Source organism: Nannobrachium achirus (assembly GCF_963921795.1).
Source record: "Nannobrachium achirus genome assembly, chromosome: 1".
Lineage (NCBI taxonomy): Eukaryota > Metazoa > Chordata > Actinopteri > Myctophiformes > Myctophidae > Nannobrachium > Nannobrachium achirus.
The window spans coordinates 56,223,585-56,293,091 of NC_137810.1; the positions used below are offsets into that span (position 1 = coordinate 56,223,585).

The 69,507-nt window shown below is 42.2% G+C and overlaps 2 protein-coding genes across 2 annotated transcripts; one reads left to right on the top strand and one right to left on the bottom strand.

Moving 5' to 3' along the window:
- Positions 1–26,025: 26,025 nt before the first annotated feature.
- On the top strand, positions 26,026–41,844 carry LOC308284327 (ceramide synthase 2-like; the record flags this gene model as incomplete). Its single annotated transcript, XM_080724912.1, has 10 exons — positions 26,026–26,201; positions 30,248–30,365; positions 32,975–33,093; positions 33,207–33,264; positions 33,494–33,544; positions 35,677–35,769; positions 36,834–36,962; positions 39,010–39,116; positions 40,573–40,729; positions 41,641–41,844. 10 exons carry the CDS (start codon positions 26,026–26,028, stop codon positions 41,842–41,844), a joined length of 1,212 nt encoding a protein of 403 aa, XP_080581038.1.
- A 3,950-nt stretch (positions 41,845–45,794) lies between these two features.
- LOC308288830 (kelch-like protein 23) lies at positions 45,795–49,301 on the bottom strand (the record flags this gene model as incomplete). Its single annotated transcript, XM_080730307.1, has 4 exons — positions 45,795–46,104; positions 46,647–47,058; positions 47,792–48,539; positions 49,053–49,301. 4 exons carry the CDS (start codon positions 49,299–49,301, stop codon positions 45,795–45,797), a joined length of 1,719 nt encoding a protein of 572 aa, XP_080586433.1.
- Between the last annotated feature and the right edge of the window lie 20,206 nt (positions 49,302–69,507).

The window sequence follows — 69,507 nt, forward strand, 5'->3', positions numbered from 1 at the left end:
TGAGAAACGGTGATCTAGGATAACATCTTTCCCTCTCTCTCTCTCACACCCATTTTCTCACTTCAGATTCTCTCTCTCATCCTGTCTGTTTTGTCAGCAGGCCTTCATCTTCACACTCGTCTACATGATTTGCTGTGAAATTCCCTCCGTGGCCTGCCTGGGTCACTGGAAGTGATGTAACCAGAAACCCTCTGCAGATTGGATGGCATGGGTGTGACATTTACGGCAATGCCTCTTACCTACAGTATAATGCAGGGGTTCTCAACCTTTTCAGGCGAAGACCCCCAAAAAAATCATATTTTAACTGAGAGTTAAAGAGTTGAGGCATTACATTTTGTATAACACGGTTCTATTGTGAAAATAGGAGATCTACATGCTCACAACGCCTCGCCTTGGCTATTTTCACAATTTCTAATATTTGACAATTTGGCCAATCTATCTATACTATAATTACAGAGGTCAGTCAGTCACACAATGCATCTATTCACTCGCTTCAGCGACTGATCCCAAATTTAACATGGCATTGGCCATTAGCATTATACACACGGTGACGGAGCCCGAATTTCATTTTTCCCAAATTCAAGCTATTTATTAGCGTTTCTTCACCACTTCTGTTCAACTCTACAGCCTGTTGTCAGGGTTACGGTCCGTTCCTCCAGGCCATGGGATCTGTAGCCCCGGGCCCACACACACCTCTCTCACAGTTAGGAATGTTGCAGTGACGAGTCTCTCTCTCTCTCTCTCTCTCTCTCTCTCTCATGGGTCACGCATGCACCGGGTGATGTGTGTCTCATCTTCCAACGGGTATGGAAAAATTATGTGGACCAAGCACATACATCCCCATACTTCTATTCACCTAATTTTGCTGTTAAATTATTTGTATCCATCATAAATATACACTCCTCCATGGGCTGCTCCTTACATTATGATGCTCCCACATATTCTCACGCACGCACCAGTTACAGTTACTTTCCCCATAACCCACACTCTGCACATATTTTGCAGCACATATCTTCGAACGGGTAAGGTCTAGTGTACTAGTGTATACTAATTTGTGATTTTAGAGGTATTAAGAATTCCTTAAATTGTCACTTAAATTGTCAATGTGCTGATACCCTCTATCTATACACTTCAACTTTATGTTGGTTTGTTAACTGTTGAATGAGAAACAGGTTGAGAACCACTGGACCTTAGATGTTCTTCTGACGTTGTTAAAAAACCTTACTAAGACATGTAATTGTCTATTCACAGCTTCAGCCGTTCCATATTGTACATGAACATAGATTTTATTTATTTATTAGTGGATTATAATATTTAAACCCAAGAAAGCACAATGGCTTGTTTACATTTGGTCACTAACCTACTGTAGCCTTCGGAACAATCAGTAGATCCCGGCCAGAATACCTAAGAAGGGTATGCCCTGGCACATAGGGTTTAGCATATCAACTAGAGTGCCAGACCCTGAAGAGCTTTAAAAGTTGGCAGTACAATCTTAAAATCAATCCTAAAGGAGACTGGCAGCCAAAATAGGGGTCATGTGCTCGAATCGCCTGGTACCTGCAGGTCCAAGTCAAGTCCCAATCATCATTTTCTGTCAAAATCTAAAGTCTCCAGTTCTACCGATCCCCATAATCCATGGCAGTTTGGCAATGCCCAACCAGTTACAAATATTCACTCCAAACAAATGCTTCACCAAGGCAGAACAGTGCACAAAACAGCAAGTTGCATTGTCCTTTGAATTGTAAAAGCTATTGTTCATTGCATCAAAAGTTGTGTCTTTCAAATAAGTAAGTCAAGTCTCACAGCAGTCAGGACTCTAAGCGATCCTATAGCCGAATGGTTGGGTGCATAACACATGGGCTCAGTTTGGATTTCCAGCCAGCCAGACCATTTGCCACATGTCAGACCCGACTCTTTCTCTTGTGTTTCCTTTCGTGCTATGTATTTTTTTTAAAAGAGCAGTTCAAGTCAATCAAGTCCTGATTTTCACAACTTAAGTCCGACTCAAATTTTAATCTCAAGTCCCAAATCTACAGCTGTGGGAGTGCAAACAAAAAAGGTATGGTGTTTTCCTAAAAGGAAATATCACTTTAAGCACATGGTTCTGATGAACATAAACCATAGTCTGATGTACTCCATCTGGACATTGGATTTCTCCCATTACAAAAACTTTTCAATCTCTGTCTGCAAAGAATAAATGTTTATATAAATGAATTTTGCTTGGTGTCTGTGCAACAGGTGAAGAAACGAAAGCCATAGCAAAATCTGTTCAACAAAGCCAAAGGATTGTTTTTCTTTTTCTTTTAGTTTGGCACGAATCGTGTTATTTATCATTCCAATGCACCAAGACAAGTCTACAAATAACTCAATAAATGTTCTGAATGACCTCAACTTGCCTGACCCCACTAGTCTGTCGTCCTTATGCTTTTGTGTTCACTATTCCGTGTGCGTGTGTGTGTGTGTGTGTGTGTGTGTGTGTGTGTGTGTGTGTGTGTGTGAGAGAGAGAGAGAGCGTGTGGGTGCCAGTGTGAGGGGTGGAAAAGCCACAAAAGGACGTTTATGGGTGTGAAACGCTAGTAAAGCAGGTGTACTCTGGACAGGACGGGGAGAACGTGGTGGTCAGCTTGCAGGCCACGATGCCTCGTCTGCTCTGCTGCACAGCCATCATTAGAGGTGAGGACAACAGATGATGTTTTGAAACATCCCCTTAACCCTACCTGCCTATCAGCATTCCTTCCACCTTTCATCCATGCCTCCGTTTATCCATACGCTGTCTGTCTCACACACTTCCTGTCCACCCGCAGCTGTTTTCACATGGACTCCAAAACACACCAGATAGAGAGAGAGAGGAAAGGAATATCTGTTGGCGTGCAGGCAGGCGGCGTGCACTGTGAAATCGTGAGTGTTCGTTTCAAATTAAAATGTGAAATGAAACGAACACTGATGATTTTGCTGTGTATGCCTGGCTGGTGAAAAGTCCGAAAAAGCAACTGGGTTAAGCACCGTTGGTCCGGCCAGTTTAACATTCACCAGGTTAGCATTCACCAGCGTCGGCAGGTTAGCATTTCACCACCTTAGCATTCACCATCGTTAGTTTTACTGAGGTTAGGGTTAAGGTTAGGTTTAGGTGATGTATCTCCGCGGAAGCTGCTAAGGCAGCTTCCGCTGCCTTAGCCCAGTTGCTTTTTTTATACACTCGGACTGAAAGACCTGCAAAAACACTCTCCCGGCTGTGAGCCTGCTGAAACACCCAGAGGACCCCGAAAGCTCTGCATAGCAACACAATGGTATAACATAAAGCTACGTGAAAACAAACAAAAATAAAGATTCACTCCGCTACGGCCAAATGAATGTGCATCCTGTCAGATCAACACAAACAGATCCTGTTCATCTGGCGTAATCCCGCCCAGTCCCTGTGTGTGACTGCCTGTGACACATTTGTTTAGGGTCAGACCACTATTGCTGTAAGACACACACATGCTCCGAGGCCTATTAAAGCTGCGTATCAATGGACCACCCAGAAGTTTTACACAAAACCAAAAGGGTGGAGTATCTCGTCTGGTGCATACATGCTGACACCAGGGGAAGATCTGAAGAGAACATTAGTCAATTTTCACACTCTGTGCTGCTAAGGTATACACTCGCCCCCTCACGTAGGCACGCACGCACATACCATTAAGCATTCACACGCACGCTCAATATGACGCACCGAAAACACACAAACATGCACAAACATCCACACACAAACATGCACAAACATCCACATGCAACGCACGCACAAACACGCTGCACTTCACACTTTGTGTGCCTGTTGTCATTGCAGTGTCTCGGCCTCAATTTAGTTTGAGGGCATCAGGTGGCCAGCTGTGTTTGCAACATCATGATATGACCTCCCCACCTCTCTCTCTCTCTCTCTCTCTCTCTCTCTCTCTCTCTCTCTCTCTCTCTCTCTCTCTCTCTCTCTCTCTCTCTCTCTCTCTCTCTCTCTCTCTCCTCTCTCTCTCTCTCTCTCTCTCTCTCTCTCTCTCTCTCTCTCTCTCTCTCTCTCTCTCTCTCTCTCACACACACAGCCACGCAGTGGCTAAGGGGTAGAGAAACCGTCATTAGAACATGGAGGGTTCCCGAAGGGTCCCCAGTTCGATCCCGGGCTCGCCCAGAGTTGGTGTCGAAGAGTCCTTGAGCAAGACTGAACCCCTAGTTGCTCCCAGTGAGCAGGTTGGTGCCTTGCATGATTTCCTCTGCCATCGGTGTATGAATGGGTGTGTGAATGGGTGAATGTAATGCACAACAATCTCTGTAAAGCGCCTTGGATAAAGGCGCTATATAAATGCACCATTTACCACACACACACACAGACACACAAACACACGGTCTGTCAGTTCCCCTGCCATATTAAGTTTCTTTCTCTACTCTTGATTGCTCCCTGTCCCCTTATCTGTTCTTGTCTATACCCTGAGAAACAAGGGTTTGTTTGTTAGATTTAGCATAACAAACGCTGTAGTTTATTATGCTGTTGATCTAGTGCTTTGGTCCAAATGCATGATCGCGATGTGCTCATTGAAAGGCTTTTCAGGAAGAGTGACAACGTACTTCACGCGAGTCTGTCAGTCAATCAGTCACACACTCCACCACTCATACAGTCCTCGACATGTGTTTTGCGTGGTATTAACACAAGACGTGTGCTGTGGTCCTGTTTACCCGGAAAGTGAAGTTGGTTGTCGTCCCACTAAAACCCTCATATTGTGGGGGTGTCCAGGCAGCTCCCACCAGATAGGGCAGGGGTTTTCAAAGTGCGTGACGGGGCACCCTGGGGTGCCGCGACGGCAGTCCAGGGGTGCCGCGAGATCATTTGATAGTATTTGGAATTTATTTGGACACTTGAAAAAATATTTAGCATCATTTTAAACTTGAAGTACAAAGTTATTTTCAGTCAGTTCCTACCAAAATGGCTATTATCTCAACGTTTTCCTCGCAACATAATCACTAAAATATTGTCACTGTCAGGCAGAAACCTTGTATCTCCAAGTTTCAAAAGTGTACGTCTTTTGGTAAAGCAAAGCCCCGCTTCATCATACAAGACTGTCGCACAAAACTAGTGAAAACAGCCGCCTGACAACGACAATATGCTATAAATATAAGGTGCTTGGAGTGAAAATTACAATGTAGGGGTGCCTCGGATTAAAAAAAAGAATATATGGGGTGCCCTGAGACAAAAAGGTTTGGTAACCCCTGAGATAGGGAGAACAGTATGGGGGCAGATGGTGACAGAGGAGCGGGGGTCAGGTGGAGGGCAGTACTGTAGCAGTCCAGCTGTTTGCCCTGAACTCCTTGTTGCCTGGGGAAAAACGGGATCCTGAAGAGTCAATATTTGTCACTCAGCAAGCCTGGTTGAGTCAGCGAAAGACTCCATGAACTCTTCAGGGAGTCTTTGAGATGGCAATTGAACGTTTTTTTTGTGAGTTTTCTGCAGATCTGTGTTTTTGTCGTCGTCGTTGTTGCTACAGTCAAAATGGACTCTCGTGGCGGACCGCTGTCGCGCTCGATCTATTCTATATTATGACACAAACCCTGCAACCATTTCACCCAGGAGACTCCAAGGACATCTTAGAATGTCTCTTGGGAGTAAAAAAAGTACAGAAATGGGATTCTAGAAGTGTGTGGTCTCGCTGAGGAAGTGTGTAAACCATTCTTGAACATGGATTCCAGCATCTGGTACTGGTTGAGGGCTGGCGGTTTGATTGTGCTCTGCTCGAGAGCCCCATCCATGTCAGTGCACTATGAGACTTGATTAGCACACTGGGCTATATGACGCATGTCCAGGGACGTGCTGGGCCCCTGTTTCAGCCCGGGGAAGAAAGTTGTAGAGGCCCTCATTGAGCGCTATAGAGAGAGATCACTCTCTATAGCGCTGCTGCTACTCAAAGATTTGTGACAAAAGTGACAAGCCAGTGGGCCAATTACATGAGTTATATTTCGTCGTTGTCGGGTGGAAACCTTGTATGTCCAATACCGTTTGTTTTGTATTTATCATTTTAAAAATGATTTAAACTAGTGAAAACAGCCGATCTACAAGCACTCAACGCCTCGCACCGCGAGGCGTTGTGTGCTTGTAGATCTGCTGTTTTCACTACTTTTGTGCAAAAAGTTACATTTTTACTTTTGTGCAAACAGTTAAATTTTCTCCTAATGGCCGGCCTGGACCGGCCAGGAATGAAGCGGCCGTTCGGGAGTTGTCCCGCTTTTCCCAATGGCCAGCACGTCCCTCCCTGCGCATGTCACATGATGAAGTGGAGGAAGACTCCATATGTGGACCTCACTCTATAGTCTGTAAAATGCATGCCCACACTATGAATGTGAGTGGTGAACAGTGGAGCAGTGCTTTGTAGTCTGCACGGTCGGAAACCCTTTGGCTTGTCAGACGATTCTGTCAGCATAGTGAGAAGAAACTGGAGCGTGGAGAAACTTCGACTTTCCTCTCTGCATATCGTCGTTGTCGGGTGGAAACCATGTATGTCCAAAACCGTTCGTTTTGGATTTATCATTTTAAAAATGATCTAAACTAGTGAAAACAGCCGATCTACAAGTACACAACACTAGTTTTGTGCGATGGACTTGTGTGATGAAGTAGGGCTTTGCGTTACCAAAGAACTTACACATTTGAAACTTGGAGATACGAGGTTTTTCTGCCCGACAGTGACGATATGCTTGCACATGTTCACATGCACATGTGTGTGTCTACAGTATGCGTGTGTCTTGCCCTAATCAAAGGACTAGCGTGAGGAATGCGTCTGCCACTGTCAGGCCCTTGCTCCAGACCGCCTGTCTTCATTACGGACCGACCCAAATACAATCATGTGATTTACGGCCTCGGGCCGCCCTGGATCTGCAGATATATAGGGCAAATTCCTCAAAAGGATCAGTCAAGTTCCTCACACATGGCAGGGGCCTGGACCCTTGGACAGAACAGGCTTGGAGCAAGAGGAACTGGAAAACAGAATAAGAGCTGGGTTAAAGCTCAGCCAAGCTCACTAAGCCGGGGGTTTTTACATCACCAGAGCCTCAAGTGTCGGTAGATGATGAGAACTGAGGGACCCAAAGTCAGAGATGACCCACTGAACTAGGAAGCAGCAGTTATAGAAGTTTAGCTGAAAGGAATTATAGGTAAAAAAAACACTGTAGTTAGAGCTTTGGAGTAAGACTATGTGGGAACTGCTGATACTCACCATGTACCTGTCTTAAAGGGTAGCCTACAGTATCAAACATATAATTTTCCAAATGTCTGTCTGTCTGTCTGTCTGTCTGTCTGTCTGTCTGTCTGTCTGTCTGTTACAGCGTTTCTCCTCAGTGGCTGGAGCAATTGATCTGAAATCGCATCACCATTAGCATATGAACACACCTGACATAACTGTGAAGCCTGTTTGTCACTTTCACAAATCGTATGCTGTATATTAGCATTTTTATGGTGTATCTACTATCTATTCTGCATCTAGCATGAGGCTTATCTATTCTGCATCTAGCATGAGGCAACATGTTTAACCAGCTGTGTGTGTGTGAGTGCGTGTGTGTGCGTATGTGTGCGTGTGTGTGTGCGTGTGTGTGCGTGTGTGTGCGCGTGTGTGTGTGTGTGGGGGGGTGGGTGGGCGGGGGGGGGGGGGGGGGTGTTGGCTGGCCCTCTTTCAGATGTTGTCATGTAGATCGGTACACAGTATCTCTGTAGCCTTTAAACGAAACGGGTATTTCTTACATTGATGCTCCTACTATTATCATGCAAGCACCAGAAAGTTACTTTCCATCCCTCATATACTGTGTGCACAGTGCACACCCCATAACCCACACACTGCACATCATTTCGGAGCTCATATCTTTGAACGGGTAAGGACTAGTAACATTAAATAAAAGGATACATACAAAGACCAAGTGAGGACCCTATACATGTGATTATCAAGATATGCCATGGTCTTTTTCCTTCCTTGTTTCCAAGGCACATACCGGTACATACCGCAGGGTTGCATACAGACAGTGAGTGATTGACAAACAGCCTCAGCATTGAATTCAATGAATTTGTTCATGTTTTCTGATTGGTTAGGTGAGCATGTTTACATGAAAAGAACATGTTAAATGTCTACGCAACCACTGAAAACAGCTAATATTATTTTAATTCTGGCGAAAACCGTGACAATTTTGTAGTGAATGTTGAAAACCGGGACATATTAGTGTTTTATTGATATTTGTCAGGACACCGGGACACGCAGCATGAAAACGGGACCGTCCCGGGCCAAACCGAGACGTCTGGTCACCCCCTACGCCTGAATTTCCCCCTGCAGGATCAATAAAGGTCTTATCTTATCTTATCAGGGTAATTTACATTCACAACAGCAGGGTTATGTGACTTTTTATGACCACAATTAGTGACACATAGAGGAGGAGACCAGATAGAAATGGAGTGTTGGTTGACAGAATTGAGATAGCTTACACAGGCAGAGCATGAGGAAAACTAAACAAAGGAAGAGGTTCGTCCGTGTCCAGGGGTTTCTCTTTAGAGGTGTGAGGTTTACGATGTTTAAAACCTCTCATTGCTTGTTGACACAAGACATCAGCCGTTTAGAGATCACAGACCTGTAGGGAAACGGCAGTGGTGTAAAGTAACTAGGTACATTTACTCTAGTGCTGTACTTAAGTACAATTTTTAGGTATTTGTACTTCACTTGAGTATTTCCAATTTACAATGCTTTCTACTCCACTACATCTCAGAGGCAAATATTGTACTTTTACTCCGCTACAATTATTTGCCCCATATACATTTCAGCCATTTTCAAGCCGATCTACAAGCTTGCAATGTGTCGCGATGCGACGCATTGTGAGCTTTTAGATCTGAATTAAGTCTGCACTAATAATCTATATAGATATATTAGTAATCTATACTCTATAATAAAGCCTTGACTGGGAGACAATTAAGGTCTAATATTTCTACAATTGCAACAAATTGCTACGAAACCTGTATATCCGTCATTTTGGGGCATAAACAAGAAGTCTAAGGATAAACTTGAGTCTGATTTGTAACGTGCATATTCACATCATGTACACTTTCTTTTACTTAATGCCATTTTTCAAATACTTTATTTTTTAACATTTTGGACAAAATAGCCAATTTTACATCGATGTACCCTGATGTCCCTAGTGCCCACCTGACCAGTTTCCGTTAGTACTCCATATGCCAAAACTATGCCGAAGAATAACACACTAAGTAAAACTAAGGTATTACTACCAGTGTGGCTAACATCTTCTTCCCAGGAGATTGTAGGAAAAAAAACAATAGATCGTCAACAACAGCTACAGTAATTCCCACACATTCCTGTCTGTCATTACTGATTCTAGATAGGAGCATTACATTGGAGAGACCATTCCGTCCATTGTGGTGGTCAGCAAGTGGCTATACAGCCTATTGTCAAAACAACAGGGCCATTATCTACTTAAACAAAGAGCTTAGTCTGTAACATGCAAGATAATGTAAAGGATGTGGTATGCGATTACCTCAACTTAAAATGGGCCAAATCTGGGTGTATGCTTGTATGGGGTAACCGTTCAAGTAGATTTGTGAATGACCATTGACATCTGCAAAGAAAAAGGCCATGGAAATGATGAAGAGTAGAGGGATATTATGACAAGAAGGATGCTATGAGGATAATGACGGGTGGCAGTAGCTTTGGCTCAGGAGGTAAAGCGGTCCCGGGCTCCCCTAGAGTTACTATCGAAGTATTCTCTCAAGAAAAGACTCTCTGATGAGAGGAAAAGGAACTTTTTTTTGACGATGGCTAGCCAGATAAGATTGCTATCGAAGTGTCCTTGAGCAAGACACTGAACCCCTAATTGCTCCCGATGAGCAGGTTGGTGCCTTGCATGGCTTCCTCTGCCATCGGTGTATGAATGTGTGTGTGAATGGGTGAATGTATACTGCACAATCATTGTAAAGTGCCTTGAATAAAGCCGCTAAATAAATGCGCCATGTATGACCACTATCTTTTTATATACCAGTAACACTCCCTAATCGGGAGATAAGCGACCGTAGGTCACTTATCTCCACAAATAGGGCAAAAATGTGTTTTGCCAAAATCTTCCTGATCCATGTTGATGACATGAGTGTAGACATACTGTGTAGTGATTTGCGTGATTTTAGGGCAAAATCTGTAGGAGCAGTGTCCAAAAATGTGGTTTTTAAAAATCGGCCTGGAGGTGGCGCTATATGGGAGAGATTCATGTTGAGGGGATGAGTGTAGACATACTGTGTACCGATTTGCGTGATTTTAGGGCAAAAATTGTAGGAGCAGTGTCCAAAAATGTGTTTTGCAAGAATCGGCCTCATGGTGGCGCTAGAAGAGGGCCATGTGAGAAATGAGGGGTGGGGTCTCCGCGCCGGCAAGGCGGACGAATAGGTACCGGCCCCGGCTGTCCCGGTCGCTCCTAGCCGGAGTTACGGCATTTTATGTGAGCTGCAGTGTAGGGGGTCCTCCACTGGGGGCGCCACCACTTTTGCATCCGTTCTGGAGCACCAGGAGTGGGTGGTCCCCGGGAATTCCCCGTGAGCAGCCCCGTGGGGGTGGTCATTTGGTCAGTTTAGCACATTTGGTCATTTTTTACATCTGGGGGTCCCCCAGGGACCTGGGGGTCCCTGGAGCTCCGGGGGTCCTTGGAGGTTGTAGTTTGGCAGGTAAGGAACGTGTGTGCAAAATATGGCATGGATCGGGGCAACGGTTGCGGAGATATGAGCAGGGCAAGAGTGTGACGTGTGAGGTGTGACAGACAGACTGACTGACGGACTGACTTACACTTTGTGCAGGGTTTGATAGTAAATGCGACCTACGGTCGCAATTATGGTTTTAAGAACTAGTTTTAAATGTAGACAGTGCTTTTTATTACAGTGACCATGTACTGTCTGTGACTGTATGTTGTCTTGTCTAACCACTGCACAAACAAAGTTCTGAAAGGAAAATACAGTTCTTTGAAGTTGAAGATCTTGCATCTCTGTCTCTCTACCTGTCTCACTCTCCCCTCCCTCTGTCTCGGTCTCAGCCAACCAGTCAAGGAAAATGGCCAGATTGGTCGTCCACCAGAGCCAGGTTCTGTTGGAGATTTCTTCCTATTTTGTCTTGTGCTTCTTCATTGGGGAATCACTATCATAGAGTATGGTCTCTACCATCTTTAATAGTCATAATTTCATGAGATAACGTTTGTTTTGATGTGGTGCTATATACAGTACAGTACAGTACATAAAACTGACATGACTTAACCTGACTTGAAATTATGACAAGTGGAGGACAAAGAAGATGACAAAGATTACAAAAGGAACGTAGGTATATAAAAGGAATCTGTACCCCCCATGACCTGTCTGACCCAGCCAGCCTCACCCCTCTCCTGTCACCCCACCCCTTTGTGTTATCCTCATGGCTACAGAGGAAATCATCCAAATATGATGCAGTCAGAGAGGCCTTAATGGCCGCCCGATAATGATAATGTTTACTGAGATGATGATGAAAGATGTGGTGCTGAGTCTGTGAGTAATTGTATGATGTCACCGGAAGATAATGAAAAGCTAAGGTGAGAACGTGGAGCAGCTGTGCATGTACCAACCTGTAAAATGAAGGGACAGCGCAAAGGGCAGCTGGGGCGATAAATGAGGAAACGACTCACGGCTCACAGAGAGAGCAAGAGAAGGAGAGCGGGGGAGAGAGGGCAGAAAGGGGGAGAGGGGGAGAGAGGGGAGAGAGGGGGAGAGAGTAGGAGAGTGGTTAACTTTTGATATGACAATGGTAACAACACCATTCCATTTGAGCTGTTCCATCTAACTATTAATTTACCGAATGCATGCTGACATCACTGATACTAAAGAGTGTCACCACCATGGTAACAATGCCCAACTGACATCAACAAAGCCCAACTGACATCACTACAATGCCCAAATTTGGAGATGACAGACTCACAGACTGGCCTGGACACGGAACACCATAGATGGGCAAAAAAGATTCTGCAGAATCCAGGCACCAGTGTGGGTTCTCCAACATTACTACTGAGACTAACAGAAGATGAATTGGGAAAGCTGAAGATGCGGTGACAAAGACTTGGACATGACCCAGGTTTTTTCGGCGTGGCAGGAGTTTAGAACTGCCAACACTTGTACAGAGCAAAGCTTATCCGGATAAGCACACAGTGTGCAGGTCCAGGGAATCCAATTCCATTCATTCTCTTTGGAAGGTGATAATTCCTGGTAACGCCACAATTTGGAGTCTTATAAGGTCTCTCGGTACAAAAGTCTCAAGATCATGTTCAAGAAACATCATGCTATTGTTCACAGATATTCCCAATGGGAGCTTTAATAATGATTTAGCTGAGTGATTAATGACAGTCTTTTACAAAAGAAAACAGAGAACAGTATTTGTAGAGATGTGTTGTGTACCGACAATACTGTACTTGTCGCCTTGGGCACAAATGAATAACATACTGTCGCACAAGTTTCAATTTAAACATTCCTTGCTGTCTGAACTGTACTGTACATCTTCCCTCAAGCAGAAGGGTCACTATCATTGGTTCTGTGCTGGGACCTGCAGCCAGCCCTCCTCCATTCATCATCCCTACTGTATAATAAAGCCTATGGAAATATGAGAACAACGAAGATGGATGACACCGCTCCTCGTCCGGAGATACAAAAGTCATGTTCTAGATGTGTCAGTCACTGTTTTTCCCTCTGATGGTTTCCTCAGATGTTGTTGATTGATCGATTGCCAAACACGGAGCCAAACAAGACATGAATGGCTGATAAATCACGCAGCTTAATTATTTCAGGTGGATAACCCTTCCCCCTGGCTAAGGAATGTCACAGAACAGACCTGTACCTGTGAATAACTATGACCTGTTACACCACCAACCCACAGATCTATTCACAGCTGTCAAGGACGTGCTGGCCATTGGGAAAAGCGGGACAACTCCCGAACGGCCGGTTCATTCCCGGACGGTCCAGGCCGGCCATTAGAAAAAAAATAAAAAATAAAATGTCGGCCTTTGTTCCATTTTGGGGTCTGGGTGGCCAACAAAGTAAATCGTCACTGTCGGGCAGAAACCTCGTAAGTTTCAAATTTGTAAATTTCTTTGCAAAGCAAAGCCCTGCTTCATCATACAAGACACTCTCACAAAAGTAGTGAAAACAGCAGATCTACAAGCACACAACCTCTAGTTTAATACAGTTTGATGATATTTTCCCCAGGGACTGCCATAAGTCCGACATCTCATTACTCTATGTGGCTACGCGTGCAGTTAGGGTTTTCCCCGCCCTGTAATACTTGTTACAGTGTATCTAACTAGAATATCGCCCGCCTTTGGCGGGCGAATCCTAGTGTTCGCACATAAATCCTTAGTCTAGTTGTGGGAAGAAAAGGATATCATCATCATCATGGCCCCAAATAACTTTTAAATATCTTGCAATTGGCGACGAGTCTCGACTCTTAATAAATCGGCAAGAGTGCCTCTCATTTTGTGTAGATCGGCACGAGGCGTTGTGTGCTTGTAGATCTGCTGTTTTCACTAGTTTAAATCATTTTTTTTGGACATACAAGGTTTCCACCCGACAACGAAGAAATATAACTTATGTAATTGGCCCACTGGCTTGTCACTTTGTCACAAATCTTTGAGTAGCAGCAGCGCTATAGAGAGAGATCTCTCTCTATAGCGCGCAATGAGGGCCTCTACAACTCTTTTTACCGGGCTGAATCAGGGGCCCAGCACGTCCCTGACAGCTGTACATAGTTGTAGGTCATTAGTAGGGTGTACCGTTTACCGTTAGCTGGGAAATCATAGCCTATAGCAATGATTTTTTTCTTTTACTGGCAAGCTTCACCTGGTTTCTCTTTCAAGGCATTTTAAAGCTGTTAGGTTGAAGGCCAAGGTAAGTACAGGTAAATATTAAGGTGAGAGTAGGGCATCCTGATCCTCATCACAGCCACAGGCAGGCTTCTGATCAGGACAAAACTAGGTCATTTAGGGTCCAGGACTGGCTTGAGTAATATCTGCATTTGTTATGAATTTTATATTCTGTTTAGAATAACCTGTGCTTAATCAATACAACACATCTATGACCGCAAAATTATTAATTTTGTTGTGAACAAATTAATAAATATTAACTCCACCCTCACCTGTGTGCGCACGCACGCACGCACGCACGCACAATGGACTATTCATTAGTCCCTTGGCCAGGCTATTGACTTCTGAACTGAACTTGACTTCTTTGTGCCATGTTGCACTGCTAAAGTACTAAAATAGCCACAAACTTAAATTACATGAATACATCAATATAACATTCATGCTTCAGTAATACTTTGATATCAATTAATTGGGATATTAGTTAGGCCTATCATTACATATTATGCATTACATTTGACATGCTTCTGAAATGTATTTGACCTATTTATTGTATATTTTCAAGCGTTTTCGATTCCACCTCATCTCACTCTCACTTATTTTTATACCATTCGACCTCTATGACACGTGGACACATTGTGTCAGCCAGGCAGCTTGCTTTTTGTTACTAGTGAAAACAGTAGATCTACAAGCACACAACGCCTCGCATCGCGAGGCGTTGTGTGCTTGTAGATTGGCTGTTTTCACTAGTTTTGTGCGACAGTCTTGTATGATGAAGCAGGGCTTTGCTTTACCAAAAGGCGTACACATTTGAAACTTGGAGATACAAGGTTTCTGCCCGACAGTGGCAATATTTTAGTGATTATGTTGCGAGGAAAAGGTTGAGATAATAGCCATTTTGGTTAGAACTGACTGAAAATAACTTTGTACTTCAAGTTTAAAATGATACTAACCCTAACCCTAATAAATTCCAAATATTATCAAATTATCTCGCCGCACCCCTGGACTGCCGTCGCGGCACCCCAGGGTGCCCCGTCACCCACTTTGAAAACCCCTGACCTATATACCTTATTTGTAAAGCCTTATTATTTATACATGGTCGTGCATCGTGTTTAGCACCGGAAATAGTAGATCTACATGAGGTTATGGATCTATTTTCGGTCCGAGACGCCGGTGTGCAACTATGTATAAATCGGGCGTCATCGCTTTATAAGAACAATATCCGCCGAACACTGTTTCCCATTGTGCCAGACGATGACGGCAGTGCTCTGCGTTGGTGCTTCCCTGGGAGGTTATGGCTAATGACCCCAGGGTCTCTTAAATACTTCCAGAGTGAGGCTAAACATAAGAGCTTGACCCCCAAAGCCTGACATAACTGGTGACGTACCCTCCATTTGACTTAACGTGTGCCTGTTAATTAAGCCAGTAAACAGGTGGGTGACAGAGGCTTTGTAGCTGGCCCGGCCCAGCCCTTTCAACAACACAGACGATGACTTTATACTTGACAATCAAACTTCCACGCTTGAAGTTTACTGATGTTTACTGACTGGCAAAAGTCCCCTTTGCGGGGATGGAAAAGTGCCTCTCGTCACACACACAAATACAGACACTGGTAGGCATGTGGGTGTGACTGAGCATAATTTTCCCAGCTGTTTCTCTGGAACGAATAAGATGTTAAGATGAAGCATTGCATTGTTTTGTCAGCAGCATGAGTAATATAGCCATAGTAAAAAAAAAAAAACCTAACCCTAACATTTGTGATTTACGTTCCTCGGTTTTCTTTTGTTTGATAAAATTATTGTCTCAATTAACCCACATTATGGTACATCATGGTATTACCCACCCTGAGTCATCATTATACCCTGTAATACTTGTGGGTGTTATCATTATAAACATATTAACTTTGGTTCTGGTTGGAGGACGGTTCTTCTTGGGAGTGGGGAAAGAAGGAGTCACACATTTATGTTATGCCCAGGTTTCTCCAAGGCCGGGCGTAGCTAACGTCTTCCAAAGCCACAGGAATGGAACAAGTACTGTACATATCCTGCATCACATCACATAATAGATGGAAGACGACCAATGGAGCTGCACTCACTAATCCACTAATGCTCAGTGCAGAGAAGCAATGTATTATTCATTTAATCCTTTTCTTTTTTCTTTAATATATATATTTTTTGGGCATTTTCTGCTTTTTATTTGATAGTATACAGTAGTCTGACAGGAAATGGTGTGAGAGAGGTGGGGAGTGACACGCAGCAAAGGTTGTCGGGATTGAGGTTCGAACCCGTGACACGCTGTCAGGCCTATAGGTGCTCGGACCGTTAGGTACAATTCTGGGAAATTGCAAGTGTGGTTGCACTGACGCAAGCCGCATGGAATCCACTGGGAAATGAATTCCCTCTCACATGAAGAAGAATGAATACATGAAGAATTTGTTCTTCTTCATGTTTGATTGATTCATTGATTGATTGAGGACTTTATTAGAAGTTTGCATAGGAAAGGGTACAGTTTCATGACAGTACAGTTCACTGGTACATATCAACTAAAAGGATAAACACAGCAAGAAAGCCTCCGTGCTTGTTTCAATTGGGGTCAATTGATGACAGACAAATAAGCCAAATAAATGTGGGAAGCCATTTGCACACTTGTAATTCATTTATACTGGAAAGTTCTGTTGTTGATGCATTCTGTCTTGCCATATATATTACATGTTGTGATATCACTCCTGTCTGAACAGAAAAGGGCCGGAAAATTGACTTTTGGGTAGAAACGCTAAAAAACGTCCATTGAACTTAACGAACAATAAGGTAAAAATAGGTTTACTTTAGCTGGCATAAAGGTTCTCTGACCTAGCACAATATGTGTGTTACCTATAGCAACAACACTAAAGCCTTCAACTCTAAAATGTAAACTAGGGACATCCTAGAAGTCCATAGGAATTCTTCAAACCAGAACAGCAGGGAGTGCCGCCCTCTGCTGGAATGCACTGGAGTAGCACTTTTGAAACGCCTCAGAGGAATGAAGTCAAACATTGTCAATGAATGAATGAGCTTTCCAATTATCCCTGGAGCAACATTTTCACTACACGCCTTGAGCTGTTGTGTTAGCCTGATCTCAGTCTGGGCGTGGGGGTACGATGAGGAGACCTTCACTGTAGCCTTTGGGGCTTAGAGCTGGAGAGCTAACTGGCTTCACTCCGGGGGTCTGAGGCTGAGCTGACGCCAGAAACAACAGGATGAAAAACAACTGCGGGGTGGGGGGTGGAAGAAGGGGAAAAGAAAGAGGGACAGAGAAAGGAATGGGAGAGAGAGGGAGAGACAAAGAGAGAGTAAAAAGAGTTTGACTGGGGAGAGGAAGTTAAGGCGAGAGAGAGAGAGTGAGACGAATAGAACGTTGTCAGCAGGTGATGAGACTAACGGCCCCCTGCCCTCTCAGACACACTCTGACCAAACCAATCTCACAACAATACCGATGTACAAACCCCAATCACAGTATGTTTGGTCCTAAAAAGAGATTATGAATTGGGAGAATCTCTCCCTCCCGTGAGAGATAGAAAGCAGAAACAGATCCTAACCAAGTACAGGCTCGCTGACCACAAATTGGCAATCGAAAAACGTAACTTAAATCCCCCTGGTCCCAAGTGGGACATGAGGCTTTGACAATCTGCCTCTATCGGGACCTTGTCTTGTGCAGCATGCTGTGCCTCGCCCCATCATGTAAGGGTCGTCTCGTTTAGCTCAGCTGTCATAGTTCCAAGTTGTTTTATTGGGCTGACCATGCTTCCTTTTTCCTGCTGGAGTCCCTTCTACTGATTCTAGTGCGTCCTTTGGAATTTCGAGTGGCAAACAAAAAACGACAGCTAGGGTCTAGTAACAATGTGCCTTCCTGTGCATCTCTGATGTCATGTTGATGATGTCATAGATCCACAGGAAGGCACGTTGTTATGGTGGATCTGAGATTATGAATGTCTCGCCCACTAGGAGTCACGCTGTAAAAATCATGGCAACTAAAAGAAAACAGAATATGGTCACTGTTTGACAGGTGAGGCTGAGGCACTTCCTCCTACAATGTCAAACATTCAGTGAAGTAAGGAACGTTTACTATAACATGCCGCAACCTGAGGGCCACGCACACACGCACACACACACACGCACGCGCACACACACACACACACACACAGTTTATCCATCTTAATATTACTTACTGTTATTGTTTTACTATCCAAATATTATTATCTAAGTATTTTAAAGCAAATACCTAATAAAGGCCTTTGAATTGAACTGAATTGGATACACGAAAGAAAGAAAGAAAGAAAGAAAGAAAGAAAGAAAGAAAGAAACAGGCAAAGAGAGATAGTCCTATAGCTGTCTTTACCAGGCAGCAGAGAACAGAGGTCCTGTTTCGATTATTGTTTGGACCCAATGTTTTATACAATTGTGTCAATAAAGTAAACTAACTAGGCAAGGCAACCAAAGGGAGCCATTGAAACACCTGGCTGAGAGAGAGAGAGACGGATGAACGAGAGGGTCTTATAGAAAAGAGAGCAGTGGGACAATGGAAGGAAGATTCAGAGAGCCTCGGCATGTGAAAGTGTATCTGTGTGTGTGTGTGTGTGTGTGTGTGTGTGTGTGTGTGTGAGAGAGAGAGAGAGAGAGAGAGAGAGAGAGAGAGAGAGAGAGAGGGAAGGAGCTCTAGAGAGAAGAATGTAACATGTGCATGTATCCAATGTACAGGCACGTATGCATGTGTGTACCTTCATAGGTGTGTGGCTGTGTGCATGTTCAAGTGCATGCCTATGAGTGCATTGGCCAGGACTCTTCGGGCACGTGCGTGTGTGGGTGCATTCCCAGGACACTTTTGTGTGTAAATAGTGTGTGCGCTCTTGCACACACACACTATAATCCTGAGTCAGGATCCCATGATCAAGCTGTGCATGCATGTTTCCTTCGAGGAACCCCAAAAGCCCTGGCTGAAACATGACAGAATAGTTCAGCTCAGCTCTCACAGCGAAATCCTTAAAGGCCCGCTGACACGCCCCAAAATTATAATAGTATGATATTGTAGGTCACGTGGTCTCTCTGAAATCGTTCTGAAATAGTCTGAAACTCATGTCACAGTGTAATCTGCCCTCGCCCCCCAACAACAGCAGACCAGTACAGTAAGTAGTCTAAGTAGTCAAAAAATTTGATTGGCTTATAATTCCCACAATGACATCATAAAAATATTAACTCATATTTTAAGATGACCTTTTAAAGTGACAGTACCCCTTTAGGTGACAGTACAGTAAAATGGACAGCACCATTTGGGTCCATTTCTATACACCAAGAGTGAATTTAACACTGAGGATTTCCCTGTGTAGAGCCTCCGCCACCTCCACCACCACTGCTGCTGCTGCTGCTGTGAAATACTGGTTTCCTGTGCACATTCCCTACCTCCCCGGCTTTGTTATTGTTGGCCCAGACAGAAGGGTACCCAGTTGGGAGACTGGGGCTTTGCAGGGGCCTCGGAGATCCCCAACTCCCCAACGTCTGCACTGCCAAGCTAGACCTGACGCAAAAAGTGGACGGTGGGTCTCATTGGGTGGAGGTTATTTTGCTGGTAATGTGTTTACTGTGGTCATTCTCTGTGTACACTCACTGAACCTTACCCGACTGTGTTTGATTGTTGCTTGCGGCCATCTTATGGCTGCGGGTCACGCTAAGGTCCGGGCAGTCTGTCTGTGTTTGTGTGATGTGGAGCCAGTAGAGACCAGCTTTGATCACGCAGAACGGCTTTGCTGTGGGACAATAATGAGAACGTGAGAGGAGAGGAGACTGAAGTGAATTATTGTGAAACAGAATTCATATTTCTAAATCATGTACTGTGTAGGCTCTATGGGTTTCTTGGCCATACAAATTAATAGTGACTTGAGAGTGATGTCAGCCTTATACGTGGTTTTAAAGTTTAACAGGTTCAAAGTGTCATTCAGCCGGTTCATTTTAGCACTTTGCCCATTTTCTGTGTTTGTGCATCTGTGTTGTGATTGGCTGTGAAACAGGAAATGAGTTCACTTCACCAGTCTTCTGCGCATGAACACACATGTACGCGCGCGCGCGCGCGTGCACACACACACACACACACACAAACGCGCCCGCGCGTGCACACACACACACACACACACAAGTGCGCGCGCGTACACACACACACACACACACACACACACACACACACACACACACACACACACACACACACACACACACACACACACACACACACACACACACACACACACACACACACACACACACACACTACTAGCCACAAATATTATATACGGTAATATTTGTGTCCTTGTATGCCCTCCTTTATGTGGACAATGAATTAATTGTTCAAATGTGTGTGTGTGTGTGTGTGTGTGTGTGTGTGTGTGTGTGTGTGTGTGTGTGTGTGTGTGTGTGTGTGTGTGGGCAACAAGGAGGACAAATATAAATTGCTTGCTCTTAAGGCCTTGGGTCATTCTGCATTCCATCTGAGTTGTAATTATATATCCTTATCTCTCACAGATTAAACTCTGGTTCACTTTGTGGTGCCTTCTGTGAAAATGCATTCATCAATTTGGCCTGGGGCCCCATGACAAACATACCCTGTGTCAAGTAAACCTTAGGTAAACAAGAAATAAGCTAAATCATTTGTCTTTCTGTGTGTGTGTGTGTGTGTGTGTGTGTGTGTGTGTGTGTGTGTGTGTGTGTGTGTGTGTGTGTGTGTGTGTGTGTGTGTGTGTGTGAGAGAGAGAGAGAGAGAGAGAGAGAGAGAGAGAGAGAGAGAGAGAGAGAGAGAGAGAGAGAGAGAGAGAGAGAATGCAGGGACATGGTTTGCCCTGCAGGTATGAGGACATGAATAATAAATGTTTTCCATGTGAAGAACACCTGCAGACATCAGCAGACCTCAACAAATCACACCCATCCAAATGCTGCACTGTTGCCCTTGCTATAGAGACGCTATCAGCACAGGCCCAGATGTGACACAGGTAAATCTGTCAACCAGGAGTTTTATCAGGGCTTCAGTGGTACAGTGACCCTGAACCAACCAGTTACTGAGAGAGATAAAGGCAAGAGAGAGAGAGAGAGAGAGAGAGAGAGAGAGAGAGAGAGAGAGAGAGAGAGAGAGAGGATGACACGCAGCAAAGAGCCCTGGGGTCTGGGGGACTGCTGCAGGAAGGTCCTCAAGCCCTCCCCAATGTGGCATCTGTGCTCCCACCAGGTGAGGCTCTCTCTTCTCTTGCCTAGATTTAAATAGTGTATTGGGCGACAGTGGAATCCGAAGGTTCCAGGTTCGATTCCCGGCTCCTCCTGGTTATATGTCGAAGTGTCCTAACGTGAATGTGAAATACATTGTAAAGCGCTTTGGAGAAAAGCACTACATAAATGCAGTCCATTTACCATATATTATGTCAGAGTGCACTATCCTGAGCAAGGGTTCAACACCTCTGAGACTATTCTATTCTACAGTATGTGCTTTCAGATTATGCAAACAAACGGAAGATTTCTCTGCCTGAGGGTATGTTGGGCATTAGTTAGTTCACCCGTTAAGAGAAGGGCGTTTTCTGTATCATACCACCAATGGTATAAGGGGACTGCCCCATAGGTCGAACTCCCGTTGGGTCGACTCGACTGACTGACTGAGGTTAGGGTTAAGTTAGGTTTAGGTGGTCGGACCAAAGGGAGTTCGACCTAAGGACTTGTTACAATGGTATAATATAATGATATAATGCAATGTGTTCTTAGTCCAAATCCATGCAATAAGACATGTCTTATGTCTTATAACTCAAATCAAGCTTATAGTGTGATTTGCTTTTGTTCCATGCAGTCTCATTCAATCTGTTCACAGCTAGAGACCGAAATAAACTAATACTAGTGCATTGCCAAGAGAACATTCATGACAATTATGTAAATTGTCTAAAATGTAGTGCATGGAATTCACCTTGTGTGTATGTGTGGGCGCATGAGTGGAGGCGGTAAAGGCAGTGTCATGTGAGCGTCTAAATGTTATCAGCTATCTTAACTCAAGAAACAAGGCTGTACCGAATTGTTATTGTGTTAAAGGTAAATTCAGTGATTTTACTTCATTAAAATAAAAATATAATTGGTACATTTTCCATTCATTCTCCTCACTAGAATGTGTGCTGACCATAAGGACTTCCACCATGGCCCGTGTTACGAGCATAGCTAGATTCGGTTTTCAGAGGTGGCCAGCTAGTCCTTGACCAATCAGGGTAGAGTATGGCTGTAGTTATGTTATGAATGATGTTTAGTTATGATGGTCAAAATAAAAGTTTTGAGAACCACAGTTGATCTGAATTAAGAACGTCTGCTAAATGCCTAGATTGTAAACTACTGAACTTATAAAATGCCATGGTCTCGTAGTAAATCAGTATCAAACATATCCTGGAGCTGGAGACGTAGGCCTACCGATATTCAGTGATTGGTTCTAATGATCAAAACGAGAACATTATAATGGTGTAAAAAAATCTATGAAAAACTAAACATTTCCACGCCGTAAGGCCAGTAAGGGACAAGATGACCCCCGGCCACTTTGATTATCACTGAATACACCTTTAAGTTGTTTTGTTCCACTGCCTGTAAAAGCATAATAGTGTAAAGCATTGAATGGCATCCAGACCTACTGCACATACAGTATAAACAGAGCTGCTACCTTTAAACACATTTTAAATTTGAGGCATTTTTCTTTTCTTTTCTTGTATACTATTGAAATTGTATAGCGCCAAAAAGCTTCATACCCTTTACTGTATATAGGCCTACTGCACATAACGACAAAATGTGACTTAGCTCTGTTTTACACAATGCTGTACCCCTACAGCTGTATGTTCCCCATTTTCAACTGGGTTTATTATATTTTGACACTTGCTTTGGCAATGTAAACGTATGTTTTTTCATGCAAATAAAGCTCCTTTGAATAGAAAATTGTACAGCTGCACATACAGTTTAATTAGTTGATGATGCACCACCATTCTGTAAAATAGTTCCTTATATAACAATAAACCCTCTGCCAATGTACCAGCATAAGAAAGCTCAAAATAGTTCATGTCATGGACCCCAAATAGTACACAACAGAAAACTTAATGTGAAACCCTCACTAGACACTGAGCTATATCATTATTTACCAAATTCTACACCTGAATAGTTACTGACTGACTGTTCTCAGATATTTGAATAGTGTAGAAATATTTCCTGTTGAATATCCTCCTTTTTGGTGTTTCCATCTGAAGAATGGTGAGGACCAGATGTCCTCACAAGTATAGTAGAATTGGAAAAAATAGACAATGTGAGGACCAATAAGGATTAGGGTTAGGGTTAGGTTTAGGGGGTTATATGTTTAGGGATAGAGGTTAGGGTAAGGCCACAGGACTTGCATAAAAATGAATGGAAGTCTATGTAATGTCCTAAGTAGGTCACAAATGTAAGAATGTGTGTGTGTGTGTGTGTGTGTGTGTGTGTGTGTGTGTGTGTGTGTGTGTGTGTGTGTGTGTGTGTGTGTGTGTGTGTGTGTGTGTGTGTGCCAGTGCTCATTACCTTTTGCAAGTCTTCTGAGAACCTGAAGGGAACAAGGGAAATAAGTTAATCCTTTAGTCTCAAGGAATTTATTTTAAAATGCTCTTTATTGACCACAACTACAAGTAAAATATGCGCGTGACATCATCATCATACCCGGAAGTTAGTGGCGGGAACGCATACTGTGGCAAAAAAAAAAAGTCTTGGCCTTGACAGGAATGACAGCTCATGATAAATCCAAACAGAAAGTCCTATATTGCATTAAATCAATGACATTAAACGACGTTAAACTCACTTTGCCATTCTAGCGCATATTGCTCAACTCGATTATGGTAGGATTTTAGACGGTTGGTTGAGCATGCCATGGATGGCCGTAGTATGAGGTTCAGTTCTCAGGCCCACGCCTCATTGACATGAATGGGGGGAAATAATTAAAAACAAATACATAAATAATAAACCTAGAACGTATTTGGAGAAACAATCTTCTGGATTCAGTCTTGGCAGCCCTGCCGTGACGACAACAACAACAACAACAACAGATGACCATGCGATGCGATGATGAGAGCAGTCTGCAGTGTGCACGTCAAGACAGCAATGCTGTGGTCAAATGTAGGGGGCGTAAGCATTTGACTTCCGCTTGGAGAATTTTAAAACAAACTGACGTTGTCTAGAATTAGCCATAAATTATAACTCCGGAGAGGATGCTAATATGCGGAGGATCTCACATAACCTCCGCATATTAGCATCCTCTCCGGAGTTATAATTTATGGCTAGTCTAGAATCACAGATAAATAAAGGCTTTTAAATCAAATAAATGTTCCACAAGTCAGAAAAGGAACCACAAAGACAGAACAGGTCCAGGATCGGTTCTAATATTTTGTCTGCAAATTTTACACACGCCTGTTCGGACAGAACGATTGATTGATTGATTGAATACTTTATTATTAACAGTTGGCATAGGAAAAGCACAAGACAGCACAGAAGGTTTAAAGTTTACATTTTAAACCCAACAAGGCACTATGGCTAGTTTACATGATTGGGGTCTGACTCTGACCGTCTTCAGTAATTTCATTAATATCAGTTTGCCACTTTCGCAACAACAAAGCCCGATACAAGCCCGATACACGATGTGACTGTTTTGATTGATTGAAGACTTTATTAGAAAAAGGTAGCCTACAGTTTCATGACAGTACAGTTCACTGGTACAAGGTCAACTAAAAGGAGGTCCTAGTAATATACTATGCATAGGACGGTCCATAGGATATCATCAATAACAAAAAATAAAAACAAGAAGCAGTTATAAAGTTATTAAAAAACACAATAAATAATACAGTGGAAAAGGGGAGAGGCTTAGTCTATTACAGCCAGGTTTTGCCAGCGTTTTCCTTGCAGGATCAAACAATGCTTTCTCATCAACATTTTACGGTAGGCAGTTAGAAGGCTAATAAAAATAAAAAAAACATTGTTTGTATTAAATTAACAATTTATTTTGAAATCTGCCTACCGGAAATGTTATGCTTACTCTCACCCGTCTTGTGTCGGGTTATTTGCAGAGGATTGACAGACACACACAGGGCATGAGGGACCGCCCCGCCCCCAGCAGAGGCAGGTTGCGTCAAACCAACGCTCCTCCTAGCAGCCCGTTTATCATCATCACTGCGCTTCCCATCACAAGAGCCCGGACAGGTAAACTCTATTTATATTATGTATTATTATTATTAGCAGGATACTTAGCTATTTAATTCCCGGCTGGCAGAATACACAAGCCTATGTTTATTATCACATATTTTGATTCATGTGATGTGAGAGACTACTAGGTTTCTTGCGAAATTACATAACGTTAATAGCTTAAATAAATGAATACAAATAAACCATCAGGTAGCCTACTAGTCTACTCGTCTTCGCAAAGAAGGCGTAGTCTTCTTAAACATTGCAGTGCTTTACATCTTCAAATCAGTTGTATGAGGGGTGCATTGCATTTTGCTCGGAGGCTCATATGGAACGCTATGACAAATCAAAAAGCATACCGTGTTAATTTATCATCACTGTATCTATCTGTGAACATTATTGATTTGAAAGCATGCGATTTCGTAAGCAGAAGAAGGTCCTGCAGTATGTGCACGTTTGCGCACACGCGCTGAAGCAGGAGTAGCCAGTAGCCTGGGATGATGCATGGACGGAAAATAGAATGGAAATAGTTTAATATGTTTATGCATTGATCCAAGAATGGAGTTTATGTGTTTTATGTTTGTTGAGTCAATAAGGTAAAGGTACTTATAGGGACTATGAGTTTACTTTGACTGCATTTTCAATAATGGGTTCCAGGTGGTCTGCATAAAAGAAAACAAAAATGCTGGTGCCTGTTCAGAATAAATGTAAACTGGGAATACAGGGCACATATGATATGGTGTTGTTGTTGTACCTTATCACGTGTCTTTTGTATAAAGGGTCCCATGCTGGCAGCTGTTGTTTATCATAAATATTAAAACACCATAAATGTTTTAGCAGGTAGGGTCTGGCTTTACTGTACTATTATCTAATACTCCTCGCCTCGCCTCTCCTCGCCTATAGGATGGACAAGGTGTTAGATGATTGGCTATGGCGACAGGACTACTGGCTTCCCCCTGGTGTCACCTGGCGGGACATTGAGAAGAAGGAGGATGAGGGGCACTCCCCCCGGCCCAGGGACCTCCTCTATACTCTGCCTCTGGCCCTTGGCTTCATAGTCTGCAGATACGTCTTTGAGAGGTGAGAATTGCACTAGGGATGGGATGATAATCGCTATTATCGTGATAAAAAACACGATAATCGTATTGTGGAGATTTAATTTATCGTGAAATCGTCCTCCGTTATGCACTGGGATCAATTCACCTTTTATTGGCCGAGCTGCATATCCGGTACCACGGTAAAACTGGGACCTGTAAATAACGTACTTGATACCTCCTTTTTTCACTCTCTACCAAATCTCTTTGCCAAAAAATAGCCGAAGCTCACAACGTATCACGTTGCGACGCTTGTAGAGCTGCTATTTTTTGGCAAATGTTCCTCCCCAGGATAATGGATGTTGGGAATATTTTGATTATCGCGATAATATCGTAAATCGCAATTTCTTTGGTCACAATAATCGTGATATGACATTTTCAAATCGTCCCATCCCTAAATTGCACCCAAGTGTCCTAACAGACCTAGAGCAGTGGTGTAAAGGTGATTCCCCCCCCCCCCCCCCCCCCCGGTCGTGCACTGTACCACGGTGCCCTTACCTGGGCGTGTGCGTGAGGAATTGCTGGCCACACGCGCCATGGTACCCCGTGCTACGACCAAAACACCACTGTTCAAGAGCTGTTTGAAGGTAGTACACACAAAATGTTCACTTAAAGAGTCACAGTTGTTGACTGTCAGAGTGTACAAATGTTACTGAATGGATTCTTACAGGACGGGTCCATTTGGTTACATGTGTACACTCTGAGTAAGGCTGGGCTATATTAGGAAAACCTTCAATATTCGATAACGTTGTTGAATACCTCGATATCGATATTACTCGCGATATTAGTAAAAACAATTGCATTATATAATTTTTTATGTTTTTCTGCTTTAGGTCCACTGCCTGCCTAACCCAGATAATGCATAGCATATCCATGCATGCACACTGCACAGTACACCTAGAATAAAGAAATGAAATGCCTAATTTCCATTTTCCAAAAATGGTTTTATTGAAATAACCACACCTGGTTACAAATGGACTGCTTTTTTGCATGTGCTACGTGCATGATACTTGCTACGTGCTACGTGTCTGTTAATTAATTTGACACACACCAATACCTAATTTCAAGCCACCTTCGTATACCTTGCATGTTGATACCTTGACATCGATAATTTTTCGATATATTGCCACAGCCTTAACTCTTAGTTATAAATTGATAAATTAACTCTGAGGATGTTGCTGTGTAAATATCCAAGTAGAACAAAACATAGAATGTGTAAATGTGTAAAATCTCCCACACTTCCTCCAGTGTGGAGTATGATGAACTACAACGGCTGGACAAAATCAAATATCACCTCTCACCATCTCACGATGCCGTGACAATAACATCTTTTTGGGAGTGGACATTAACATTATTTTATAAAAAAAAAGAAAAGAAAACAGACAAGATCTATAGTCTCGAGTCATATCACAATATAGATATCGATATCACATCCCTTTTAACTCTCAGAGTGTGTAAGTGGACATTCAAAGCATTTGATCTGATTTCCTCTTGTCGACCCCGCCTGCTCTCAGTGCTCTGTTGGCTCCGGCTGGTTTGCTGTCTGCTCAGCGCTCTGTGAGAGTGTGAGACCTGCCTGCTATAGTAGCTAGAGATAATGGCTGCTCTGTTTTTGTGGATGTTTTCCCAGGAGACAAGAGCGCATAGATTGGATGGAAAGTGGGAGGCGGCCTTCATGAGCATACGGTTTTACCTGCTGATGCTGTAAAAACTCTTTGCTCTGTACAGTAGTCGTGATCAGTATGAGTAGTATTATACCATAGTTGTGCTTTATGTGTGTATGCTTTTTAGAGGAATCTTCAAATATCTCTTGTTGTCTGTAAATAGCTAATGTAATCATATCACCAGTAAGACGCCTAAGTGTGAGGTTGCGCCATGTCTTGGCCATCTGGCCAGTGATGTATATCGGACCAGTTACCCATATATGGAGACCCCTGGTACCCTTATATGGAGATCCATGTACTGTATATGGAGATATGCTGTGAGACCCCAAACATGCTTACTCAGTCGTTATGTGAAAGTCCTATGACGTCTATGAAGAAGTTTGCATAGGAAAAGGTACGGTTTCATGACGGTACAGTTCACTTGTACAAGGTCTACTAAAAGGAGATCCTAGAAAAGACTAAGCTTATTTCCATAGGAAACCATTGGAGTATCTCATATAACATTGAATGACAGACGGATAGAACACAGTACTATGCAGTAGATATAGTCAGGAAAAAAACTCACAGCCACACAGATACGGGCTGTCTTGGCCACCTGTCTTTGCCATATATGGATTCTGTTAGTGTAGTATGTATGTAGCCTCTATACTGTATGGGCATTCCCATATGAAGTCCTGTTAGATATGGGCTTAATCTTGATGATATCAGGGAACTCCATATACGGGCATACAAGGGAATCCGTTTGTGTGGTTCCCCTCACATCACAGTGAAGTCAGAGCCTGATGTCAGAGTGGCAAACCCATTCTGTTAGAGTGGTTTCCCCCTGACATCCTATTATTATGAAACGTAAACTCCCAACTGTGCCCATTATCATCTTGGTGGTGAGCGCTGTCTACTGTTTACTACCTGAAGACCTCTCAGCAGAGGTGGAAATATTGCAGTAATAATTGCATGAGGGAGAGGAGTCATCCTCGGGTGACTCCCCAAGGACCAAGGATCCCCAGGTCAATTCTTAAGACAGCCGTACCCTGGCTAACATAAAGGAATCCAAACGAGATAAGCCTATTGTGACACAGGGTGTAAAGATAATATGGGTTAACACTTAACAGATAAGTGACTCGTCTTTTCACTTTTGCATGTTTTTACCGGCATGCAATGAATGCCGGTCAATGGAACGATGGTAACCCACTTCTGCTCATTAGCATCGTCCCAGACAGTGCCCAACAGTTACCTGTGATTGCGACGCGTTGTGAGCTTGTAGATCGGCTATTTTCAAATAGCCACAGTATAAAATAGGGCTAAAGTGCATTAATGTATGTTTTTTTATATAATCATTTATATCTGCAAACAGTGCAAAGTAACTAGAAACTAAAGTTTTCAAATAAATGCAGTGGAGTAAAAGTTCAATATTTGGATCCGAGATGTAGTGAAGTAGAAGTAAAAGTACTGAAAACTGGAAATACTCGAGTAAAGTACAAGTACCTCAAAATTGTACTTAAGACTTAAGTACAGTACTTAAGTAAATCTATAGTTACTTTACACCACTGCTTGCTTGTGCGAGTCTGCCTGTCTGTCTGTTGTTGCAGATGTATTATGAGTGTGAGGGGTGAGCGCAGCAGTAGCTGGTGAGAGAGAGAGAGATTGTGTGTGTGTGTGTGTGTGTGTGTGCGTGCGTGCGTGCGTGCGTGCGTGCGTGTGTGTGTGTGTGTGTGTGTGTGTGTGTGTGTGTGTGTGTGTGTGTGTGTGTGTGTGCGCGTGTGCGTGCGCGCATGCATGCGTGCGTGCATGTCTGTGTGTGTGTGTTTGAGAGAGCGTTGAAGTATTAGAGGCTCTTGTAACCAGAGAGCACTTATTTGTCTGTGTAAACAAGCTTTGCTGACCCTCCTCTCATCCACTCTGATCTCTGCCTCTCCTAGCCTGGCATAGCCAGCCTATATACTAATGCAGCTAACTAACTGTCCCCACCTTGTTTTAACATGGGTGGATTGTCAAGCTGAGCTAGGCTATGCCTCTCCTGCCCTCCTCATGATCATTATCATACACGTGTGCAGTCTCTCTCTCACACACATACCGTACACACACATAAACACACACACACACACACACACACACACACACACACACACACACACACACACACACACACTGTATATCAAGTGTCTGTTGATGGCTCATAAGCTGAGGACAAAGGCTGTCTGGCCAAATGTCACAATATGTTCGGAAGAACAGCCCTGCAGGCTGTGTTCACTCTGGCATAATAAACTAAGCGTTGGATGAATAACTATCCATAGTGTCTTTATTTTGACTGGCACACTTACTCTTGTGGCCTCTTGTCCTGTCCTCCCCTGTCCCCCCTCTTGGTTTCCAGGGTCGTGGCCCTCCCATTAAGCAGAGGTTTAGGTGTGAAGGATCAGGTGCGGATTCGAGCTCCGTTTGTTCCAAAGCTGGAAACCTTCTACAAACAGAACAATCGTCAGCCCTCACAGGTTCGTATTTGTGTGGCTATGTATGTCTATGTCACGTACATACATACATATCGTCGTTGTCGGGTGAAAACCTTGTATGTCCAAAACCGTTTGTTTTGTATTCATCATTTTAAAAATGATTCAAACTAGTGAAAACAGCCGATCTACAAGCACACAACGCCGGCGTTGTGTGCTTGTAGATCAGCTGTTTTCACTACTTTTGGGCAATGGCCTTGTATGATGGAGCAGTGCTTTACTTTGCGGGGAAAAAAAGTACAAATTTGAAACTTGGAGATACGAGGTTTCTGCCCGACAGTGACGATATACATACATACATACATACATACCGTACATACATACATACATACATACATACATACATACATACATACATACATACATACTGTACTGTAGGCCTATGTACAGTACACATACATATTATACACATAATTGTATTGTATGCCTGAATGCACACAACTCTACGTAAGAGATTTGTTAACATTAACGAAATACAGATGACTTATTAGCAAAATTGTTCTCTTGCACACCTTTCTTTTTGCTGGAGAAGAAAAAATGTTGCAGCTGCAAGCCTCCACAGTCCGACAATACTCTAATCATTAGAGTCTAATGACCTGATATCAAACTGTGATTTTTTACCTCATCATGGATCTGGTTTCACAATGTTCACGCTAAACAGTGCAGTTTAAATGCACTGCAGTCGCATTAAGCCGATTGGATGTTTGTTTGTGACAGGTGGCTTCAATCTAGCATGGAATGTGGTGTGGTTTTACGCTTTAAGTGGACTCATGCACGCCAGCCTGCGGGTCAGGCAGAAATGCGATTTGCATGAGTTGTCTGCTCCCTGGCTCAGGATGGAGGAAGACATGAGCACATTTAATAAAAGGAAATTCCCAGCCAAAATCATCTAGTCATGATGAGTCACGCTCTCACCTATTGTTGTGTAACGCCGCTGTCGCGCAGAAACCTCTTGTCTCCATATTTTTAACTTTTTGTGTTTTCCCGTAAATCAAATCAATGCCCTACTTCAGTGTTTCTCAAAGTGGATTCCAGGGACTCTGTGGGTTCCTTTAGGGCGGTCAAAATTGACCCATACAAGTGTGTAACTCTGACAGTGTACAAATGGAACCAAATGGACCCTAACAGGTCCATTTGGTTCCATTTTATACACTGTCAGAGTTAAGGGGAGACCTTGAAATTTGAAAGTTTGAGAAACACTGCCCTACTTGATCATACTACAGCGTCACACAAAAACATCAAAAGTAAAAAGAAAAGAGCTCTGGCTTGTAGATCTGAAACCTTTGGTATTTTTTAATGTAAATCCTGAAAAGTAACAGTTTTGGACATGTGATGGTTTCCACCCGACAGAGACGATAAGATAAGTGATTAGGAGTGTTTTTTTTTTGTGTGTTATTATATTACCAGTAAGACGCCCAATCACTGTGACATAAGCGTTACCCATACGTACGTACAGATACGGTCAAGATGTGACGGTTCTGATAGTAAACTGCGGTCGCAATAATTCAGCTTATTATATTTAGCTGTCCTCTTTACCTTTTGAAAATCGTACTTAAAAGTAAGTTTAGCTTGAAGGGAAATTCAGTTTTACATTTATACATTCCAACATGACAATGACAAATACAATTAAGCTGTATTTGTGGTTTAATGCAGAGTGCTAATTATTCTCTGGTCACCCTCTGCAGACACTTTGGTGAAACCGCTATACCTATTTGTTGACTTCAGAAGCGCACACGTGCAGTCATATCATGTGACTCAATGTCACATGTCAGATGGAAATGCTAACAACATATCAGCATGAGCATTGTGTGTGCACATGGCCATGGTATTGTGTGCGGGAATACTTTCCAGGCTTATTTGCAAATCTTCCATTTCCATAAATCCTGTGTCGCCCTTGGGTTGTGAAACTCTTTGTGACGTTAAGCTAGCTAGCAGCACCTGTCTTTTCTGTTTCTTTCTTGCATGTATAATACCCCAGCCAAGTCACAATAAGATCATGGGCTCAATAGTAAATGCACTCAAGGAATTTTTGTGAACTTCAGGGATTGTGAAGGCCATTAAAAGTCAAATTATAAGCAATGTCACAAATGCATGCTTATTGATCTTCTAGGATTAAGTGTGTTTTTCCAATTAATGAAAAGTTTTTCCTATTACTGAAAAGCATTGCACACGCACACACACACACAAACGCCAATGACTTGAATCTAATCTACAGTATGTCTAGTCTAAATCATGAAAGTAAGTAAGCCTTGCCGAGCCATGAGGCCCATAGGGTAGGAGCCTATCTCCTGTTTCTGTAGCGTGAGGCAGCTTGATGTATAAGTACACCCCCTGGATATGACGCTAGAATGTCGCATGGATTTTATCCCAATCGAACCCTTAATGCTGAGTGCCACGCAGGGGGGCACTGGGTAGCATTTCTCTGAGTTTTTGGAATGACCCGACCGGGGATGGAACCACCGACCTCCCAATCTCAGATCGGACATTCTAACCACAAGGCCAATGAGCTGCCCTATCTGTGTTGTTCCTTACTATATCTGTTCTTGAGAGATTAACTAATGACTAACGTTAAAATGTAACATGTACACACACAGAGCGAGGTGGTGGGCTTAGTGAAGCAGTGTGGACTCTCCCAGAGACAAATTCAGACCTGGTTCAGACACAGAAGGAACCAGGACCGTCCCAGCAACACCAAAAAGTTCTGCGAGGCCTCGTGAGTTTTTCAAACACATTTTTTGTTCATTTAATACATTTCAGTTTTTCCTTTTTTATACGTAAGTCAATACACAATAGTGTTGTGAAATGAAATGTGGATTGTCTGTGCAGGTGGCGGTTTGTCTTTTATCTTACAGCGTTCACAGGAGGCCTTACTTCTCTAATTAATGTAAGTCTGTGCATCTCTTTCATTCTGGCACCGTGACAGTATGAGAACCCTAGTTACCAACAGCTATGTTATTATAGTTGCATATTATTTACAGTACATAAAGTATAGGACTAACAAATGATTGTCTATAGGCATTTGTTGACTAAGGTTTACTATTCATAGTGATAGATTTGTTTTGCTAGAAGGTGATTCTTCTGGTGTAGTGTTCAAATAAATCTCAATCACACAGACTCCATGGTTCTGGGACCACAGAGAGTGCTGGAGGGACTACCCCAAACAGGTGAGCAAAATACACATCTTTTGAAACTCCAAATGAAGGACTTAATCCGTAAAATGCTATATATCCATTTTAGAAAAAAATATAAAACGGTTTCTGCTAGGGAGAGATCATCAGATATTTATTTATTGTATATCTTATTTGTCCTACTGAATACTGATGACAACACCACTTTTGTGTTCGCTGTCCAACGATTTGTACAGCCTGACACTCTTGTTTCACCGTAATGATGTAATGTACTATATCCCTTCCCCCCATTGTCCGGTGCCTTTTCATACACACACGACTCCACAACAGTTTCATCATATGCACCACACAGTGGGTTCTAGACTAACTGCTGTGCTGCTGGCATATTTGCATGTCTGCGATAGGCTAGTGCAGTACTTCCCTTCAAGCCAGAGAGACGTTGTCCTATTGGTTAGTTCTAGTCCATAGCCCCACGGGGCCCGCATATCCTTATAGCCAGGAGAGATGATTGCGCTGGGATTACTAAGTCACAAAATGACATAGTTGTCATTTATGGATGTGCAAAAAGATCAAGAATTGTGGTCCTTAATTGGCCTGCTGTCAATGTGAACAAGAAATATGACTCAGACCTTCATGGTGCATTGTTTAGAACTTTCTACTGATTCTTTAACGAGCCATTATGTTCATGGCCCTCACACCTATATATATATGGACATATGCACCATATTACCAATGTTACAGCTACATGCTTTGATGGTGGACCTTATGACGCTTCTTGCCATGGATACCATAAAACAAATGTATCATCATAGCGAACAAATGTGTCACAGAAGTCCTCATGAATTGTTTCATTCCTCTTCCAAGTTTGCTTGTCCATTCTTTACATTTATTTCTAGGGCTGTCTTCGGTGTGATAGCACGGGTAAAGGCTGACATTTCTGCCGGGCTGCCATAGGGGGATTTCAGCTATGTAGGTGCAAGTGCATGTGCTGTGCGTTTGGGGGGGTTGACATTCCTACAGGACACACCACCCTTCCTCATTGTGACCTCAAAACAAAAAAACATTGATAACAGCCCGGCAGCGAAAGGGCATTTGAGCCGTCGACCCGTTCCTTTCCATATCCTTTCAGGGGCAAGAGGATGTGTTTCTAGGAGTTAAATGGTTCAGTAAACTTCCCTTCATTGTCTCGTTGGAGCGGTAGAGACGTGTGCTGCGTGGGAGGTTTAGTGTTTGGTTTTTTCGATAGTGTGCCAGTGCCACCATCGTTTTCTGTGGATTTCAACCCCCGCCCCCCCTGAAATAGCATTTAGACTATTTGACAGTTGACACGTCAGTAAATTCACTGCGACGTTTATTATAGGCAGCCCCTCAAGGGAAGTCCTTTGCTATTCAATAGCTGGGAAAACGGCGGCACACACATCTTGTCTTGTTTAGAAAGCAAGATGAGGTTTTAGTTGTATACTGATTGCAGTGGGTTCCAAAAAGGTGTTTGTCCAGGCAGGCACACTGGTGTTTCCCAAGACACACAGCCTTTGGACACACACACACACACACACACACACACACACACACACACACACAGATAGGGTCCAGTGGTAAATGCTTAGCTGTACAGTCTCAGGGGGATAGCAGAGCTTTTAGGACAAAGGCTTCCTTGGTGAACCTTCCAGTTCCACTGGCACAGAGCCAAAGGCTGCGTGGGTGCTGGTGGTCCCGGGTGGGCCTATCTTACAATGTTAACTCTTGAATGACTTGCCCTTGGTCTTTTGTAACTAAAGGAAATTGGGAAGGCAAAGACCTATTTGAAAGTCACCACTTTGATCAAATACGAAAGAGGCCAAGTAGTAGTAAGTGGACTGGTCTCTGTTTCACCACCATGACAAGTGGTTGTTTGTTTGTTTACTTACCTGCTGTGTTTTCTGTACTCAATACTTTGAATTATGCAGCACCTTATTAACCCAACGTTCCAAACTGCTTCATAATTTAAGAACTAAAACATGCGTCTGTCATTGTGCACGCGTCCCTCGACCAATAACAGAATCTATCTTCAGTCAGAAGATAACATTTCTCCATTTCTCCATTGTATCACTGATTGGGCCTTTAAAGCTTTATCTGTTCTACAGTAAAATAGAACACATGAACACATTCATCTCTTTCTCTCCCACTAGCCTGTGGCTGAGCCTCATTACTGGTACTACATTCTGGAGCTTGGATTCTACTGGTCACTGCTTTTGTGTGTTTCTGTGGATGTGAAGCGGAAGGTGAGTACATGATGTTTGGTTCTCATTCACAGGTGCACACTTACTTTTAACCATAGAACAACTTTCTTGCTTTTGGGGGGAAAACTACAAAGTTAAATGTTATGCACATAGTCTGTCTGTTTTGTTCAATGTTGATATGGTCAATGCTGATGGTATGTCATGTTATCTCTTATCTGATTTTGTTTAATTAAGTCCACTGTCCTGGATGATCATGGCATGATCATAATTTAATCTTAGACATCTTTGTGTACAGTATTTAAAAATATAGTATTTCAATATTATGGTATACTGTAGGTGTTGGAAACATACCCCTTTGAGAGGGGTGGGCTACTCATGTATTAAGTTAAGTTAGTTACACTTTATTTATCCCCATGGGTAAGATATTCTTCCGCATTTGACCCATCCTAACTATTAGGAACACTGAACAGCCCCTGACCAGCACCCAGGGACCAGCCCTAAGTAAGGCCATTGCCTTGGTTAAGGGTGTTGATATGTCCCCTCTTTTGGTGTAGGAAGTATTAGGAGCAGCCAGAAGACACACAGAAAGGCCCCAGTCTGGTTCGAACAGTGCTAACCACTGAACCTTGCCACCCCTAGACATTCACCTAATGTAACATGAATGTCAGCCTTGTCTGCTGCACCATTAAGACCTATTATGCTTGGCTGTCTGTTTCTCCATTTCTCAAAATCACTGCTAACAAACTTTAAAGACGAACACGAACTAATCCCTCTCCGCTGTTGGCATTATTTCTATACTGATTCTTACTGGATTTCTGCTGTTGCTCAAAGGAAGTTGAGCTTGACATGCAAAGACAAATCCATCTGGGCAGTTTGTGAAACCACATTTATAGTAAATGTACAACTACTGATTTATACAACCACACATTCAGAACTGCTGAAACACAGGTTATATTATATCCCTCTAATTCTGTGTGGTCTTGTTGTGTATTTTCACATGTGTCTCTGTGTGTGCGTGTGTGCGTGCGTGCATGCATGCGTGTGAGTGACACGCGCATGTGTGTGTGTCTTTCTCTATGTCTGTTTGGGTTTCTCTGTGTATCCAGGATTTCAAGGAGCAGATAATCCATCACATTGCCACCATATTTCTCATCGGTTTCTCCTACTGCGCCAACTATGTGAGGGTTGGCACACTGGTGATGCTAGTGCACGATTCCTCTGACATCCTTCTTGAGGTGAGCATGGCTGACTTATATGGAGTTTTTAATGGTTTCTTGTCGATTTCTAACGAACTATGTCGAGAACATAAATATAACATAGTACAGACAGGTCATAAGTGGCCTGCTTCCATGTTCACAGCCACCTACTTTGCTGGGAGACCAATGATGTGTATTACTATGGATACCATTCAATCCACGGAGTACACAATGATCAAACAAACGCATCATGGATTGTTTACTTTCTACTGAATCAAAATTGATTATGGAGTCATACATCATACATCATAGCGTCTCTGTCAGGCGGAAACCAGTCCAAAACTGTTACTTTTCAGGATTAATATAGCAAATATAGCAAAAGTAGCAAATCTACAAGCTCAAAACATGTTGTTTGGCGCAACAATTCGAGCTTGTAGATCTGCTACTTTTGATGCTTTCGTGTGATGTTGTAATATGATCAAGTAGTAATTTATGAAAAAACTGAAAAACCTGTGGAGATAAGAGGTTTCTTCTACCTGACAGCAATGATAAATGAATGACTGATGGCATAGACTGGCCAGTTAGACTCCGTCTTGTTATTTTTAGAGCCAGGTAAAGGAATGAGGAAAGAGGAACTGAAAATAGTGCAAATGAGGAAAGTGATGGCTGGTGGTGGAAGAATGGCTGTTGACGACCAGACAATAAGAAAAGACCATTGGCTATTGATACAATGCATGGAAGTACCGGAAATTAGGGATGGTCCGATCAGGTTTTTTGGAACCGATCACCGAGCACTGATCACAAAAGTTTGATCACCCGATACCGATCAATCACCGATCCGATCAAGTTATTATTTATATATTATTTATATTTTCTAAATGTTAATGTTTTAACTTTAATTAATTAATTCACTCATGAATTAATTTATATATTTACCTTATAGTTATTTACCAGCATTACTATGTATTTATTATCATAGCAGTAACTAATTATTCCTTCAGGACTGTGGAAATCAATACCCCAAAATGGCCTCAAGTGGGCATACTGAACGGCTGGTTGATCGGATGCACCGATCAGATCAGATCGGTGAATTTATCTTTTGATCTAAACCACCGATTATCGCCGATCACGCTTTGATCGGCCCGATCCGATCCATTGCCGATTGATCGGTAACATCTCTACCGGAAATGTTGTACAGTGTGATCATTCTTCTGTGACTCTCTTGACAATAGTTTACACAAAGGTCATGCTGAACCAGACTTGAATGCAGGATTTGTTTACTCACTGCTGGAGTATTTCCATCCTGACACCCTAAACATACAGTTTACTGTACTGTAAAGATGTCCAATATAACCTGATACACTGGAGCTGTAAATAGTAATGCATTACATACTCATTTATGTATACCTACTTTACCTACCTACCTAGATACATACATACATACACATACATACATACATACATACATACATACATACATACATACATACATACATACATACATACATACATACACATACATACCGGTATTGTACAAACTCAAAGTAAATTAGAGCCTTTTTTTTTTACACAATCTCATATTTCACTGATAACATCACCAAAAATACTGGTCATTTTACAGCTGGTGAAATATTCAGGACTACTCATATGACCTCTGGGGTGACGCCTGTCCTCATAGACAATAGTAGACAGTAGTAGGGTGTCGGGTTCTTGCCTGTTGTTGACTTGTACAGCACAGCACGTGTTTACTACATAGTTCAGGGGAGACAGCAAAGAACGGTCAGAGAGAGGGGATCACATAGAGTTTGACAAGGCCATAAACCCTATTTGAACCCATAGCAATTATGGAAGCGATGTACATGCACTACCTGGTTTAGCCACTAGGAGCCGCCATACTACTGTTAAATGTTGACTTTGTTCCAGAATATGAATATTTTATTAAAATGAATAATTCGCTTATCAAACAACCTCCATTGCATAAGGGTTATGATCAGGCAGGTTGTACTGCATACCTACAATATGTCCTGTCAACATAACAAATATATTATCTTACCATAACTGGTATTAACTATACTTTTCTCCTAAGTCTGCTAAGATGTTCAACTATGCTGGCTGGAGGAGGACTTGTGACACGCTGTTTGTAATCTTTTCCATGGTCTTCCTGGTCACTAGGCTCGTTGTGTTCCCTGGCAGGTGAGACATGGTGGTGCAATGTTTAATATATGTATATGCAGGTTAAGGAACATTATATCATTCCAGTCTAATGAAGGATGGTTGCTGTGTATCCCAAAATGCCTTGCATTATGCCTGCGTCACATGGAGGCATAATGATTCAAAGCAGGGGTCTTCAACGTTTTCAGGCCAAGGTCCCCTTAGCTGAGAGAGAGATGAAGCAGGGACCTGGGACCCCCTCTACATGTTGTATAAAATGATGTTGCAGATTTTCATCGATTTCATAGATAGATTCGTAGACTTATTTGACAGCACTCTCGTCAGTCTATGTTGGATTCATGTTAATGTGTTTTTTCAGACATTTAACCACTTAAATTGTCGATACTTTGTATCAGTCGGTACTTGGTCTGCTCTTTTTTTTACCTCTACAACAAACATATTTGCCGAAAATAGCCGCAGCCTCGCGTTGAGAGCTTGTAGATCTGCTATTTTCGGCCAAAGTTCTCCTCAGAATAGGGATGCGAGGGTTCAATTTGCATTCATTTAAAAGAATGATCCTATCACACAAAGATTTGGAGGCCCCCCTGTAGTAACTTTGAGGACCCCCTAGGGTTCCCGGACCCCCTGTTGAAGACCCCTGATTCAAAGCATAACACATTTGACACTGAAGTACTGTATATACTGTATATGAAAGAATACAGTATATCTGTAACGGATCAGCTTCATATGACTGACCAGTTTTACTTCTATTCAGTGAATTTAGATAAATAACAATCACTTTGGCACCTGATAGCATATGTGTCCCAGCGCAGCTGACGGCTAGTCATTGCATTTTTTCCTCATTTTCATTTTTTCATCATAGCTACAAAATGATATATTGGTTGTGGAGATTGACCCAACAGTTTTGAACATATGGCTTATAGAATGATGCCATGCTGAAATACTACTTTTGAGATATTCAAGTTCTAAATAAATGTCTAACCTGCAAATGACCTGACGATCTCTCACATTAATTAAAAAAAGTCTTATTTACATGCAGAGTAAAGCTCTGGCGTTTAAGTGAAATGTAGCCTAGATATTTTGAGATGCATTTGTGGCTTTTTTCATTTTAGAAAAAAAAAAAAAAGTCATATTAGCAGTAGTGAAAAACCATGCCTTCCGAAATGACTGCCCCTCAGTCATGCTGAGTCACATATGTTCCTCTCTCTCCTACAAAAACATCCCTGGTAGCTATAGGCGACTGTTTAGACAAGTTACACCCCAAAAAAAAACATGTCAACATTGTCAGAGAGAAATAAGTGCAGTGATGGATTTTGGTTTCTAGTGTAGCACAGCTGCCTGTAGCATGGCATGACATCTGGCAAATATACTCTTGTCGGGATGTATATCTGTTATATTCGATGTGTAACATCATCGCACAACAAAGTATAATTCATTCATCTTTTTTTGTTTTTGTTTTGGGCATTTTGCTTTTCAGAGTGATCCATTCAACACTGGTAGTGTCCTTGGATTTTTTCCAGCCCTTCTTTGGCTACTACTTTTTCAACGCTCTGCTCTTAGTGCTGCAGGCCCTGCACATCTTCTGGGCTTACCTCATCCTGCGCATGGTCTACAAGTTTGTCTTCTTGGGCAAGGTGAGAGCATGCCAATATTACAATGAGGCAGTCAGTATATATCGTACACTGAAACCTGCAATGGCCATACAGTAAAATTGGTAACCATTATCAACAATCATACAATTTGATGGATAATACCAGAGTACTATTGAACCAGGTGAAGGTGGCTACTTGCTGCAGTGTGCTGATGTGAGTGTGAGAACGACTTTGAATGGTGTTAACACAAATGCTCTATTCTAGAACAGTAAAAGTTGGTTCGGAACGGGAACCACAAAATCCCTGGTTCCTCTGGTTCAATCTGGTGGAAACGCAAGCCGGTTTGTGTCCGGTTCGCAAGAACAAACCAAGGTTTCAAGAAAAGTGAACAGCACTGGTTCTTGAACCAAGGTTCTTTTGGTGGAAAAGGCCCCCTAATGTGCCATAATATTGGCGTAGTAAATCAGTAGTGGCATTTCCATAAAGCCTCTTAATGCGCATTAAGCTTATTCGCTTAAATCTTTTTATGGAAACACTTCAAAATTCGAATAAACTTTCATTATCCGCAAAAACTTTTATCCGCTTGGAGGAGGTGGATTTTGAGGCTTTATCGATTCGGTCTCGGTTCGGTCTGAAAAAATCAGCCCGATCAACTCATACAACCGTCGCTAATTCGAATGACACCCGCAAATGGAAACAGGCTAATTCGCTTTGTCTTAATGCGAATTTCTGATAATTCGCTTCCTATTTTCGAATAAGCTTATGGAAACATGGCTGGCTAGTGTCATATATATTCTGAAGTAACATCCGGTAATGAGGTCCTATGATCAAAATGTATGATGTTATGTAAAAACTAAATCTACAATTTGCCACAGACAAGGCCACGGACACATTTGTTCCTCTACGGACATATTGATGACCCCTACTGAGAAGCACTGCTCTCCTCTGTACAGGTGGAGCGAGACGAGCGCAGCGACGACGAGAGTGAGGTGGACGAGGAGGAAGAGGAGGAGCCTGAGGACGAAGGGGAGGAGAGGAGCTGGGAGCAGAGGAAGGGAACCATTAACTCCAAACTGGCATCGCTGGCTAACAACTGTGTCTTAAACAACCTGGCCAACCAGAGGAGTATGAACAGCAGACTGCCTAAAGCCAGATAGTAAACCTCTGTCCTTCGTCTGGGAACCCATAGAGGTGTGTTGGTGGTGTCAACTCCTTCTACAACCTTTAGACAGTTACTGTACTACAGTGGTTCTCAACCTGTGAGCGGGAGACCACTCACTGGTGGGTCGCGAGGGTATTACAAGCGGGGCCCCGAATACAGTAATTTGCAAATGCAAAGAATGTATTAATTGATAACATTGAAGAAATATATACAATATGTTTTCTCTTTAAACCTTAAAAAGTAATCTCCATTGTGATACCACTAAATAGCTTAAAGTAGGCAATATTAGTTCTGAAAAGGCACACAGCCCACCTATCTGACGGCAGCTAGAGGTCCTGGGTTTGATTACCGCTGGGGACGCTGTAGGCGCTGGGGGCGTGTTCTCTCCTCTGTGTCATCTGCGCCCATACCCTATGTGGGGTTGGAATAACGTGTTCCTTCCATGCGCTACGTCCTCCCGGGGGAACTCCCCCCTGTCAGGTGAAAAGAAGCAGCTTGGACTCCTCGTACATTGAAGCAAGCATGAGGTCAGTCAGTTGCTCTCCCCAGGTTGGCAGAGGGAGTGTATAACCCAGGAGAATTGACACTGGGTGAAAAAAATGGGTTACAAAAAATATATATATATGAAAGAAAGAAATGGCAGCCTATAGGCTACTGTGTTAAGTGGTCAAATGGGTGTGCCTGAAAAAAAGTTATTTTTTTTAGATTGGGGCCCTGACCAGAAAAGGTTGAGAACCACTGCTGTACTAGGCCTAGTACTATCACCATTACAGACTTTAGGGAATGTGACTTCTTTTTAGTTGTGTTTTTGCACTCACTGCAAGGTCCATGATTTCAGATGAGGGTAGATTCTTGTCCTGTTAGCCTAAGAATAAATTAATATACATAGACTTTTGCATGTGTCATTCAAAGATAAAGGGCCCTATTTTCGTCGGTGCCGCTTATCCCTAAACTTCTAAACTTCTTTGCCTTTTTTTACTATTTTGAAAAACATTTTAACATGCTTCAAAATAGTAAAAAATTGCAAAAAGGTTTAGGGGTAATGGCACCAGCGAAAATAGGGCCCTATATCTATGCACAGTTTTGATTTGTCCACAGGATGACATGCTACATATGCCTAGATGAATTGCTTCTAGACTAAGATATCTGCTAGCAAACTATTAATTAGTTGTCCTCGTCTTAGATCAGAAGGACATTACTTATAGAGATTTCTCACCCACAACCAAAGTAATGTTTGCTGATATACAGAATGCAGTCTTTTAAACTAAGCATATTACAACCAAGAGCTACTGTAGAATATGTAAATAATTATGAAATCGTTCCCACAGCTTCTTATCTAGAATACATAATGTATGCTTGAGTGAAGATCATAGACTTTTCAACGGTTTACTTTTCAAATCATTTTAACAGTTGAATTTCATATAAAGAGCAGCTATAGCAAAAATACCTTATTGATGCCTTTGGCAAATAATTTTACTTTTTTTGATTGTTTGTTTGTCTTTCAAGTTTTGCAGTGAAATGCCACCCTCTGTTGGAGAATACAGATATGACTTGATGCCTTTTAAAAAAACAGTTTTTTTTTGCTGTTTTAATTTAATTTGAATGTTATATGTGACAACAGTGGGGTTTGCTCTGGCAAGCCATTTTAATTTATTAGCTAAGTTTGACTATCTGGAATTAATTATGAATCATCAGATTCAGCTGTGATGTCACTGAAAACGACACTCGTCACACATCCCAAATGACAATTGCAGATATCTATAATTCAGTTTTGACTACTCCAAATAATTGTTGCAAATATGAAATTCTGAATTGTTGTGCATGAAGATTACTCATGCAAGGCTTCCCATTGGATATCGACCTGATTGGTCTTAGCTGGAATTTGTTTTAAAAAAGAGCTTCATTCACTACAGATTTGTGGTAGAAATGTAGTATTGTATTAGTATCTTATTAAAAACTCTGTCAAAAAGACACATTTTGACCTCAGGCAGCTCTGACATGGCAGAAGAACAACGTACAGTTGCATTGCCATAGTTGCGTGCTATGTTTCAATAGCAAGCCAATCCCAATTGCACTGGCAGTAACTACATATCTACAATTAAATTATGACTATTCCTAATTCCAGTTTGTGGTATCTACAAGATTATTTTTGACTTGGAATGGAAGTATGACAGTCCAAATTACAAACTTGAAACTGAAAATTATAACTAGTCATATTTTAGTTGCAGATATCTGCAATTCACATTATACTGAGATTCTGGGGAGCCAGGTAGTGCCTAGATGAATATCCAAACCGATGGGAATTGTAAAATATGAGATGTTTTGGATTGTACAATGTAGAATCGTGTATAACTTTGGTGAAGACCTGAAATGTAAAGATTTAGACACTTTTGCAAAAAGGTTAATATTATATTTTGATACTGTATGCAGATGTGTACGCTGGACACAACTGCTGTCTGTGAAAAACCTGTTCCTGTTTCCGCCTGAGATGTTTGTCAACCATGACATGCCCAATCAATTCAGTGCAATACATTTCTTAAAGACGGTGTGACTATGTTGTTGGTTGGTCCAATCATGTGGATCTCTATGGTTTTGTGATAATCAAGAGTATGATACAGAAACCATCTTCTTTTTCACATCCTTACATAAACACATGTACAGTATGTCATTTTACACCACCAGATGTTTGTGTTCCATTTGTCTCTATAAGGCCAGTGTGTGCAGCCTTGTAAATGTACCATCCGCAAAACTGCTCTCATCACTCTTATTTTTCTCCACTAAAGGTGTCTGTAAAGCAAAAACCATGAGATCTAGAAACACCAACATTGGCAGGTGGGTTGCAACCCACTTAATGACTTAATTTCTTTGTGTTTAAGGACTCAAAAACACAAACTTTGGGGTTTCATTGAACCGTGACGGTTCGCCCCTAGGATAGGGCGAACATTCAGTGAAAATAGCACATTTATAAGCTCATAATGCAAAGATATAGAGTAGAACAAAAACAGGTGGGGGCCTAGTACAGAGCCGTTGGGGACTCCAGTAAACTAAATATAGGGTTTAGTGGTTAACAAGGCCAACAGTTGCACTGAGCTCCGCACTGCACTGTGGGGTATGAAATAATGAACTGCTAGCTAGGGCACCAAAAGGGCTGTTCCATTGAATGGCTCACACTAATGACTGCTATGAGTTTGTTTCGTTACAAATGTAAAAAGTAAATAGAGCATATTAAACAATATAATCAATTGTTTTACAGAAATGAGAGAGGCTATGATTGTTTCTGTCAATAATGTATGACTGGTCTTTTTCCTTTTTTAATGCGCATACTTACTGTATCTGGTTGGCTTGCACTGCACACTCTGGTCATTTCATCACTTTCAATAAATTAACTTTATTCAACAACTGGACATTGTATGTTGTCTTATTCAAAGCTTCGAGGGGCTGAGCGGACTTTAATTTGCTTCAAGTTCTTTATTACCTAAAACATAGTACACTGCATGAGAACCAAGAAACACACTTGGGGAACAAAAATCACATTTGGTTTGAATTCAGCTAAACGGTCTCTCATCAAGCTTGATTTATACATCATATGAGGCTTTAGACCAGTGGTTCTCAGCCAGGGGGGGTCCCCAGATTATTTTGGGGGGTCCCCAGATGACTAACTTAATGTGCAACATTGTTTTCTCACTCAACAGTAAACAAACCAACATAATGTTTAAGTGTATAGAGGGCTATGCACATTTCTAAAGTGACAATTTAAGGACTTTTTAATACCTCTACATTTTAGAGTCTAAAATGACAACATTAAACATTGGCCAAATTGTCAAACATTCGAGGCAGAAATTGTGAAAATAGCCAATCTACATGCTCACAACGCCTCGCAACGCGTATACAAATAATCAAGTTTAACTGGATGAGGTCCCCAATGGTACCAGTTACCAGGTACCATCAATCATCAGGTGACCATCGCAAGGTAACACATCCTCTTATGGGCACAGGGCAGGGTATGGCATCATCAATTTCAATGCACGTGTCTATGTAGGGATCTAGCAGCACCATGTTAGTGGATATCTTTTTGGTCTTCGTCTCACTGACCAGGTATATCTGGCCACTGACTGCTGTGCAGCCGCTGAAGAATTTCCCATTGAGGCATTCCTCTTCTAGGATAGTCCATTCTTCTGTCCCTACATCCAGACGCAGTGCCTGACCTCCAAACAGATAGAGGGCACCATTGAGCTCTGTAGCTACAAGGTCGTACCTGGTTAGGGAGAAGACCATTGTTACAACTTTGATTGTTACTTGGAAGAATCAATTAAATAGTTTGGGAAACTAACCTGTAGCTATTTATTATCACATCAGAGTAAATCAGCGAAGGTGACATCTAAATACTACTTATGTATCTGTTAAAACTAGGTGGAAACAATTCAGAGATTAAAAGAAAAATAACTGCTTTGCAGAACCAATGCAATAAGACTTCAGAGCGGTCCTTTATACGGTATGATTTGTTTTCAAAGCAGTAGGCGTATATTTGTCATTGTCTGTTTTCGCACAGTTCTACCCCATATACATCAAATGTAGATGTCAACAAACGAAGCAGTACCTGGAGAGCTCTGAGAGTCTGGATATGCGATACTAGGGTGTAACTGAAATGAGTCCGAATAACTGACCATTGACACAGCAGCTTCTATATCGCTTTTGTTTCATACTTGGGGATGGTGTGAAGAAAAGCAAAATGACTGCTGTGTGAATATGATCCATGATACTGTAGGCTAGATGTGTTTTTAATTAAATTTAACTCACCGTGGAAAGGGAGAGTAGGATACTACATCCCATTGGTCTTCCTTGACCAGGTACCGCTGAACTCCACAATAAACATCCCCGTTTTCATCCAGTCCACAGGCCACATAGATACAAGAATCCAGAGTAGCAACGGCTGCTCTCTCCACAGTTCTCACCATGGGGCTGACGGTCACCCAGCCCTCCTCCGACCCCAGGACAAGCCTCTCCACGTCAGCCACGAGCCCTTCGTCCATACTCCCTCCCATGACATACAGTGCTGAGCCCACCCCCGCTGAGCAGTGGCTGTGTCTGGCCTTTTGCAGTTCTGGCCCTTCCACCCAGCGATGGTTCCCACGTTCATATATCTTGACCCATGTCACGATGTACCACAGGACGTCCCGGAAGTGGCCGCCGGTGACGACTACATTGTCTCCTGCATGATTGTGGAATGAGAAGGAACAAATGTCATAGACTTGACATAAAGGGGCACAGTAAACTTGACCTTACAGTATGAGCAAAGTTGTATTAACCATGCCATCTAGATGATAACCAGTAAGACTCCCTAATCGGGAGATAAGCGACCCTCAGGTCGCATACACAAACTTTAGAAGGCAATGGTAGGAAATCAGGAGGGACTATGGGAAATGGGACAGTTCCATGTTGATGACATGACTTTAGAGATACTGTGTACCGCTTTGCGTGATTTTAGGGCAAAATCTGTAGGAGCAGTATCCAAAAATGTGTTTTGCACGAATCGGCCTCATGGTGGCGCTAGAAGAGGGCCATGTGAGAAATGAGGGGTGGAGGTTGTGGTTTGGCAGCCAAGGAGTGTGTGTGCAAAGTTTGGTATGGATAGGGGCAACAGTGGCGGAGATTTGAGTATAGGGAAAAGTGTCACGTGACGTGACTGACCGGTGAGGTTTTGATAGTAACTACGACCTGATGGTCACAATAAACCTTTCCATAATGTGTTGGACAAACATAAATGGCCATGAATTAATTATAATATAGCAAAAACAGCCCATCTACAATCTGACAACGCATCACAATTTTTGAAACATATTTTTGCACATGCCCAAATACTGTGGTTAATCCATGCACTTACAAATGGCACATTATAAACACCATCATACAACAATGATCCTGTTTCTCATTTTCATCATTACCTACTGCAGCTACGGAGTACTGTGTGAGGTTCTTCCTCTGCAGCGGGGCACAGTTCTGCCATCTGCCGTTGTGGGGAAAGAACTGGTACAGTGCCTGCTTCTCCTGGTCGTGGGGCCCTCCCAGTACAAACACGGTGTCCTGCGCCCGTGCCCGGTGCACCGACTTGCCCATGGACCAAACCTCCGGGAAATGTTCGTTCAACTTGCCGATGAGTTTGGCTCTCGGGTCGTCGTCGGACCCTTCGAGGTGGGTCATCAGTTCCGTCAAATAAGAGACGGACAGAAACTCGGGTCTCACCAGCTCCACCAGCTCTTGGAAGTGTTCGCCTCGATCGGGGTCGAAGGCCACCCAGCGCATGGCGGCCTCCAGCACCAAGTCGTCCTTGGGGACGGAGAGCTCGTCGCTGGCGAGGAGGTCGGCCAGACTCTCCTTGGACAGGGAGAGGAAGTCCTCCTCGGAGGCGATGGCCGGGAAGTGGGTGAGCGCCACGTATCTGGCTGCCACGTACAGCTGCGTGCAGCCCAGGTGCCAGGCGTAGGCCATCATGCCCAGGCAGTTGCTGAGGTGCAGCTCCCTCTCCAGGAACTTGCAGCACAGCAGCCTGGCTCGCTCCAGCTGGAGGAAATCCGCCGCCTCCAGCATTCCCAGAACGTTGCCTCTGTGCAGGGGCAGAACGGACGACTGGGCGTGGTCCACCAAGGCTCGGAACTGCTGCAGGCCCACGCCTTTGATCTCCACCTGCCGTACCTTCAGGGGCGTCACAATGGGGGGGGGGAAGTGGGACTGAGTTACTAGGGCCCAAGGTTAGAGGGGCCTGGAATTATTTTATACTTTAGCTATTGAAAAAATAGCAGATATACAAGCTCACAGCGCGGCACCGAGTGCCGCGCTGCGAGCTTGTAGATCTGCTATTTTTGAAAATTCGTGAAAATGTGTGCAAATCTTTGAATATATGTGTTTTTAAGTGAACATTTGTAACTCAAATTTTCCCTGGAACTAAATATTTTGAGATGGGGGTCCGTGGCCAAATACATATCATTTTGGGGGTCCTTCACATGAAAAGGTTTGAGCACCACTGACATAGAAACATCCGCAGCGTGGCACAGATTTTTAACTATAAAGCACAAAATAATGCGTAATAATACGTTCCCAGTCTAAATGAGTTAACCCCCTCCCCCTATAAGAACATTAATAGAGGGCCCACAGTGAATCAATCCTTGTACCCAGGGCCCAGAATTTGGTGTGACACCACCTGCGTACCTTGCTCTCCTTGCCACCGCCGAAGAAGAGGGCCCTGAAGTAAGGGCTCTGACGGGCCAGGTGCTGACGGTTGACATAGAAACACTCTCCCTCTACCTGCAGCACCACGTCAGGAATGACTTGAGGCTCAGGCTCCAGATCCGGCTCTTCCACACATAAAGATTTGTCCTCGTGTGTGCTGAACTCCTCGGAAGGAGATGTGCGTCTTCTTGTCCAACTCTCCAGCTCCCTGTTTGCACTGCAGGCCATGTCGTAACTTCAAGTAACACAGCCACACTAACAGACAGTCAGTTCTATCTGGTTTTTAGGGCATGCCTGCCAACACAACTATTAATAGTTAAATACCCCCTCAGGGGGGGAAGGATCCCCCCTGACCAGTGTTGCCATGTCTGGTTACTATAAGCAACTTCGGGCTTTGTTTGTCTGTAAAGTTGCTTGTAAATATTGTAGATTCAGGTTTTTTTTTTCTGGTCTTGTGTAGTTGCTTATTTGGGCATCCTTCCAAATGTTGTAATTATATTGTTTAACCAATAATTAATTACCCCCAAATTAATATGTATTTGTCTGTAACGCAGAGTAACACACCCCATCTAAGTATTTTGTGCCAGGGACCCCTCCCACTCGCGTCTTGCGGATACCCAAGCTTGCACAAGTTCCTGTCCCCCCCGAGCCCCCTGTGATTGGCTGAACTGGAGGTAGGGAGCGCTCCATTGTAGTCACTTGGACCGCGCAGAGGAGGTGAATAGAATGCGTTTATCGTGGGCTTGCCCAGGCCGTAACGGCTTCGTAACTCGCGCGGCCGGTGTAGGTAGAGGATCTGCCCCAGCTGAGAATCTGCCTGGGGTACGTCACTTCCGTTGCTACGGCAACTCTGTAGGGCCAAAATGGCCAAAATTCTCCCCCACCTCCAGTGAAGCTCTGTACTAGAGCAGTGTCTGCGTCTTTTATTGAATTCTTTATTCTACATTACATTATTATTTCTTGCTGTCGAATGAGAACATGATAGTGATGTTAACATTAAGAATTATATTGCTTTGAATTATATTGCTAGGCCTTTTTTTAATCTATTGCTATTATATTTGAAATCTATTGCTTTGAATTTAGCATTTATCACTTTAGCCAGTCTGCTTAATTAAAATTGTTTTATCACTGGCAGTAATTAACAGGGTTCATGAACGAGTATGTTAAATTAAGTCTTTTTATGATCTTTTATTATTATTAGTCACATTTCCATGCACCACAATGCTATTTCTGCCAGACATCCATGCACCACAATGCTATTTCTGCCAGACATCCATGCACCACAATGCTATTTCTGCCAGACATCCATGCACCACAATGCTATTTCTGCCAGACATCCATGCACCACAATGCTATTTCTGCCAGAAATCCATGCACCACAATGCTAGTTCTGACCAAGCCCCCAGAACGGCTTGTAAATATTGAAGCAGCCGCCCTACTGGCCAAAGCTGGAATTTCAGGCGGGGTGAAACATACATGCACGAGCATAAGAGCGCGGCGCTGGGGTCTACAATAGGGTTCAATGGACGTCGACGTCGTTCGTGACGTCGTTCGTGACGTCATTCGTGACGTTTGGCTCCACTGCGTAGTGGAGCCATTCCCCAGAATGCACCTGGATTAGCTACATGCTAGCACGTAGCCGTTGCTTCAAAACGCCACTGAGCACTTGCATTGAAATGATAGTGGGGGCGGGGCTCGTCCGCTCTCTATTTTATATATACTCTATGGTTCTGACATCATGCTTTGTGGTGCATGGATTTCTGGCAGAAATAGCATTGTGGTGCATGGATGTCTGGCAGAAATAGCATTGTGGCGAATGGATGTCTTAGCATTGTGGCGAATGGATGTCTGGCAGAAATAGCATTGTGGCGAATGGATGTCTGGCAGAAATAGCATTGTGATGCATGGATGTCTGGCAGAAATAGCATTGTGATGCATGGATGTCTGGCAGAAATAGCATTGTGATGCATGGATGTCTGGCAGAAATAGCATTGTGGTGAATGGATGTCTGGCAGAAATAGCATTGTCGCGAATGGATGTCTTAGCATTGTGGCGAATGGATGTCTGGCAGAAATAGCATTGTGGTGAATGGATGTCTGGCAGAAATAGCATTGTGGTGCATGGATGTCTGGCAGAAATAGCATTGTGGTGCATGGATGTCTGGCAGAAATAGCATTGTGGTGCATGGAAATGTGACTAATAATAATAAAAGATCATAAAAAGACTTAATTTAACATACTCGTTCATGAACCCTGTTAATTACTGCCAGTGATAAAACAATTTTAATTAAGCAGACTGGCTAAAGTGATAAATGCTAAATTCAAAGCAATAGATTTCAAATATAATAGCAATAGATTAAAAAAAAGGCCTAGCAATAGATTTCAAAGCAATATAATTCTTAATGTTAACATCACTATCATGTTCTCATTCGACTGCAAGAAATAATAATGTAATGTAGAATAAAGAATTCAATAAAAGACGCAGACACTGCTCTAGTACAGAGCTTCACTGGAGGTGGGGGGAGAATTTTGGCCTTATAGAGTTGCCGTAGTTTTGGGAATGTATCGTTTCCGTGTTCAATAAAGGTTATTCAAAGCCAAAAGCCAATCGCAACAGCGCAAGCAACGGAAGTGACGTACCCCAGGCAGATTCTCAGCCTGGGGCAGATCATCTACCGACACCGGCCCGGCCCTGACCAAGGTCCGCTGGCCTTCGCGCCGCTTGCAATGTCGTGGACAATAACTGAATGTCATGGACAATAACTGTGACATCTAAGCATAAAACGAGCGCTCCCTTCCTAAACACGCTTGGTAATCTGCTAGACGCCTCCCACTCATACCAGATGTTCCAAATATTTCAATAGTTTTTCAATGTTTTTTTAAATTGGCCTTTCAAATAGCCAATATATAGGTTTAAAGTGCTCATGTGGCTTGTCGATTCTTTTGGGCTTGTTTTCATATGATTGCTTATTTCTCTTGCAAGATTTGGCAACACTGCCCCTGACTGCATGACTGTTGGCCTTCCCACTAACTCCACAGGGAAAGGAGGTCACAGCCAGGTCTGTTTTGAAAATGGATGCTAATTATAGCACAAATGTCTTAGACATTTGTTCATTTCATTCAGGCCTTTATTTATTCTTGAAAGGACTTCATGTGTCAGTTTAAAACATGAAAAGCATATGGCTTGATTACATGGGGTCCTTTGTACTCAGTTCAAAGTGCTTTACATTACATCCAAGTTAAAAAACACAGGTTAAAACAATGCGATGAATTAAAAAATAGAGGAAAAAACTGTTAAAACTGAGATCAGTTAAAGGCAAGGTTATAGAAGTGGGTTTTTAGTTGCCTCTTAAAGCCATGATGGCCCATCAACCAAGGAGGTTATGTATAGGGGGAGTAGTCTGTAGGCCTTGGTGCATATATACCAAAAGCGACTTCACCGAGTCTCTTGCCATTTGTCGATAGCTCCGTCAGCAGTCCAGCACTGAGTGACCTGAGGAGGTGGCCTGGGACATAGCCTACTTGTATGTACAGTAGGTAGCCTACTTGTATGTAGGGATTCTGACAAATACTGGTCTATGGTTAATATAAAAAAGGAGAAAAAAAGGTTTCTATCACACAACGATGGAGGACCCCCTGAAGTAACTCTGAGGACCCCCTAGGGGTCCTGGACCCCCTGTTGAAGATCCCTGCTGTAGACCATTCAAGGCTTTAAAAACAAGTAAAATAATTATTTATTTATTGATAGGACAGTAATGCTGTTGGCACAACATAAGTTCAGGAGGAAAAAGACCACACCGGAGAACTATCTCCCCACTACGTCATTGCCTTCAATCTGGCTGACTTCTACTCCTCCCAAGCTCACCTGCTAGTGATCCCATTGATAACAACTCCTCCCCTATCTCCTCCCTGAAACCAACCAAGGGTTGTATTTATACACGACCACCTCCACCTGCTACCCTCTGATCCATTTCTCGCATCCCTCCACCACCCCAATCTCCACACTTTTCTCATGCGCTCCACTAACATTTCCTTATCCTTTCCTTCAGGTTCCAGATGGGGCCTTAAAGCGTAAATCGGCGCCACTCCAGATCCGTGGTCCTCGGCGCCACTCCAGATCCGAGGACCCCAAAGCCAAACACCCAGGGTTCATCGCCCCCTGGAACCACCAACTGCCACCGGCTAGCACCCAGATCAACAAGCACCCCAAGCCTCTTCAACCCATCTACACCACACCATTCTCAGTACATCCCTCAATCTGTCTCCATTCAGATCAACGGGCACCCATGCCTCTTCAGCCCATCTCCACCACACGGCTCATCCACACCGCACAGCTCATCTGCACCAGCGGCCGTTCGCCCCTCCATCGCTCCCCGCTCAGCCCACGCACACTTCACACCTTAACCTCTCATCCCCATTACTCCATCCCTCAATCAGTCTCCATTCATACACAGTACACTGTATCCATTCAATAAATACAACCCAACTGGTATTGTTTGATGGTGTGGTCTTTACTAGTGAACTGACAGGAAAGGAGGGGAGAGATGGGGAGCGACACACGACAAGGGTTGTCTGGATCGGGAATCGAACCAGCAACGCCGCCAGGCATTCATGCCTATGTGGCATTGCCTAAGTGGTATGCGCCAGGACCAGTAGAGCTGATCATCATCGAGGCATACATTTGTCCATTTTGGAATTCCTCTCAAATTGACATACAGGACAAAATGACATTGTTAAAGACAACTTTCCTTTTCACACAGTCTGGCCAGGCTATCAATCCATATAAAAGAATAGACTAGGATGTAAACAAAGTGTCAGCCTGAGTGCCTGACAATGGCCAAAATGATTATTGTATCATTATTTTACGCTTTTTGTGGAAATCTTTGAACAGAAACACATATATGAAGCATATATATATTTTAATATTTTCGAAACATTATTTTTTATTTTAGCATCAATTTCTCAAGAAAAAGTTGACTATAGCTCCTTTAACATTCATGTAGTCTACTATTTCACTCCCATATATACCCAGGCCTGCATGCAGGGGCATCAATTGGGTATGGCAGGGGTATGCAGCTGCCATACCCTGGGTTCAGGGGGGAAAATAAAAGTTACTTTTAAATATAAATACATGAATGTCTCTTTGTCTATCTGTGCTGGCTATTATGTTGTTAAAATACAGATACAGATAACTACAAAACTTTACAAAATGGTCACTTCAACAAGGTATTATAATTGTATTCTCCACATTTCAGCTCCACAGGTGCAATGCATTATTGTTAATTGTGGCACATTTACTAACATGCCAAGTTTAGCTGCACTCGAACAACTGTTCCAGGCTGCCATATCCAGCCCAATAAACCGTAGAAACGGGGGGGAAAAAAGAAAATGTACTTCTCAAAATAAATGAATCATGCCTGTTGATAACAACATGACTGGTGTCATGACTGGTGTCTTGAACGCGCGCGAAGGACACCAGTCATGTCAGCCATACCTTAGCTTTTTCTGAACTGACGCCACTGCCTGCATGGAAGTATGGTTAACAGTGTTTGAGTCATCAGCAAACCTCAAGCCTGAAGTGAAACTTTTCTCAATCTCAGAGACAATTTTCTAAACTTGATATCTTCAGTTACTGGTATAAAGAGCTTTGCATAGCTTATATTTCACACTAAAGCTAAAGAGAATACAATGAGAGAAGACGCTTACAGTGGTGGAAAATAACTAAGTACGTTTACTTCAGTACTTTTGAGGCGTAGCCTATTTACTTCAGTTGAGTATTTCCAAGTTGCAATAGTTTTTCTTCTACTCTACTACTTTTACTCCATTACAGTTAGCCTATTTGAAAACTTTATTTACTTGTTACTTGTTAAGTTCACTTTTGAGTTATTTATACTTTACTTGAATATTTCCAATTTCCAATCATTTTACATTTACTCCACTACATTTTTTTGAAAACTTTAATACTAGTGGCCTCCATATATGCATGGCCATTCCGATATGAAGTCCTGTTAGATATGGGCTTAATATTGATGACATCAGGGAACTCCAAATATGGGCATAAAAATGAAAATGAAAGTGAAATAGAGTGTGTGTGCGTGTGTGTGTGTGTGTGTGTGTGTGTGTGTGTGTGTGTGTGTGTGTGTGTGTGTGTCTAAAGTGAAAGTTACTTCACCAAAAGGATGGCAGGCATTACGTGCAATTATGCAATGTGTTGAGTCTTTTATTACTACACGATAGATTATGTTACCAGGGCACTTAGGCCCGGAAACTGGCAACCAGACAACACCACTCTGGGAATTTCACCCAGAGAATACCATATAGACCTATGACACAATCTAAGTTTAATGAAGGAATATGAGCAGAGACGTGCATATCCAGTTTAAATGAGAACATTTGTTTTAATTATAATTCAAGGCAGAATGCTTCAAATAAGAGCAGGTCATGAGGTTAGAAATATCAATTGCAAGATAGTATGTAGTATGTACTACAAACTATATCAATGTCACAAGGGTTAAAATTACAATACCAATACAATATAGTAGTAGCCGGGGTGCCAAGCACACTGAATTACTGCAAAGACACAAAAGTATGTTAGACACAATAAAATGTGAATAAGCATGCAGCAAACATTAGGCCTATCATGCACTAAAAGCCCCAATGCCTCCTACCACCCGTGACCAACCACCTGTTGTGGCTACAACTATGGCCCACCGGTACTACTAGCACAGCCTGAGCCAAATAGGCTATGCTGAAGAAATAAGCCACAAGAGGCGAGTGGTTACCTGGTATTTTACACCGGCTGAGAGGCATAGGGAGACATGAGGCACAGCCGAGTGTCTCAAAACTTCTCAGCCGGTGTAAAATACACGTAACCACTCGCCTTGTGTGGCTTATTGCTTAACGGTTACAATATGGCAACATGAAAAATCATACATTGTACCAATTAAAACTGTTCTATGTCACTATAAGGTCTGCTCTGCAAGAAAGTAGTCCCCAGCTACAAGAAAATAATTCCCGACAGGCTGCAGAAACAACACACCTGTTACTTGCAATCAAGTTCTCTAGTCTAGCTTCACAACACTGTGGAAAGAAATAACGCACCTGGGTTTGATATAAACTGATTAAAGGTGTGGGTTATAGTCTCACATACCACAGCAGGGAAACCAGCCAATCAGAATCAAGGAATGGAACTAGCCGTTTTAGAATTCAGAGTTTATACTTCGAGTTTATTATTCTGCCAAGAGCTGGTTCGCACAAATAAAATAATCAAATAACCAAAATCATAAGGACAAAAACAGCAGGGGCACCGAGCTCCTATTAAAACAAGAACATTCAAGAACATTCATATCAAGGAGTTGGTCTGGACCTCCATTTGATTTCATTGTCTCTGCCCTTGCAAGATGTGTATAGTTCTGAAAATAGCAGATCTACAATCTCACAACGTTGTGAAAATGGCAGATCTACAAGCTCACAATGTTTTGAGCTTGTAGATCTGCTATTCTCTAATGGCTTAATAGGCTTAATGTTATAGGCTTATTATTTGTATGTGTATGTGAGACTTGTGTCATACAGTACATTTCTGTATTCATGTGCAACTACAGTGTAGTTGCACATTAATCTGTCATCACATTAACCTATCTGTGTAGTTACTACACAGACAGGGTGTCAAGGCAACCACAGCAATGGCAGTAGTACTGCCAGATTAATAATGTGAACAATTATATCACCCAGATAGTGCTGTGATTACACCTTTATCATCCTTTTGTAAAATATGACAATACCATAATAAAAGATAATGACCCTTTCTGTTTTCCACTTCATTGGGAGAGAGGTTGATCTAGTGATGCATGGCTTGATGGCTCACTTGATGAAAGACATACAGTCTGCTAAATCAGGGGTCTTCAACAGGGGGCCCGGGACCCCTAGGGGGTCTTCAGAGTTACTACAGGGGGTCCTCCAAATCTTTGTGACTTTTCTCCTTTTTTATATTAACCACTTGAACCTTAGCGCCCATCTACAAGCTCACAAGGCCTTGTGAGCTTGTAGATTGGCTATTCTCGGCAAAGAGGTTTGGTGTAGAGGGGAAAAAGAGCAGACTGCTGAGTGAAAGGTCAAGTTTATTATGTATTGACGGTTCAAGTGGTAAAATATCTAAAAACACAAATTGACATGAATTCAAAATACACTGATGATTGTGCTGTCAAACAATGAAACTATATAAGGTTGTGGGGGTCCCTGCTTCATCTCTCTCTCAACTAAGGGGTCCATGGCCTGAAAATGTTGAAGACTAATGTGCTAATCATTGGTTCTCAAGCTTTCAAGACACCCCAAAATAATCATGTGAACTGTGGTCCTTCACATTTGACAAGCACAGGTTGGGGGGAACTCATGGAATTGCCGTAGTTGAGCCATTACATTTAGTTTGTCTCGATTCAACAGATGAATATTATATATTATAATATATATATAAAATAGCCGATCTACAAGCTCACAATGCATAATAATAATTAACTATCTTTTGCATTACATCTATTGCAGATTACTGGAACTCATTTGATTCCCCAGTCTAAAGGTCCTGCATGGCTACAGATTATAATTCAGTGGCAAACATCACAATGCACAATCTTTACATCTTGTCACTCACTTCAATAAAGTTCACAGACAATTATTTGTATGTAAATAACAGTTAAATTTTATTACAAAGTGCATGTGTAAAAAAGAAAAAAAGGGTAGCACAGGTCATGTTCTACTTAAAACAAATAGGAAGGAATTGATTAGGTGATTTCCAAACGATGTAGTGAATAGTGATATGGAGGGTGGGATGGGGAGAGAGAGAGAGACACAGACAGACAGACAGACAGACAGAGAGAGAGAGAGAGAGAGAGAGAGAGAGAGAGAGAGAGAGAGAGAGAGAGAGAGAGGTGTAGGTAACGTACTTAAGTAAAACTTTGAGGTATTTGTACTTTACTTGAGTATTTCCAATTTCCAATACCTTTACTTCTACTCCACTACATCTGGGATCCAAATATTGTACTTTTTACTCCACTACAATTATTTGAAAATGTTAGTTACTAGTTACTTTGCAGATACAAATTATGATAATATTATAAAACATACATAATCCACTTTAGCCATATTTTATACCTAAGCTAAGCTATTTGTGAGCTTGTAGATCTGCTATTTTCAAACATTTTGTACTTTTACTTTTGGTACTTGATCCCAATACTTTCGTACTTTTACTCAAGTACATTTTCAATTACAGACCTTTACTTATAACAGAGTACGTATTTCTATATAGCAGTATTGATACTTTTACTTAAGTAAGGAATATGAGTAAAAAAAAAAGTCTATTTGGACAATCCAGGGGCGTCAATTGGGTATGGCAGGGGTATGCAGCTGCCATACCCTGGGTTCAGGGGGGAAAATAAAAGTTACTTTTAAATATAAATACATGAATGTCTCTTTGTCTATCTGTGCTGGTTAATTATGTTGTTAAAAACTTAAAATACAGTAAAATAACTACAAATGCAAAATTTTACAAAATCGTCACTTCAACAAGGTATTATAATTGTATTCACCACATTTCAGGAGCAATGCATTATTGTTAATTGTGGCACATTTACTAACATGCCAAGTTTAGCTGCACTTGAACAACTGTTCCAGGCTGCCATATCCAGCCCAAGAAACCGTAGAAACGGGGGGGAAAAAAGAAAATGTACTTCTCAAAATAAATGAATCATGCCTGTTGATAAGGTATGGCAACATGACTGGTGTCACCAGTCATGTTGCCATACTTTAGCTTTTTCTGAACTGAGGCCACTGGGACAATCTATGCAGAATTGAACCAAGCATCTACACAGAACACATGGCTACTATGAATAGCACATGGCTAATTTACATAGGCCTTGCCCTCAGCAATGCATCCTCTGGAGGTCATCTGGAGTTCAACTCTATTTAAAGTACCAAAAGAAAAACATCTATGTGGTATTAATAAAAAAGGAACAAAAAAGTACAGTAGTTACATTGCAAAACGGGGGTTTTCCCCCGACAATACATGTTTTAATTAGTTTAATCCTCTGAAACAGGCAGAGGGAGAGAGAGCAGGCTACTCTAGGCTGACTTGCGCTGAGCAGGAAATTGTGGAACTATAGGCTCGTCCTCAACATAAAATGTATTTTAATTGTAATTCTGCCCATTTAAAATATCCCCAATATATATATACCCAATACCTAAAAATAAATATAAATATAATTTTAAAACTACACTCTTTCCATTTAGCAAAAGAGAATGATTTTTCTGGTTGGCCATGGACCAATCAGAAGGCTGACAATGGGTGAATTGGGGGGTCCCGGGAGCAGGCCTGGGAAAAATCAGGACGGGGGGCGCAAAAAAATAGCGTGAAAATGGCGAGAGGAAAACAGAGAAGATTGGGTGGGTTCTTCCTTCTCTGTCCCACGGGCCTCTGGTCTCTCTGTTGTTGGTTTCTCTCCTCTCTGTCTTGAGGAAGCAACATATTGCTGGCCTCACTGACCAACATGGCTGGAACATTCTCCACTGTTCTCCCCTGTGGTAACACACCTATCAGCACAAAGGAAGTCATTGATTAGTTGATTCGCCACATATTAATCAAATGTGTTTGGGTCCTAAAGGGATGTATAATGTAAGGATTTCTAATATGGTATGCACTACAACTTTACCAAATGCTTGTCTTTCTGTATAATGAAAGTGTGTTTGTGTGTGTAAACAAACATATTCCTAACATTCTAGTACAGAGTGTCTGCCTGATGACTAAAGGTCTAATATCTCTCTATGATGGAGACAATTAGTTTATTTAAACATACTAGAAGCTCGACCGGCCGAGCGTCTAGTCGGCAACCTGGCCAACTCGGGAACGATGTAAATAGGGAATGAATGCCCCGCCCTTTAATGCAAACCTAATTATACCTGTTGTCATAGGACCTGTTTTGACCATCTGTTTGCCTGTGTCCATTTATGCCCATATATGGAGATCTCTGTATCTGCCTGACGGTCGGCCAAGCGTCTAGTCGAGGACCGGCCTACTCGGGAACGATGTAAATTGGGAATGAATGCCCAACCCTTTAATGCAAACTTCTTTATACCTGTTGTCATAGGACCTGTTTTGACCATCTGTTTGCATTTGTCCATTTTATGCCCGTATATGGAGATCTGATGTCAGACATCAGCTCCGTATATGGAGATTCCAAAACTTTCGGGGCGGTTCCGGAGAACCGCGTATCGGGTCGCTGCGGCGGGGAACGCGCGTGCCGAAGTCTTTGTTGACTCATGTGGCGTATGTGATGTTAGAGCCTTTTGTGCCGGTTCCGGAAAACCCTGATGTCGCATTTATTGTAAGATAACAGGTGATTATCATTAGATTACGTCCATGGCCAAAGAGCTGTGGCCTTACTGTACTTGCCGTATAATAGTATAAGCATTTAATAATATTCTGGGAAAATAGCATCTACAGCTTGCTGATCGGATATTTGTACTAATGAGATTTGGTGTACTGTAGAGGAAAAATATGGGGACCAAGTACACATCCATGGTCCCCTCAATAAAGTATATAGTTTAAGTGGTTAACTGTCATTTTATTGTCTAAATTGATGGCATATTAGAAATGAACTGTGGCGTCAGCAGGGGTCTTCAACATTTCAGGCCAAGGACCCCTGGCCTGAAATGCGTGATGCAGATTTTCATCGATTTCACATGGTAGATTCATTGACTAGTTTGACAGCACTGTCATCAGTTTATGTTGGATTCGTGTTTTTTTTGTTTTTTTTAAACATGTTTTTATTGATTTTCACATTGAGAAATAAATTGTACAAATATAGATGTCTTTGGATTCGTGTTTTTAGTTAACTTGACCTTTTACTCTGTACTTGGTTTGCTCTTTTGGACCTCTACACCAAACCTATTTGCCGAAAATAGCCGCTCTACAAGCTCTCAACGCGTCACACTTGTAGATCTGCTATTTTTGGCTAAAGTTCTCCACAGAATAGGGATGCGAGGGTTCATAGTTGTTAATTTAAAAGAATGATCCTATAATTTGGTGGCCCCCCTGTAGTAACTCTGAGGACCCCCTAGGGGTCCCGGACCCCCTGTTGAAGACCCCTGGTCTAGAGTCTTACCGAAGTCGTGGGCGTTGTCGATGAAACATTGTATGACTGCCGTCTGCAGCTTGAGGAGTTCCTTATTCCCTGTTGCCTCTCCAGAGGGAAGGAGGTTGGGAGTCAGGACCACAGACAGGTTGCTGCTGTCCATCTTGTTCTCTGCACTCCTATGGTAGAAACAAACAACAACCACAGATTACAATTACAATCAGAATCCATTTATTTGCCAGGGAATACAGTGGGAAAAAGTGTATGTATGTACGTATGTATGTATGTATGTATGTATGTATGTATGTATGTATGTATGTATGTATGTACCGGTATGTATGTACGCATATATATACAGTTACATACAGTATATACCGTGCTATACATTTATTATTTTATTATACACATTATTATTATTATTATTATTATTATTATTATTACCCCTATAGCCACGTTCTTGAAGGTCAGATGGATGAAAAATCAAATAAAGATTAAATGCACATTATGGAGCCGAAATGTATTGTTACGAAGGCTTTCCACACCTCTAGCTTGTTACCTTTTAAGTTGGTATAACACATGGATTCCCATATATGGAGATTAATATCATCACACATTATTTACCTCTTGGACACACAGTGGAGAAAGTCAAAGAAGTAGCGCAGCAAGCTGATGTTTCTGCCAGGCAGTTGGCAGGTCAGCAGCATTGTGGCGGCGGTGCGGTCTGCCTGGCTGGTCAGTTGCTGTGCCTGCAGAAAGGCCTCATGCAGCCGGGTGGGCAAGACAGGTTCTGGCAGCTCCCTGAAGAACTCCTTCACCAGGCTGGCCACAATATGGGGATTGGCCTCGGACAGACACTCCTCACCCTTATTCAGTTTGATCTGATGAAACAATGCAAACAAATCGTGTTAGACTTCATTTATCGTCGTTGTCGGGTGGAAACCTTGTATGTCCAAAACCGTTTGTTTTGTATTTATCATTTTAAAAATGATTTAAACTAGTGAAAACGCCTCGCACCGCGAGGCGTTGTGTGCTTGTAGATCTGCTGTTTTCACTACTTTTGTGCAACAGCCTTGTATGATGAAGCAAGGCTTTGCTTTGCGAAAGAAATGTATACATTTGAAACTTGGAGATACGAGGTTTCTGCCCGACAGTGACGTTATACTTCACTTCTCACGATCATAACATTTTACTTTCTGGTTAATTGTCATATAAATCATTTCAATTTACTTTAGAAATGTTAACCTCCTGCCTGAACAATGAATTGAGTGAATTGCATTGTATTTGTAGGAAATAAAGATTTCTCTTCTGTAGCTATTTTATTTTTATTTCTATCTTGAATATATTGAGGTTTAATATTGGTTGAATTGATGTTTTTTCTTATATTGTATTCTGTTTTTGAGCGGTGGTGACACCGTCTCCTATACGTGGCCGTGTGTGTGGGTATGTATGTGTGTGTGTGTGTGTGCGTGTCTGTCTGTATGTAGCCTGCAGTACCTTTTCTGACCACACATGTTAAGGGAGGGGCGCTGTTGTTCAGGCCAGGCCAGGCAAGGCACACTCCCTCACACACACACACACACACACACACACACACACACACACACACACACGCAGCCTCCACCGCTCAGTTCACACAAGTGTGATTTTTTTTTTGTATATTGTATTCTAGTTTTACATACATTGTGATCCACTGTTTAGCTGAATTTTATTTGTGTATTAACTGTGTATATAGGCCTACTGACGGTGATGACAAGATCACATTAGTCAATAGTCATATACTTCTTGTGTATGTTTTAAATTAGGTTTCCTAAGCACAAATTCCTCAGGGCAGATATGACAAATAAACACATTCATAACTTTATACTTTCAAAAGCATAACAAACAAAAAAATACGGAAATAACTAATGCGAGTTATGCGACGCATTGTGTAGGCCTACTTGTTGATCGTCTATTTCTATTTTTTAACATATATTTGAAAATGTTTAACTTTTCCGGTGAAACTGAGATCTGCTATCCTGCCGCCCATAATCCCAGTAGTAAGCCAATTCAAATATCTTGGCATAGATATTTTCCCCTCTCTTCAGGCTATTGTTAAGAACAACTATGGTGACACTCTAAATAAGATTTGTCTTGATTTAGATAGATGGTCATCTTTGCCCAACTCTCTCCAAGCTCGAGTTTCAATCATAAAGATGAATGTTCTTCCTAGGGTTAACTTTGTAAGCTCTATGCTCCCTTTGCCACCACCGCCGCAATACTGGAATAAGCTTCACTCTTCGATATCTAAGTTTGTGTGGAAAGGGAAACGCCCTCGTCTTAAACTTTCTCTATTACAACGTGCTAGAGATGATGGCGGCCTTTCATTGCCCAACTTTAAATTTTATTATTGGGCCTTCACGCTCCGCCCCCTTTTAAATTGGTTTAACCCAGCAAATAAGGTTTCTTGGAGAGAGCTTGAGGAGAGTTTAGTGCAGCCTGTTGAATTGAGAGATCTTATCTATTCAAACATAACTACACATCAATGCAAAGTTCGCTTTGGACCTATCATTTCTCATTTAGTGGCAGTATGGAGGGCAGCTGAAAAGATGTGTAAGATTGATTGTAAATGGAACTTATTTTCCCCAGTGTTCAATAATCAAAGACTTTTAATCGAGGATCGCCCCATTCGCTTTCCAAGGTGGAGGGCTAAGGGGATTCGTACATTAGGGGACTTATTTGATAGAAATGGTTTACGACCTTTTCGAGATTTGTGTGACATCTTCAATCTGCCTGGAAATACCCTTTTTTTCTACTTCCAACTGAGAACGTCCATGAGGACCTACGGGGTCCCATGGCAAGCTCCCCTTAGATTGCACCCCTTCCATGAGTTTATCTGTGATGGTAACAGAACAAGAGGTTTGGTTTCCACCCTCTATGGTTTTTTATTAGACTGTAGTTATGGGCCCCTATCTGTTGATACTGTTTGGAGGAATGATGTACCAAATTTGGACCCTGACTTTTGTTGGGACACAGTATGGTCTAACATTAGGCTATCTTCTAGAAATCCAGACCATCAACAAATTCATTTAAATTTTGTTCATCGGACTTATTTAACTCCCCGCAGACTATGTGCTATGAGGATTTTGAATAATCCCAACTGCACTCTCTGCGCCTCAAATAGTATTGGTACCTTCCTTCACATGGTTTGGGAATGCCCAAATGTGTCGTCATTCTGGAATATGGTTGCCTCCAAACTTTCAACTATTTTTAGTATTAATATCATATCTTCTCCTTCTTTATTTTTATTAAATGACGTCTCACAGTTGCAACTAAACAATATACGCAAGCGCATCTTCTTTGCTGGATTAACGGCGGCGAAGAAGATGGTAGCTACGCGGTGGAAACCTCCTCATACGTTAACGTTTCGCCAGTGGGCCTTGACCTTTCTAGATATAGTATATTTAGAGCAGTCGATAGCAAGGTTACACGGAGCAAAAGAAGAAAACATTAATATGTGGTCGGACATTGCAGATAAGCTTAAGGCTATGATTCAAGAAATCACTATATAGTGGTAACAGCCTAGCACAGGCATGCACTATTGTACATTCCGTGTTGGTCCGGGGAAAGGGGGTGGGTGGGTTTTCTTTTCCTTTTCTTGTTTTGCTATTGTTTGTGTTGTTTGTCTGTTAATTGCATTTTTCTTTTGATTAATGTTTTACTTTTTCTTGTTCTATTCATATGTATGTCTCTAATTTCATGTTATGGAAAATAAAAATAATTGATAACAAAAAAAAAACTTTTCCGGTGAAACGATTAAACGGGTCACGGTCGCCTAATAAAAAGCAAGTTCAACGTAAAGAGGCATCACTCACCCTAAGTGCGTCCTGCCTGACTTTAGAACCTGGCACTCTGAACAGGCCCTCTGTGTCTGAGTGCTCCAGCAGCATCGAACATGCATCCACCACAAACCTGAGAAAGCAAGACATGTGAAATGAAATTAGTAACAACAAATAAATAAACACCTTTTAAACAGTAAGATTAACTGACATAATTTGGTGGCTTTTGAAACAAGGTTTCTCCACTTAGCTTAGGCACTTACCTTGGTACATCCCCATGTTCAGCATTATACTGAGGTAGGCTCTCCAGAGGTACTCTGAAAACCTTCACCTAAAGGAGGAACATTTTATTAAAACAGCAGTTTAGATTTCACAAGACAAATGGACAAATGGTTATACATCAAATTGATAGAATGTGCCTTTTAAGACTCTTATAGCCCTGTGAAACATGTGATCTTTTATCAAATGGGTAGATAGACAGTTGAGACGATGCCTCCTCTGGATAGGTGAAATGGAAGTGGCATCTGAAGTTCATTTTTGAAAAGCAACTGGCTGTATTGCAGCAACCTATGTACTCATATTGTGTGTACCTGACATAGCATGCATATAAGTGCTTAACTTTAAACTGTTATTTACATTTTCAATTCAATTCAATTCAAATGAGCTTTATTGGCATGAGGAAACAAACATATACATTGCCAAAAATAAGTAGCCTGCTTCCAGACCAGAGACCCCGCCCACTCTCAGAGTGGACTCTTTAGCTGAGTCTGAAATCAGGCTAAAAAATAAGAGCTTTTGAGGGGGAAAAGAGCAAACTAAGTACAGTGAAAGGTCAAGTTTACCAAGTATTGACGGTTCAAGTGGTTAAATATCTGAAAATCCACATTAACATGAATCCAAAATATACTGATGATTGCTGTCAAACTATGAAACTATATGGTTGTGGGGGTCCATGCTTCATCTCTCTCTCAACTAAGGGGTCCTTGGCCTGAACGCTGAAGACCCCTGATTAATCTACACACTGAGTAACTGACTCACCTTGCTGCTCCATGTTGACTTTTTCTTTGCCTTGACGGCGTTCCACTTCAGTATCATTATTCCGTACATTGAGAGCTGCTGCACTGCACTAACTCGAACTGGTAGTACTTGTTGAAATTGACTGCTCTGATTAAGTCCTCACTGTTCTACTGTCTCCTCTGGATGCAGGAGAAATGGGAGCAGGTGTCATTTGGAAGTATTTGGCTGGTATTTAAAGCATCTGGGTGTATTGCAGCAATACAGTATGACGCATGTGCGTAGGCTGTCAATGACAATCAATGACAATCAATCAACTAGAGTTGGATAAAACTGAAAACCTCACACTCAAAATGCCAAACCTGACACTCCCTTCCCAAAATACTCTTTGCCATCAAATCATGTACGGTAACTACATGTGTTGTCGTTTCATTGTAAAGGCCTACACACAACTAAGCATTTCCTGCACACTACCAAGCATTTGATTTACAGCACACCGAAGTGCAACATTCAAAACACAATCTTAGAAATGGTTAATGGAACACACCATATGAATGACAATGGCTCTGGAGGGAGTATGAGCTATTTCTCCCTTTGTAAAATGACTCATCGAGGCCTACTTTTTCAAACATAAAACAGTACACAAATATGCATCCAAAGATGTATTTGGGTACATGATTTACAGTAGATTTAGGCATCATGCCTCTGGTCAGAGATGGGCACAAAATACAAAATAATACTTTATCAGTACTTGGTCTAATACTGACCAGGATAGGCGACTGTCACCAAGACACTATCCTGGTGATAATATCCTGGTATTTGTATCTTTCTATTTCACTACTTTTGTTTGTATTCTGTGCCCATCTCTGCCTTTTCCTGTCATGCTATATAGCCTACTACTGTATACCTTTATGTCGGGCTTGCATTATACACTATGCCTAATGTGTGCCATTTCCCCTCTCCATTAGTGTCATATCTGTCAAACATTGTTTCAGTTCAAGGCAATAAAAAGCTATACAGTATGAAAGCAATTTCGTTATAAGGTTAATGTTGATTGCCTCCTCCTATAGCTGCTTCAATTCCCAGACCCTATATGGTAATTTCTCAAGCGAGTGCTCTTATTCAAATTTGTATTTATTCTGTGAACTCTTCTAGTTTATTTTCTTGTATGATGTGTAGGGGTCTACTGATATGGGATTTTCATGTTCGATTTCTATATAGATTTGTTGTGATCAAGGCCAATAACCGATGTTAAGAATTGATATGCATTTTAAGAAAAAAAAAGAAAAGAAAAAAAGAATCCCCCAATTTGAAATCTATCTATCTATCTATCTATCTATCTATCTATCTATCTATTGTGTAGTAATAAAAGACTCAAAACATTGCATAATTGCATGTAATTGCAATTATGCAATTGCATTTGGTGAAGTAACTTTCACTTTAGACACACACACACACACACACACACACACACACACACACACACACACACACACACACACACACACACACACACACACACACACACACACACACACACTCTTTCACTTTCATTCTTTGAGAAAGCCGTTATTGTATTGAGAAACATGTGTTAACTAGAAGCAGTGCTCTTCCGGTCTCTAAACAAAGAAGACAGGTTCTAAACAAAGGAATAAGTGTTTAAATACTTATGCCAACGAAGTTACTTTCAATCCCTCATTTACTGTAAAGACTCAAAACATTGCATAATTGCATGTAATTGCAATTATGCAATTGCATTTGGTGAAGTAACTTTCACTTTAGACACACAAACACACACACACACACACACACACACACACACACACACACACACACACACACACACACACACACACACACACACACACACACACACACACACACACTCTTTCACTTTCATTCTTTGAGAAAGCCGTTATTGTATTGAGAAACATGTGTTAACTAGAAGCAGTGATCTTCCGGTCTCTAAACAAAGAAGACAGGTTCTAAACAAAGGAATAAGTGTTTAAATACTTATGCCAACGAAGTTACTTTCAATCCCTCATTTACTGTACACACCTCATAACATAACTCTGCACATAATCTGGACATAAACTTGCCCATCAGGAAGTGGCTGGGACTGCCAAGATGCCTGTCAGACGTAGGCCTTTTAGGTAGGTAGAAACACGCAACAAATGCCACCGCGATCCATCAGCTTGGGATACAAGCAAGAGAAGGCTCGGTTGGTGCTGGAGCTGAGGGAATCCACTGACCAGCTGGTGAGAGCAGCGAAAGTGGGAAGCCCAAGAAGAGGTCGACTTGGCAATCGGCAGGCTGAAACACCGCGAGGTGGTCGGCAGAGTCCAGGAGGGTCGAGCAGGCCTCGGGAGAGACGAGACGCCCTCGTTCTGGTCAAAGGCTTCCAAAGAAGATTGAAGAGCCACGGTGGTGGCAGAAGTGGCAAGAACTGAGCAGGAACGCCTTAACATCAAAGCGGTGTCCCAGGGCCAGCAAGGTCGTTGGACATCATGGGAAGGTCTCACAAACAGACCCATGTCATTGTCTGACCTGTGGATGATCCCCCAAGCTAGGCTCAGCTTCCTGATCAGAGCAACGTATGACACCTTGCCTTGCCCCCGAAACCTCCACCAATGGTTTGGTGCCGAAGAGACCTGTCCCCTTATGAGTCACTAGAAAAAATAATGTTTTTAATGAATCTATCATGGTCAAAATTGAAGTTACAGGTGTGTATGGGGAGGAAAGTGAACTATGAAAAGTGAAAAAGTTCAAGTGAAATATCCCTTTAAATGTTTCACTTTCATGTCACATAACCAACCAGTTCTAAATAAAGAGGTTCTTTGCTCTGGAATACATGTGTAAATACTTATGCCAACCTGATCAATCAATCAATCAATGATAACATTTACATGAAATATCTAAATACTGAATTTGAAAGTGAAATATCCCTCTAAATGTTTCACTTTCATCATGTCACATAACCTGCCAGTTCTAAACAAAGAGGTCCTGTGCTCTGGAATACGTGTGTAAATACTTATGCCTGTCATAGTGTATTGTAATAATTGTTACCTTATATGCACTGTTTTTATTGTGTGAATAAATACAACTAATACAAAAACAAAACAGTGGGCCTATATGTGTGATTTCTATGTATGTAGTAAATAGTAATTTACTACATACATAGTTCTATCTAAAGGAGTAGTTCACCCCCAAAATGCCTTTTTTCCCTATTGATTAGTCACGCCATGGAGACTTGAGTTCAATAATATTCTTTTGTATTTGTCGCATTCCTAAGACAAAACAACTGATTTTTTTTTAAAGATTTGTTTTTGGGCTTTTTATGCCTTTATTGATAGGACAGTAGACTGACAGGAAATGGGGAGAGAGATGGGGAATGACATGTGGCAAAGGTCGTCCGGATCGGGAATCGAACCGGTGACGCCAGCAGGCATTTTAGCCTAGTATGTGGTATGCGCCTTGACCACCAGGC